The following is a 68343-nucleotide window of genomic DNA, read 5'->3' as shown; positions in this document are numbered from 1 at the left end:
TTTTCTTTTCCTAATGTTCAGTGGCATGCTGGCTTTTACAGAAGAGTAAACTTTTCCTCAGGTTAGCAAGATGTTTCAGAAAAAAGGTTTCTTTCTAGGTGCAGTTGTGACATCATTCTTGTGACCATAACGCAAGCCTTATATTTGCATCAAGTTAACATAGACACAATATATCAGTAATGTTTTATGAGACACATAACCAGTGGACTACTGGTTAGCACAGCAGGATTTCTGTATGATCTTTTTGCTGTGCAGTTGGGAAAAGAGCATAGGCCTATATCTAGATACTAACTTTTCCTCTTAAAATAATGACATTTCTGGCCAGACACACTGACAATTGGTTTTGAGTTTTGTCTTGATTTTCATAGCCATATTCTTTTTGGAAAAGAGATATTTTTTTTCATTTACATTGTAACTGAGTGTATCTGCCAGCGCTACAAGAATGTCATTTTGAAGTAAGTGTATCCACAATTAATTGTAATGCATAAATTGTTTAAATAGATCAAAACTATGAGCTGCCTTAAAGTGCAAATCACTGAATCAAGTAGAGGTGAATGCAATTATTTTATTGAAGGACATGCTCAACATTTTATCTGTCATCTGTCAACAGGGAAGAAGTAAACCTGTGTCTCCAGAAGAAGCAACTGGCCTCTGTAGAATGCTGTCTTGCGGTGACTTTTCTTCTTCATATGCCTCTTTTGCAGAGAGCTCAGATTAGGATCATGAAATCCTGCTGGACTAAGCAAGTTTTACCATTAATAAAAATGGTAAATGTGGTACTGTCTTACTTCCCCTGTCATCAGGTGCAGTTGTAATTTCAGTTTTCATTTTCCTTTATATGTTACTTTAGTTATCTGATGAGGTCAAAGAATGTAGTGTACCTGCTGGAAACAAACTTTAGTTGGTTCAGGAATCTTGTGAGCCACAAATCAGTGGGTCTAGGAGAGCGTTTGGGGCAATCTCTCTGTATTGACTTCTTAGACATCTCCAGTTAGCCAGCACTAGTGTTAGGGTATGGGGCTAGATGGACCTTTTGGTCTCATCCAGTATGGGAAGTTTGATAGCAAGCCTTTTTATTGTTTAAAGTTGGTTATTACAGTGACATTTTCCTGATAGTTTCTGATCTCATAGAAGTCAAGTAACAGTGTGTTGTTTTCCATGTCAATCGTCTGTTATAGTTAACCTTGCTTTGGAGATGCTTTGATCCCTCCACATGAAAAGGTGCTCCATAAAAATTAATTGTTTGCTTTATTTTAACAGCAACAGTTGTGTACACATTTTTTTCTGACACAGCTAAGTGATACAAATGATTGGAAATTGGATTTAACTTATCTGCCTGACTTAAATGATGATTCACTGCTCATAAATCTTGCACGTTACTATGAGGTCAAATATGCTGCAGGCATTTATCTTTGTTGAACAGTTTACTTCCTTACATTTCTAACTTTATTAAGCTGCAAAATGAGAATGAAACTGCATGTGCAAGCAGAAATGAGCACAATTTTCTAATTACCCATATAATAATGGATAATTTTATGGAATAATAGGGAAATTTTTTTCTATAGCCAAGTTAGAAAATCACACATGAAAGTCTTTCACAAATACTTTACCATGTTATATCTTTGATGCGCCACCTGTACTTAGGCAAAGGAAGACTGATAAAACATAGGTAGTAAGAGCTCTGGGTCACTGTTTTTGGGTATTCTCAACTGTCTGTTTTTTAGCCAGTTTTCTGTCCACTTCATTTTGTCTTAGTGCAACACAGTCAGGATGGAAACAAGATTCTATCCCTAATGTCACTCTGACATTGTATAACATTTTTAATTTCAGATGAGGCTGATTCAGACAAAATCATATATTGTCTTTTAAGTACATCAATTTGGGAGCTGAAGTTTTAAGAACACTGTCAGATGTGTTAAGATTCACAAAAACATCACAAAAGCTGACAGAGCCAGGAAGTGTGGAAAAAGGTTTGTAGCAAATGTTCTTTCAGTGTAATTCTGTTTATGTGAAATCCTCTGCCATAAGTCTGTCTGATGGTAAACCAGAACACTTTCTTTACAAATCTAGTCACAAGACGTCCTGTATTTACCTCAGTAAAGAAAATGTAGAGGAATTTTTAAAGGAAATACAAAATAGGAATATGACACATTTATTTTTATAATGCTACCTATTATTGGGCACTAATAAAAAAATTATCAGTTTCAAGATCCTACTGTGCAGGAGGCAAAGGTGAGAGAAACTTTTCTTTAGCTGTGGAGCTTACAGACTTCCACAGACAGTCTAAATCTGGTGGGGTTTTTTTCCAAAATACATCATAGTACATTTAGTTATTTATATGCTGGACTACTAAAAACTGTGAATGTACAACATTTTGTTCTAATGATGAAATACCTTGGAAAAGACTGAAGTCTTTGTGCCTGATGCTGCATAGGCAAATAGGTAGCTTCTATTTGAGGAAACATAGTTTTAAGGTGCTTTCCCTATCCCCATCCCCCCTGTCCCATTCTTTCCTTCTTTCTTCTCTGTGCAGGATTAGAGTTCAAAAAGGAATTAGGGAAAGAAATGGAGAATGAATACCAATGTTTATGGGAAACTGTAACAAAATTGACTGTGAAATACAGTTATGGAGATGATTTCCCAATACAAAAGACCTCACAACTATTTCTTGAACAGGAACAGATGATCTTTAGAGGTACTGACAAATGCACAAATTAGAGAGTTGGAAGCATGATCTTCATTACTCTCACTAAAAGTTCTAGGAGTAGTGATCATATTTTATCCTGATCACATATCTAATCTATGCTTCATGGATTCTCTCCTCCTTCCTTTCATCCTATTGGCAAAACTTGCAGCTGATGCTGAAGTAAGTCTGACCAGCCCTTATGGGTGAAAATCTGGCTCCACTGTAGACAGCACAAGTACTGTTATTGACTTCAGTAGTAATTAGGTCTAGTTTCATGATGGCTAGCACAAATCTGTTGTGTGTATTTGTCCTGGTTTCAGCTGGGATACAGTTAATTTTCTTCTTAGTAAGTAGTTAGTCAAGTGCTGCATTTTGGCTGTGATGTGAGAGCAATGCTGATAACCACACTGATGGTTTTAGTTGCTGCTGGGTGATGTTTATACTAAATCAAGGACTTTTCAGTTCCTTGGGCCCTGCCAGCCAGAGGGCTGGGGGGCCACAGGACACTGGGAGGGGACACAGCAGGGACAGGTGACCCAAGCTAGCCAAAGAGGTATTCCATACCATGGGATGTCATGCTGAGTATATAAACTGGGGGAAGGAGGAGGAAGGGGGAGACATTTGGCGTTACGGCGACTGTCTTCCTGAGTAACCGTTACACGTGATGGAGCCCGGCTTTCCTGGGGATGGCCGAACACCTGCCTGCCCATGGGAAGTGGGGAATGAATTCCCTGCTTTGCTTTGCTTGCCTGCGCAGCTTTTGCTTTACCTATTAAATTGTTCTTATCTCAACCCTTGTGTTTTACATTCCGATCCCCCTTCCCATCCCTCTGGGTGAGGGGGAGTGAGCAAGCGGCTGCGTGGTGCTTGGTTGCTGGACAGGGTTAAACCATGACAATATTGTAAAAAAAAAAATTAAGATTAGTGTAATATGAATAATATTTAAAAGCATAATAAATACTCATAATTAAAGTAATGATTATGCTGCAGGAAGACTCTCTTTGAAGAACATCTTTGTACGTGTTGATGTAGGGTTATGCAGGTATTAGGCATGGGGGCAGCAAATTAAGTGAAATACAGAATTGTTGCTCTAATAGTAGAGTCCAGCCACCCTGTAGCTCACATTGAGATCCTTGAAAGCCATAGAAATGCGTCTTGCCCTTAAGTGTCTTAAATTACATCATCATCTTATTTAGTAGCCCGTAATTGGGGAAGTGAGTAGTTGGCTCAGAGACTGTTTTCTTCCCTCACTTATAAGACTTGTTCTGAATATCTGAAAGGAATAGATAGAGATTTTTGCCTGGTATCTGACATTTCTTGAGAACCAGTTTTGTTACAACCTTCAAGTGTTTGTTTTAAACCTATCAAATAAAGATAGGAATTTTTAGAAGAGATAGTAAGAAATTCAGTAAAGGCTGGAATATAATTATACTTGAATCTGTGGGTGTTCAGCTGATTTCAAAGAAGTCAAGTGGGCTCTAGTGGGCAAAAAACGATATTTTCTTTGTTATCTGTGGGATATTAATGGCATCTTCTGTCACAGCATTTGTGTTGCCTATTTCTGTATCTTCTTTGGACACCTTGAAGACTGAAATTGTGACTAGACTTCAAATGTGGAAAGGATGCACAATGTTGACTGTCATCTCTAGTCATCTAATGTGAATGCAGGTGAAAGTGCATATATAGGAGACTGTAGTCTTTATGGAATTAGTTCAGGGAAGTGGATGCCTGTGAGATGAGAGGGGTTGTAGCATTCAAAAAGTTAGCATAGGTGTCTAAAATGGGTTATGAGAATATCTACTTGGAAGCAATAATGACGTCTGCTTCATTCTTCTTCCCATGCTTGAGAAGAAACAGGAAAAGGGGAAATAGTGAAGTATGATGTGCAATTATATATCTCTATCTATTCTTAATTAAACAATATTTTTTACACTGTAAAGGTATAAAGAAAAAATTTCCAACATTGGACTAATCTCAGTGAAATCTGGTCTTGTTGAAGATTATGCTGGAGATATTTTGAAAGACCTCCCTGTTCTAGAAAGGTACATATATGAGTTTTATTCTAATGAAATAACATCATATGGGCTTATTTTCTACCTTTGCACTTTACATCCATATTGTGTTCAATTTGTAAAAATGTAGAAGTGCTTTTGCTGTAACTGGGTAAAATTTCAAATTTACATGTACTGGTGTAAATGTTAACGGAAAGTTCAGAACAAGAATGGATAAGAATGACTATATTTCCTCATACTGCTATTTGTTTACATTATAGTCTTTGATTCTTACTTTACATTCTGGAACTGTTTTTTCTAAATGTACAAATTGTATTTGAAAACTTTATTCTAAATCGCAAAGCTTAGATTGATTTCAGGAAAAGAAAAACATTAAATCATACTGAAAAAAAAAATTATGCTTTACATTTCCTCTGCTACTTGTGGAAGTGGGTTCTGCGCTGCACAATGAGTGTTTTTTTAGCCAGTGTGTGAGTTATGTCGTTACATTGCCTTCTATGATTAATGTGTATGAAAATAAGTGAAAAAATGGGGTTTTACTTTATTTGCAATTCTTTCTGAAAAAACGATGCTATCTTGACAGACTATATTTGGTGTAGAATAAAGCCCCATGTTTTTCTGCCACAGTAAAATTGTGTTTTGATAAATACTCAGGTTTTTAAAATGTGTCATTAGAGGCGTCAGAAAACACTTACTTTTTGCTCTGTTTAATGTTTGTATACTTCAGCAATGATCCTGTAGTTACGTCACTTATTAAATACAAGGAATTTGATGAGCTTCATCACTGGTATTCTGGCAGACCTTTGACTGAGGACTATGAGTGAGCATGGTGCAGTGCTGATGGTAAGAAAACCACACACAAAGTCCATCTGTCTGTGCTGGCTAAAACAGTATTGTAAAGGTTATTGTGGTTTTGGAGAAGGACTTCTCATTTCAGAAAATACTTGCAGATGTATAAATATTTGCCAAACTAGAGCTACTGCAATAGCTAAATTAAACTGATGTGCCTGTGCATTATGTGTATGCATTGTGTATTATCTTAAATAGGTCTGATCGGTGTAACAGAATGAGCACTTGTCACATGTTCATGATACATTCCCTTTTGCTTGCAAAATGCATCACAGATTTATGTAAGCAAACTGCACATATGCGTGCAGTTTAATTTTTAAATATATGGTTTGGATAATGCTTACTAAGTACATCCATACATGTGCAGAATCTTCTCAGTTGCACAGTGCACATGTAGCCAATGTTATCTTTTGAGAACAAAATTAAAGTAAGAAGTAAAAGAATTTGTTGTGGTTTAACCCTAGCTGGCATGTAAGCATCACACAGGCACTCGCTCACTCCCCCCAACCCTGGTGGGATAGGGGAGAATCAGAAGGATGGAAGTGAGAAAACTCATGCGTTGGAATAAAGACAGTTTAATAGGTAAAGCAAAAGATGCACATGCAAACAAAGTAAAGCGAGGAATCCATTCACCATTTCCCATCGGCAGGCAGGTGTTCAGACATCTCCAGGAAAGCAGGTCTCTGTCATGTGCAGTGGTTACTTTGGAAACCAAACACCATCACTCCAAACATCCCCCCCTTCCTCCGTCTTTTCCCAGCTTTTATTGCTGAGCATGATGCCATATGATCTGGAATACCCCTTGTGTCAGCTGGGACCAGCTGTCCTGGCTCTGTCCCCTCCCAGCTCCTTGTGCCCCACCCCCCGCCAGCCTGCTTGCTGGTGGGAGCGGGTGTGAGGCAGAAAAAGTTTGGTTCTATTTAAGCGCTGCTCAGCGGTAACAAAAACATCCCTGTGCTACCAACAGTCTTCTCATCACAAATCCAAAACACAGCTCCATACTAGCTACTATGAAAAAATATAACTCTAAATAAACACTAAAACCAGCATAGAAATAAACAAAAGTTGTTTGTATTATGATTATTGATGTTATGCATTATAGTTTCCTTTAAGGTTTTTTCCAGTTTGAGCTACTGAAGAAGACAAACTATGGATTTAGCTTTGATCGTAGATTTACATATTACATTAAATGAAGTACACAATACTGTACGTACTAGCAAGTACACAAAACTTTCCAAGATGTTCCCATCAACTATTACATCATACAGTGAATTAAACTATGAAAAACCTACTAGGAGTTGAGAAGCAATGGATTACTGTTCATATTCCAGTGTTGCTTATGGTTTTTATGCAAGTGACTTAGAAATATTGTTTCCTAAGTGGGTATTTGCACCACTTGACCTATGAAAACAGGGGTGTATCTGCACATCTTTCTGACTAGATGATTTTTTGCATTCTTCTGTGTACTGTGATTGCAGTGGGAAGTCTGGAGAACATAACCTGCAGAATAATAGCTAGAGCACTTTTCATAATGCTGGATTTGAAGACTTATGTCCACTCCAGCTGAAGAGAGGGCCCTCTCTCTCCCATGTTTTGCATGAATACTCTGAATTCTGGCATGTGTCATCTCAGTCTTTGTGAATAACAGAAAGATCTTCTGAGACAGGTCTTCACAATCAGAAACTGGCTCATCGTTTTGATTTCAGGGCAGAGAGAAATACCTAGGCTTGAGTGTGGAAGTATCCATATACTCATTTCAGTATCTTCCATTGGCTAGCATTAAGTGTTCTTCCAGCAGCTTTATTTATTTATGTTCTGATGAAAGACTCTTGTTTTCATGGGGAAGAGGTCTCTTTCTGATCATCTGAATTGCCTTCAGAAGACACCTTCCTATTTTCATGGACTGTGTGAGAAGCCTAGGCATTTTTCTCAAACAGTTATAATTTCTTTCCAGATATCCAGCTTGTTAAGTTTTCCAGTGTTTTTAATGTGTGCCTGAAGTAGTTTGAATTTGACTCTATTGCCTAGCTCTCAGATAGTTCCAAGTACTGTTGGATGTCAGTGAGTCTTAGTAGCCAGCCTCTTTCAAAACGTGATTTTGGCCTTTAGGTCAATGAGGAATTTGTAGGAAATATATCCGTTACCCAGGTATCTTTTCTTGGAAATAGATTGGACTAGCATTCTATTAGAGTATTTTTTTAAATAAATTAAATTTGTTTGCAGCAAAATCTTAAGATCCAAAGGAATGAAGATAAATACAGAAGTTACAGACTTTTTGACATTTATATGGAAGGACTTTGGAAGATGGCACTTCAAAACTTATTGTATATCAAGAGGATGTGTCAGTGAATGCTAATGCTGTGGCCAAAAATGCACAAAAAAAGCATGTGAGTATATTCCAAGTTATTTTTTCCACTACCCAGGAAAGGATTACTACTCTATGAATGGGCCCTGCAGCTGAAGTTTTAATGTTCTGAATGAACCAGTAGTTCTCAGTTGAAGAAATTTAAATTGCCTTTTTACTTCAAATTTAATTAGCTAATTGGAAAAAGTTGGTTTTTTATTCCTAGTTAGGAATGCTGATGAGTGGTAATATTTCAACAGGCACAAGTAAATAAAAAAGCAATAATAACATGAAGTCTGTAAAGGCTGATAGGTTTTGGCTCACAGCCAGTATTATAATGTGGAGTGAAGGAAACTGGAGTTCATGAATTTAATTTAAGAAACTATTGAAAAATACTGGAAAAAACATTATTCAATTATTTATTTCCCTGCACTATTTGGAAACATCTGTGAAAGACCCTGTACGTATTGCAGTTAAGCATAACTATGTGAACACTGTCAAACATCACAGGGTATGTATCATGTACTTGCATACTCATGAACAATAATGAGCAATAGTAATTTGAGTAATATGTAATAATAGCCATCACCATGGGTTGCAGATTATGGCCCGCTGAATTACCTGTAAAAGTCTGTATATAAAGTAACTCTGTTAACTTCAAGTAAGGTTGAACTTTGCATTTTATTTAACTTATTGAAAAGCATCTCAATATGATCAGAATTACTATTACCCATGTATAAAATAAAAACTTGAAATTTAACTGTCAAGCATCTGCTATTTTATTTTTCCAATTTGTGCTTCTTTGTACTACTCGTGAAGCTTCATACTGACTTAAAACAAAGCTTAGGGAGGCTCTTTTGTGCAAAATATATAGGGATTCAGAAGTTATATCTTCTTCAAAATTAAGTATTATTTTAAATAATTCCCAAAACACAATGCATCACATAGATTAATTAGAACTATAACTAACCTGCTGTGATTGAGTTTATGGATTAGGGGTTTTTTAAGTGATGCCTGCAAATAATGATCTTTAGTTGTAAATATCTTCATTTTATTGGATAGAAAAGTAAAGCGGAAACAATTGCAAAGGAAAACACCAGGCGACTGAAAACTAAAGAAGAAAAGAAAGAACAGGAGCAATGGAAAGCCTTGTGTATACCAACTGAAAAGAAATCAAAGCAAATCTAAGTGTTGAAATAAATAAATTGGAAAAGTTTCTTAAGACCCTCAAAAGTAAATCTGTGAAGTTCAGCATAGAAATGACAGTACTGTGTGCCTGTTCAGAAGTGCGGAATGAACACTGCAGAATGCAAGATATGATAGCTAAATTCATGTTCAGTATTCAGCTTCCACTCCCTTTAACCAAGAGAACGAGTGACTTTCGAAAGTCTCAGCTGGAATAAAGACATGTAAATACAGGCCTGTTTCAAGAGCATGAAAGCTGTTTTTAACAGGCTCGGTTCCCCTTTTGCAATTTCGAGATCCTTTGAGTCAGCTGTAAATTAGCCAATGAAATTAGATTGTAGCTGTTTTCTTGTTGTGCTTTGTAAACATTACATACATAATTTTATTGTATATACCTTTGTTATGTATCATGACACTAAAATGTATCTATATTGCAGTGGATCATTTAATTTCCTGAGGTGGTTAGCTCACGGTCTGAATGATGACAATTTGCACAGAAATCTGTGCTACAGTGGTTAGTGACCTTGTTTCACCAGAACTGACTTGTTCAGTCCATACCTTCTGTCAGGAAAGTCCAAACACATAGTGCTCTAAATTTGTTGAGGAGAGTTGTAAACATGTAAACATTGGAGTGAAATATGTTGCTAATAAGACTGAGTAACAAATACGTTGGTTAGGAAGGTGAAATGGGGGAGATCAGTTATTGTGTAGATGTCAGAAGTATGACTTCCTTTTATAACCGAGCATGCAGAAGCAGATAGAATTATTGGGGTGCTTGGTCTTCAGTGGCAGTCCTTGTAGAGGTCACGGGAATGTGGGTTGTCTTCATCTAGTTGTCTTTAAATAAAATTAATTTTAAATTGTCATACAAGTCATTGGTCTGTTTTAAAAATACCTAATATCAGAAGCCTCCCAATGGGGAGACTTTTCCTTTTTTTTTTTTTTAAATGGTAACAAATCTAAAGAATTAAGCAAAGCTGTTCAAGTTATGAGGAGAGTTCGTATCTTTCTTGAAAAATATCAAGATCTCTTGGAGAAACCACATCTACAGAAGCTGACCAGATATCCAAGACTTCTTGGATTTGAGAATTTGTCATGCTCTCTATCTGGCCAGGTAACTTTATAGACTGTAATGATTCTACTGTAACTGGATCTGTAGCTGAGTATCAACAGTGTTTTCTTAAGCACTGAATAGTGTGTAAAAGATCTATATTGAGCTTATTGTATTATGTATTGTGCCATAAGATTTGGAACTGTCTACTCTTCCTTTCAGATACTGATCTCTAGTTCCATGGTTAAATTTCTCTGCTTGATGTGAGGGCTAGTTGGCACAATATGCCACTTCCCCTTTAGTAAATAGAACTTTACATGGCTGAAAAGATACCCTTTGAAACATGCAGCAAGATAAATTTGCTTTAGCTATGTCTGCCTGTGGCCTTAGCCGTCTCTTAGAGGTACCTGCTGTTCAAATCATATCAGCTGAACTCTGCATGTTAAAAAGAACTGTGAAAAGCTAAGTGATGAGCAGCTGTGTTCTAACAGGCCCAAATCTACTACTTTAGAAAAGGAAATCTTTGAGACTGCAGGGGTGGATGAAAACTATTCTGTTTGTTGTTAACAATATTACTGATCACCTCTGAAAGAAACAGATACTGAATTAGTTAATATACTAGTTTATTTAGTTTATGCTAAACAAAACAAAACATCACTGAGTAAACTGTGTGATGATCCAAGTGATAATATCCTACTGGCATTTCAACAACTGGGCCAAATCTATAAAGAGAAACTGAGTTGTTAACTGAAGAAAAAAGGGGAAAAAACCAACCAGCCACACATAAGGCTCTTGCCGCTCAGATCAGATGTCTCTTAAGCTAGGAAGTGATAAGGTCCAAGTTATCAAATATGTTTCATAATAAAGCTTTAGCAATATCCAATATCAGTAATATAAAGTTTACTTTAGAAAATGAACCTTTACACATTGACATTTTAACAGCTGCAATATCAATTAAACAATTGTTTCTAAAAAATTAAAAAAAATAGGTAACTGCACGTCTTTCAATTGCACGTTCTTTTTTCCAGGCAGCAATATATATGTTAAAATAGCTCTCGAAATATACTGAACAAATGTCACAGTTCTAACAGTTGGCAAGATTAGCCTCTCAGCCCATTTGTAAAGGATGTTCAGCAGTTACAATCAAATAAATTGTTCTAATTATTTTCCAAGGCTCTTATTAAGTTAAAAGTAGTACCTTCATGAAGCATTATAAAACCTTTGAAATCAGTCTGCAGTTTTAGTCTACAAAATTTCAATATAAAGAGGGTTTTATATCAGTACAATCAAGTGTGATTGAAGTGTTCCAACCACATGTAGAATTGCTTCATTTTTCTCCTCTTGTATTAAGAGTCAGGAAGATCCAGGACACCTCTAACATACTTGTCAAAAAGTCCCTTGCAATACAAATTATTGAGCTTAGTAAAATAAGTTTCTTAGCTATTTTCTTGTTTTCTTGCTGGGCAAAGCAAGGTTTACAACAATATTTTCAAACTATTCCTGAAAATTCTTCTGGATAACAGTACATTTTAGTCTACTTGTAGTCTGTAAAAATATATACATACTAACATTTTAGCTAATCCAGGAAATCTGGGCTTTGACAACAGCCCTCATTGCCACAAAGATGACTAAGATAATGATGTAAGTTATCCTCTTCTCTATTGATAGTAAAACGTGCATTAAGGACAATTCAGAATCCCATTTCTTGGAATTAGCTCTGGTGTTCAAAGTCAGTCTTTGGCTTGAAATCTCTTTTATGCAGCATTAAACCACATGCAAAATGTTGCTAGTTGGTACTGGCAAACCTCTGTGCAGTCAGGTAGTGCTGCTGACCTACCATCAACTTATTTAAAACTTTTTTCCTTCCAGTTTTTTAATGTATGAAACAAATTGATGACAGCAATGGAACACAGTAGTAGAAAAGATTGTTTTAACTCTGCTTGGAAAATGAAATTTACTCAAATTATTTTTTACTGTCTGGCGAGTCATGCCATATGTAGATAAATCCTGCACAACTGTTCCTCAACTAGGGTAGAAATGACCTTATTTAGATCTTTCTCTGTTCATATTTCCTGAATAAATGGAGTAGTCTTTTTAGGTAAGACACAATTAATTGACCAAGGAATAAAGTCAGAAATTGGTCCTATTGTGTTCTGTTATTTGACCAGTAGGGGATGAAATTCTGGGTGAAAAACAAACTTTTTAGGTCTATCACAGGGTACTATTTTTATATATTGAAGACTGGAATAAAGTCAGAAATTGGTCCTATTGTGTTCTGTTATTTGACCAGTAGGGGATGAAATTCTGGGTGAAAAACAAACTTTTTAGGTCTATCACAGGGTACTATTTTTATATATTGAAGACTGCACTGTCTCTTAAAGCGTTAGTAACAGCAGTCAACATTTCACTTCTAATAACGTAATAATGAAAAAAGCACCTCACTCCTGTAATGGCTTTTGGTAAAGAGTCAATGGTGAAGGATGACCAAATGATTGAGTCAGAATGACCAAGGAATCAACTTGTGAAAATATCAGAAAACCAGTAACTACTGATTTAGTATCTGGATGGACTGTAATTTTACTGTGACCTATTGTAAATAAAACATCCTGCTTACCATTTATCTCCCCTGTAAAACCTTAATGTTGAGCTATAAGGCACTTGGACAAGAACTCAGCATGCTTGAGAAGCAGTCCTAGGACTGTATTGAATCAACACACCAACAATATCTGCTTTCAAAAACAGTTTATCATAGTCTATTTGCTTTATTCTCTAATGGTCTTTTCACTAAAAGATGAGGTATATGCTTTAAAGTTTTAATTTTATCAAACTCTCATGAAACGCATTAATAGAAATGAACAGAAGATATGTTGAAAATAAGCAATTTTAAGAAACTCAACAGGGCTTCTGAATAACCCTAACTCATTAGGTTATTTTTTTTTGGTCACAAAACACAAATGTTTTCTACAGCCTTCTGGCAGGAAGTTTTATAGGTGCCTTATCTGTCTCTCTAAAATTGTTCCATTTATCTCGTTTTCATTATAGTGCGATCAGCCTCCATCCGTGACACACTTGCTGTTATCACACTCAGCGTTTTGTCTTCCAGTAATTTAAATTAATACCTTTTTAAAACTTCTCTCCTACAGATGCAGAACATGACAAGAATGTCTAGAGATAAAAGCAGAACAATTCTTAGGAGAAAAATGAAATACAGTAAGACGTAAAGATATGAACGTAAATAACTATAAAAGTAACAATGAAGAGAATTTTCACCACCTTCCATACTGTAATGCAGACACAAAGGGAAGATCAGTAAATTTTGTAAATTCTAGAACTATTTTTCAGCATATTTAAGAGAAGAATGCACTGCCACAGAAAAACTGAGGCCAAGAGTTTAACACAAGTCAAATTGAAAATTAGGTCAACGTTTCCTAAACCAAGAATGGTATTTCTAAGTATTTTGTCACAGTAAATATATTGGCAAGTCTTGCAGGGATTTAAATTTAAGTAATATTTCTGTTATGAAGTTGCAAAGATAGTTTGGAGTTGTTGGGTTTTGGTTTTGTGTTTTTTTTAAAGATAACTTCTAGTAGCCTGTGAATTCTGAAGAGATATTAAACATTCTGCATTCTGATCTAATACTTGCCAGTTGACATATCCACCTAATGCAGGATGATTTTATTTAAAATCTGGCACCAGCTCTTGCTGGAGAGTGAATGCTAAATGAAATGGAGCTTTATTCTGAAATGGTACTACTATCTGCATAATCTAACAGCTAAAGCAAATTATCTCTTGGATGCAAAAAAAATGGTTAATAAATTAGAAAATGTAGTACTTTTATCCTTTGTGTCATATTTCACAGACTGAAAATTCCATGAGTTCTGGATCATTAACACTTAGAAATGCCATTTTCCTTTTTTCCTGTTGTTACACAAAAAAGGAGATCTTTGAATTTTAAAGCCATATTCTCCTAATGCTTTCATCAAACCCCCAAGTTAGTATCTGTCCACTGATTCCCAAACTGATGCCAAAAGGAACCGAAAATTAGTTGTGACTGTTACCTTTCATAAAAGCATTTCATAAACATAGCTGACACTCTTCTGTAACATATAACAAGAACACTGATATGGTGTTTCAATTTCAAAAGCATAAACCAGATTATCGAAATTATACTAGAAGCTGCACTTCCAATATACATTAAATACCTCCTAGAAAAAGAAGATATCCAAAGGGAGATCCACAAAACAGTCTTCAGTAATGCCCTTCAACATCCTTTATTTTCATGGCTCTCCCTGCTCCCTGCCTATAAGGTGAATGCTGTTGTCTGTACTCTTACTCATTTAACCCTAGTGCAAGTGCTGCTGTACTGAAAGACTGACCTGGCTTTCTGGGACACCGCGGTTCCCCACCACCCACATGTGCCCCAGTGGCACTTTTCGGGAGGCTTGCATTCTTAAAGATACAGCATATGTGGTCATACTTGTGTCTTTAACAAAACACGACATTTTTGGTTGTTTCTTCAGTTTGGATTCATACTATAAAAATCACTTTAGTATACTGTACTTGCTGATACGCAGTCTTGTTTCTAACACAGAGATACCTGAATTGGCAAGAATCAGGAGGAACAACAGCTGTAAAATCACAGGTATCCCCAGTTTTTAATGTGCTAAGTAGCAGTTATTTAATTCCAGCTTAAGTATGGTTATCTTCCTTTTCACTCCCTCTTCATGTCTCTGATTTTCTTCGAGTAGATATCTTGTCTTCGGCAACAGAAAAATATTCTGATGCACTGCTGGTATCTGTAGAGCCAGATGTTTGACTTAGCTCTTCAGTATCAGAATCACTGTCACTTGGCATTCCTCCTGCCTCATTTACTGTAAGCACAGAACCTCCTAAAGATGGATCGTTGCATGCACTGGGAACAGACCAAGCTGCATTCGGGAACTGTACAGACTCGGGTTCATCTTCCTTCCTAGAAGAGGAACAGCTGTTTTCAGCAACAGTTTTACTTTCTTCATCTTTTACTTTTGTTTCTTGTTTTGTTGCTGTAGTAAGTAGTTGAGCAGACGATTCATTCTTGTTTTGAACAGGAAGGACAACTGAACATAAAGGCTGACTACAAGAATTACTATCAGCAAGCATTTCTGTACTCTTAGTTTTCTTAGATGAGTTCATAGGAAGACCAAAAACTTCACATTTTGGGCTAGAAGCAGGCTGTGCACACTCTGAAGATACAGGCTTCCCTAGATTTACAGGTGTTTTGTCAGGAGATTTCATCGTCTCTTTTTCCATTTTTTCAGTACCATTTCCAGACAAAAACACTGAAGAAGTCAGCGAATCAGAAGTATTTCTGACAATACTTCCAAATGAAAATACTTGTGAAGGCAACGGAAAACAGTTATTTTTGAAGGAAAATACACAGTTACTGGGGAGAAGGGGGGACTCTGAGACATCATTCACCCCAGCTGCTGTGGTGGTTTCTGAAGTACTGCAAGCCACAGATGTGATGGATTCTGAGGCATTAACTTTTTGTTTCCATGAGAAACACAGTGTCTGTGTACCACATTCTGCAGTTTCTTTTGCAGCAAGTGTTTTTGCTTTCATGTGAGAGGATGTATTTTTGTCAGATGGCTTCTCAGATTGGCTAAAAAATGAGGATAATGGTAAAACCTTAAAGGAATTGCTGACTCCTGATCCTGCAAAACAATCTCTTTCTGAATTGCTAAGGGGAAATGAAAAATCTGGCTTTTCACTTTCTGCTGCATCAATATTAGGACTGGTTGACACATCTGAAACTGTGATTTTGGTTACAGGACCATGTTTTCTAAATTTGCTTTCATCCTGGTTATCGGTTTTATCCACATGATCACATTTACCTAGATAAAACTGAGGGAAAACAGATTTCCTGTCTTTCTTTTTAACGGAAAATGTACCTGCATCTTTAGTAAGTCTGGGTAATAAGCTGTTACGTGCACTGAAAGCAAATGCTGAAGCAGAAAGTCTCTCTGCAGAAGCATCTAGAAATTCTGAATTTGAAACAGTTACAGCTACCGATTCTGCTGGTTTCAAGCCAGATGAATTGCTAGAATTTGTGTCCATTTCATTGGAAACAACTGCCGAAGTCTGCATTGGCAATTTTTCTTTAACTGCTAAGTCTTTAGAGTTTTCTGGTAAGGCTGGAGTGGTTACTTCCTTTGAGCTTCTCTCATGAAATGATTTTAGGTCACCATTTGTTTCAGAAAAGTTCATATTTGTGCACGGGATGCTGTGATTACTGGTTTCAGAAAAGCTTCTCTCAAAGCCTTCTGCTCTTTGCAGGGTTCCCATTTTTACTTTATCCGTGTCACTTGCTTTGATTGGTGAAGGTACAGGAGTTCCTGAGGACCTGTCCTTTGGAAAGTATAAATTTGTAACTGCTGAGGCTTTATTTGCAGGTAAAGTTTGTGTCTTCAACTCATTGGTGAGCTTCTGACGTTCCATATAGTATTTGTAACGTAACTCCTACAATTACAGCAAAGAATCCCATTCAGTAAAATGGCATTTGTGGATTCAGTGGTTATAAAATTCACATACAATCCTAAGATTGAACAAAACTTTTCATATATTGTATAGCGTTTATAATGTATTTTTCCATTGGTGCTAGAAGGCAACAGAACACAAGTCATTACGGAAAAAAGTTCTGTAAAAACAATCAACCAAGATACACAGGGAACACTGACAACAAAGTAGGTTTTGAAATAGGAGGCTACAGAAAACTGAATTTAAAGTCACTGCCAAAACCAGAAATGGCTAAAAATACTAGCTTAGACATTGAGTGACAAATTCTCAAATTGTCACGAAAAATAACTATCTGAAACCAATTTAGTTTTTTTTTTTTACTAGATACAATAACTATATAAACTGTTCTCAATAGGAATAGAAAACAGATGTTCTTCAAAATAATATAGCAAAAGAACAATTAATTCTATATTTAAAGGTCCTAAGCAACTTTTTAATTTAATCATCTGCCATTGGTATTCTCGGAACATACGTTATTTGATTCACTGCCAGCCATGTTTCACTAACTGTAACTAAAATAATTCTGTACAGAACAATACTCACTCAGCCACCCACATGGAACCGCTAGTAAGTGGAAAAAAAAAATCTAGTTGTATAATTTGATCATTGGAAATGAAGCAAAAGAGACTGGATTCAGTTTCACGTCAAATTATCAGGAATTTAGGTAGTCTCAGAAGAGTGAATTCTATTATCTTCAGAAAACAGAGCACAGGCAGATTACTTTCTCTTCAAATAGGCAACAGAGAAGCTTATTTGGATTAGAAAGCTACAGATCTAACTCCAAAAGCCACACTAAACTACAGAAATAAGTATTTAATGTCAGTAGTAAGATTAAGTTCCAGCTTTCTGAAGAAAAATAATAATAATAATAAAAAAGATGAGTAAAATTCTGACAGCTTTAATAACCTAGTCAGATTTATATTCTAGAATTGAAAGAGTAACTTTCTACCAAGAAAACTGAAAATGATTACAAAAGCTTATTTAGAAAGTTGTGTCATAACAAACAGTAACTTAGCCATACTTACAACAGATGTTCAATCATACCTCATGACTCATGTTTTGAAATGCTGGCATTTCTGACATTGACATTACATGAGTACAGATTCTGCTACCGTCTGCTAGTGCTTCCTCCTGTCCTGCTACAGGCTGAAAAATGTTTTACAGCAGACATTACATTTCATTTCAATATTACAAAATAAACAAAATAGTACAGTATTGTAGCTCCATAGTCAATAACTTACAAGAAATGTGTTGGGTGTGTTCCTCTGGTCCTGCCATTGCTGTACGTTACTTTTAAACAGAGTGTTTTTTGTTGAGTTCTCATTTCCTCCAGAAGGTAGATCTATTAGAAAGCAGCACAAGAATACTGATGGTGAGCATATTACTTATGGAAAAAATACCGAAAGGTTCCTATGCATCTAAACATACATTCCAATTAAGAACAAAATTATACTGCCTTAAGTGGCCCTAGTACTTGCTGAAACTTCTGTAATATAAAGCAAGAGGCCCATATAAGAAGTTTTCAAAATGCCTGGAGATGCCTGCCTGGATACAAAGACCAACATTTTCTCCTATGAGGTAAAAGCATTTAATCAGAGCTTAGTTAACATTTAGCATGGTGACAAGAAGTGCCCATCTAGTTCAGTGACACACTTCCAACAGTGGTGGTACTTGTTGTGTAGGAAGATTATAAGGATACTTCCCCCAGGTTCCAAAAATACAGCCTAAGGACTTTCTACAGAAAGTATAGTTATAAAATGCATTTAAAAGCCCTTGATGAATTTACCATCCATACATTTTCTCAGATGCTTTCTGAACACTTGCATGTTTTTACCATACAGATTGTTTATTAGCAATTAGTTCCCCAGGTTACAGGTTCCTACTGATTTCCTGAATCTTGTCCTATATTGAGTCCTTCTTCCTTACCTTTAACAATGTCTACATTAACAGGCATCAACTTCAAAGCCAAGATTTCATTAACCACAGCTTTGATATCCATCTTCTTTTGAGTATACTCTGGTGGTTTTTCATAGCTGGATGCTATATTCATCAGGTCAAGCTGAGTTTTCATTCTGGAAAAGGAAATAAAAAATAATGCAAACAAACTTTTCTTAAGGCTTACATGCCAACAACTAAATTTCACTGGCCTAATACAGAAAAAATACTTTAAAAAGAAATCACTAAGACTGAGAAGAAATCCAAAAAAGTAATAACATGTGAAGTTTTCTAATTTTTTTTCTTAAAACTACTTGAAAATTCATTTGAAATAGGTTTCATACGCAATGAAAACTGCAAGAAGTAGTGCCTGCAGTTCAGCAAAAAACATTACACACAGCCCCCCTTCCTGGTGTACTGTACCTGAATCTAAATTACACTTTTTCTTCAGAGGGCATTGCTGATGTCAGTCTGAACCACAACATATTTTAAAGAACTTAATTTCCAAAATTCTTTCTTAAACACTGCTTGAAAAGTGATAAGAAATGTAATTAAGAATCATTAGAAAGAAATATACAGGATACGTGCACTGCAAACACAAAAATGAAGACACTGCAGAATCTCCATACATGCCTTTAGACTTCAAGATTTCTGTAAATGCTCTAGGCATGCTTCCAGGTTCCCAAGTTTAAATAAGACATCTAAAAATATCCAGTCACCGTGTATTAGTGAATTCATATATTCAGTTTTTGTCAGGGGGCCAATTCAAAAGTTATTATCTCTAATCTCAGACAGTACATCACTAAAATTCTGGACACGTTACCTAACATTTTGAATATGGAGCATCCAAAAATCTGAAAGCATTATAATGTCTTAATTACTAAATACTATTTTCATGTTAGATTGCTGTATCTGACCATATCTAAAGTAACCATTTTCTTAGCTTTTAATCTTAAAATTACACTAGAGAACTAACAAAGCATAAAAAAATATATATATATACCTTGTGTTCAAGCCACAGGCCACCTATAAATAAAACAAGAATTTGTAAGATATGAATGAGTTTTCCTCCAACTCTCAAAAGGAGGAGATAATTGCTTTATCAAAATACTTCAGACTGAACAAAACTTCATTTCACGTAACTATAGGAAATAAACCTGTTAACATTGAAAAAAAGAAAAAAGCATCCAAATGTAAAAAAAAAAAGTATGCCTGCAGCAATGATTTATATTATAATACTTTGTGTTAAAGACCCTCTTCAGAGCCAATTGAAGACATTCAAATAATAGTTCATGACCCATATGGTTATCTAATCCATTTCAGATGTTCAGTTATTTGTAAACATTCAAACGAAAGACTATTTTCTATTTCTTGGTGAGGGAAGCCTCTGCTACTGCTCTCAAGATGCTGTTACACTAAGATTTAAAAAGGCTGCCTTTTATTTTTAAAGCAGCCAGGTAATAGCAGTATGAAGTACACTGCAAAGCATGGGCAAGGAAAAGTAAAAAACTGACTGGATTATAGACTAACTGCTTCCCTATAAAAATCTAGTGATCTCACTATACTGACTCTTAAAACGGTAACAAAAGCCCACCTCACTGAAATGAGTTGTGTACTGTTACAGTGGGCAGGTGGGAAGGTGTTAAGTTCAAAGCATACTAATCACTGGATTCAGAATATTTCTTCCAAAAGTGGGAGTCACTTTAACTTTGTGTAAAATTGAAATTTTCTTTAACTAGTTGGTGCCAGAAACTTACTCAAACTAAGTCCTTTCTTAGCTTCTCATTTATATGAAGGCAGCAAAAAGACCCATTACAAAAAACAGCAGCATGCCGCTGTTTCTTAGGAAAACATAAACCTTGAAGTTGAAGAAAACACAAAATTCAGCAGTTAGTTAAGTACTTTGCCCCGTATCTACCATCTGCCTAAATTCTATACAACTGTAGCCACAGTGTTTGACATAAGATTAAAAGGTCTACACTAGCTTAGGTGACAGTGAAGATTAAGCTTGTATCTTGGATTCCTCTAGCATTTATCTCTAAATCAGAAACAGCATTTTTCTCTGCAGTTCCCTTGAACACTATGAGGAAGACTTTCAGGGTCTTGTATACATAAGCACACATGCTACATAGTACAGTGTATGTCAGAAGTACCTAAGTTAGCTTGGAATAGGCTGATTTATCTCCATTGCACATCTCAGTGGAAAGTTTACAGCAGATTTTAGTATCAGTATAATCACCTTAGCTCTGGTATCCCAACACAGTACTCCACTGTGCAGCACAGACAAGTTACCAGTTCTGGCTCCAGTCTTTCCAGAGAAAGCATTTTTAACATCTTACAAGTTTAAGAATGCAATAGAAATGCTTCATACAGAACGCATTTGAAAATAAACATGAAAAAGCAAATAAACATGAGAATTTTGAAAGCAGTACTAGTAAATAACTCACTAACTAGCACCAAGGCAGCTTACTTTCACAGGTGGTAGCATGTTATAGCAAGTTTTACAGCAACAGCTACACAGTCTAATATGAATGTCATTAGTATTCAGTGAAGAAACTGTCTACTAAATTCACTCAAAAACACTCATAAGCTGCAAAGATAGCTTTTCAAACCTTTCTAAAATGAAAAACTTAAAAAAGCACAAAGTGATCAACAATTTTAGTCTGCTTTTTTCATTAATTGAATTTGTTTTTCCTGATTCAGTCATAATCCTGATCTACTGTATAGCAGGCTCTATTTGAAGTTTGTTATACAACTGGGATCAAATAATACCAAAAAGGCCATTACCTCCAGGAAGCGCTGAGGATCACACTCATGGACAAGCTTTTCACAATCCTTCAAAAAATTCTCAATGGTCTTCTTGTGAGTTTCCTTCATTTTCTTCCAAATCTGAAATTCTTTCTCTTTTTTAATTCTTTGATTTTCAACTTCTTCTAGCAATTGCCATTTCTTCAATTCCAGAGTCTTGAAAACTTCTCCAAATTCCAGTGCAATTATTTCTGCATCATTGTTCTGCACCATCTAGAAATACAAGAACATAAAACCAGATGAAAATGCAGTAGCAGTGTCTACATGGGGTCACTTCCTTTAAACTCAGAACACGTCCATGCCACAAGAAGCACAAGTATGCTTCATGTTGTGATTAACCTATCATGATAACAGAAACAAAGACACACACACACATGTGTATATATATATTAATAATATCCAGCATCTGTAACTCACATTTGTATCATTTGGTTGACTTGAGATTTCATTCATCAGCTTCTCATTTATTATTCTCATTTTTTTCAGACTGCTGAAGAAGGTTAACTGCAAGACAATTGAAACATATTATTACGACTTTATTCACTCCATAAATGTCAGTTGTTATCAAGAATCAAATCATGAGATGTTCTGTACAATGTATTAAACAAGGGTTTTGACTCAAAACATCACTTTAATATTTAAGGCTCTCCTGGATCAGTAGACAAACTTCCTTCTGCTAGTTCTGTCAAAGCAATGTTTCTAGGCTCACCTACAATACATATTGCTAGCATGGCTACAGGATTACTTTATAGTTAAAACATTGTTTCCCTCAGCCGTTTTTTTTTAACCTCACCCCTCCCCTCACACACACATCTATCACAACTTATGTTTTAATTCTGCTGTTCCAATTTGACAAGCAACTGTGTAATACTAATTTTTTTTTTTTCACCTCACACTGATAAAATAGAAAACTTGCCTGCAACAGAGTTATTTCTGTTTGGTTTTAAACTAAGATTATCAAGGCTTTTTCCTTCTTTACCTCATTACATTATCACTAAGTTTTACCTACAAGGTCTAGTGTAAAGACTTTTCCCCTGGTTTCCCCAAGTGGCACACAACTGGTGATGGGAAAGGCAGAAGGGAAGTCAGTGCAAAAACAACTTTTGGCTTAAGGAAGTCAGTGCTGCACTTACATTTTTATACCTATGCTCTTCATTGCTGCCCCACAGTTGTTTCAATTACCACACTGTATGTGTACGTATGACATACCACCCTGAACACAATTTGCACAGGACATGAAAAGCTAGTGATAATTAGTATTTTAGCAAAAATCACAGCTACCACTGCAATCAGCCAACAACCATTAGGCCAGGCAGTTGCTTTCCTCATGCAAGCCAGAATGTATTTGGGTTTTACATTTATTAAATTACTTACCTAATCCATCTATTTCTAAATATGTCATTATCTATGACCCAAGTTACCTAAGACAGTTCAGAGGGTCTATAAACAACCTATCTGTGGGTGGGCTGGTTTGGTTTGTGGTTTTTTTTTTTTTTCTCATTTTTGATAATAGGACTAGCATTTTCCTGAACTTGGAAAAAATGGATCCAGGCACGGAATAAACTCTCAGCAGCAGTATGTTTTTTTCAGCAAAGACTGCAGCCCACCACAGAGGGCTTTTCCCTGCGGTTCTGAGTAAGAGCAACGCGGGCCCGGTGGGATGGCCCGTGGACCCCGCGCGGAGGGGACGCGCGCGCTTACTTTTTCTTCCTGGTAGACCGTGTCTATGAGGTTGACGGAGTGGAAGATGCCTCGGTGCTCCTCAGAGACACACTGCCCACACCCCGCCTGGCGGCACATCCGGCAGTAGAGCTGCACCAGCCGGCTTGGATGCTTCTGGCAAGTTCCTCCGAGCGCCAGCGGAGAGAGCAGGCCGGGCCCCTGGCCCTGCTCTGCCTCCCCTCCCTTGGCGGCCCCGGCCGTGCCAGAGCGGTAGAGCTTGACCACTTCCGCCAGGGTAGTGTTGACGGGCAGCGCGGCGGCGCCGCCCCGGGGTAGCGGGCACAGCTTCCTGCACAGAGGGCAGGACACCCGGGCGCCGGCCCCGCCGCCGCCCGGCCCCGGCCCCCCCCGGGAGAGGCGGGCCTGGCTTTGGCCCCGCTGCTGCTGCTGCAGGCGGGCGGCCTCGGCCGAGGCCAAGCACTCCAGCACGCAGTCCCGGCAGAAGTTGTGCGAGCACTGGGGAAGCGTCACCGGCTCCTCGAAGAGGGACAAGCACACGGCGCACGTCAGGCTGGCCTCCATCTGCGACAAGCAGGCGAGCGGCCGAGGCCGCCGCTCCCGCTGCCCCGGTCCCGGCTCGCCGGCGTCCCGGCTGGGCGTCCCCGGCTCCTCCCGCTGCCCCGGGTCCGGCTCGGTGGCGGCCCGGCTGGGCGCCTCCGACTCCTCCTGCTGCCCCGCTGCCTCCAGCTCGGCGGCAGCGAGCCCTGCTGCCGAGGGGCTACGGGCCACGGCGAGAGAGCCGAATACCCCGCGAGCTCCGAACTCCAACGGCTGCTGCCAACCGCCAACTTCCCAGGAAGTGGAAGCCGGCAGCGGAGGGAGGGGCGAGGAGGGACGCGTTGGCGATTGGGGAAGCCGCGGGATTGACACCGCCTCTTCCCAGTCAGAGCAGGCGGGGGGCGGGAGACGGCGCCATGGGGGCGGGGCGCGGAGCTGCCCCAGTCTGACCGGTGGCCCTGCAGCGCTGCGCCGGCCGCGTGGGGCGGAGCGGAGGATGCTGGGAGCCGCCCCCTGCCCGGCGGGTGAGCGGCCGCGGCCCCTGCCGGGCCCTAGCGCCGGAGCCGCCATTTTGTGGCGGGGTCTGCGCGTGTTGTGGGGGTCCGCGGGACCTTGTTCTGTGAACAGGGCGGTCGCGGTTGAGAGCGTTGTCCTTATGCCTGTCTGCGAGTATGGAGTAAAAGCGAGTGTAGAGGTACAGCAGTTAGTAGCGACCTCTATATCGTTATGTAACTTAAGTTTAGGATTTTGTTAACGCTGACAAATAGGAACACTCATTCTCATTTTAGTTTATTTTTCCTCCCAGAGCATTCCTTCCAAAGTTGTAGCTTAATAATTAAATTATCCATTTGAAATATGTTGAAATTTGTCAAGCCTAAGAGGGACTCAACTGCGATTTTAGGTTTATTGTAAATTGAAAGAGTTGTAACATAAAGTCAGCATGTGCCAAAAAAGCAAGATACACTGAAAATAAGGTTATTTTCACAGACTGAGGGGTCAGGTGCAAACAGCATAGAAGCGATCATGTTACTTCCATGTTTTTACAGTAGTGCTTTATTCAGTCATACTGAGCTATACTTGCAGAAAGCTCCTAGTTAAAAGTTTAGTGTCAAGTTGTCTGTGTCAAGTTGGAAACCTTGTAGCTGCAGGAGAAAAACCAGGGGCAGTTATTTTAGTGCATATTACCACATTTCACCTTACTTATGCCTGTTCACATAAAGAGGATGACAGAAAGTACAAATACATAGGCTCACAAGCCTCATGGATAGGCGGCACTGAAGAGATTTGAGATGCTTAAAAGCAGCATCACATTTTCTTGTGGGATGAGGACTTGCAGCTGGTGCCTGCAGCCTTTCATTGTTGCCGTATAAGTTGTCACCAGATGTTGTCAGACTGCATTTGCTGGTGGTATTCTGAGAAGTTCTGCATCCTTCAGCCTCATTTGGAGGTACAGTGTTACGTACTACTAGTCAACTCCTGAATTATATCATCTGGGCCATTCTGGAAATACCTCAGTGCTCTGAAGGTCAACATTCAATTAATGATTAAAATGAGAGGCACAAATGGAATTTCAGAGTCTAAACCTCTGGAACTTCTCTGCTCAAAGCTACATAATTTTTCATCTTCCAGGGGTTTCCGGTGTGTGGCATTAAATGAATAATGTTTTTTTCTTGATTCTCATTTTTTATTTTGCTTCAAATGGAAAGAAGGAATTAATTGCCTTTAAGTAGGTGAGCTAATTGAAAGAGAATACAAAAGCACTGGGCAGGCGAGTGACTGATAACAGATTTGGGCAGATGCTTAAGCTGTTAGTAACTAAACCAATAATGTTCAAGAGCAAAAAATGTGGGAAGGAAGAGAAAAAATGACTTGAAGGAATCATGCTGATAAAATACATAAAGCAAAACGTTTTTTCTCTCTCTTGTGGAAGTGAATAGATTCTTCCATAGCCTATTGTCTAATGTTTGGGACGCCGAGAGATTAAATGATAAACATATGCTTACATGGAATTATTTTACTACTTGCTTCATTAATTTGTATTAATCATAGAAACAGAAATATTAATTAGAACTAAGGATAAAACCATGTTCCTGCCAACATTTTTTCCTGTCTCAAGAAAGTTTTAATACTAACAAACGTATAGCACTGATTTTTCTGTTCTTTTATGTAAAGTAGGGATATTATACAGTTAATCTATGGTATATAGCTTCACTTTCTATTTAAAATGGATTCATACACCCTTCAGAGTTCATCTTCTTCTTCCTTAATAATCTTCAGCATCACCAGCACAGATAGCAAGTAAAGCACTCTCATAATGGCCTGAAGCAAAATGCTGCAAGAAAAAAAAAATCAGTATTTCTGTGACTGTACATTTTCTTAATTTCTCTTCTCTTGCAAGGTGTGTGGCAAGGACTAGACTAATGTTGTAAGGTTTTATAAAATATTACAGTGTTTTTGTAAGGATTCTAGGTCAAGTTTTTTTTCATTTCTCATACCTTGGGCTTCAGTTGCTTGGGCACCTAGAAACAAACTACATTTGAAAGCTGGGATCAAACCTCTTTAATACTTCTCAAGTTCAATATAAAAAAATCCTAAGCAATTTCTCTACAGTTATTGTACATCTTACAGTTGGATTATAGCAACATAAAAAAGATAAAGTGTCAGAGTTTTGTTTTAAGTTATGGAGCAAGACTACAAGAGGAATAGTTTTTCTGTAGGTTGATGCTACTACCAAAGCGCAAGGGTAAAACCAGATTTTTATCTCAGTTTTGCACCAAAGTGGTATCAGCCTACCCATGCAGGACAGTGTGAAAGAAGATGGTATCAGTGTAGAAACTATCCTTGCAATCTATTTCATATACTGTCCTGCCCTGTTTATATCCTCCTCTTGCTGTTGGGGGGGACAAAATCATATACAATGGGAGCTGAGAATTCACTGAGCACTTGCTGAAGTCAGCCTGAGGCATTGAAAAGATATGCTTTTGGTTTTATATATTGCCCTTTTTTTTTTTTTTAAACCAAATGATTGAATGGAGATTAACCCTCTGTATTTTTCTGGTAGGGCTTGGCACAGTCTGTGTGGTGTCACTGCTGAATATATGCAAAAGTGTGTACAAACTTACCTTAATGTCATGAAAGAGTGATTTCCCGTATCTCTCTTTGTATCGCTGTCGTATATTTAACAAGTCGATCTCACTCCTGGCAATGAGAATCCTTATAATTGTTTTATTGTGAAACCCAAAGTCCTAAAAAGAAAAGAAGATGAGAGGAAACTTGACTGTTGAACAATATATGTTCGCCTATCTGTATATGCTCATATTAATGTTTAATAGTTAAGCCAATTAATTAGGCATAGGTAGCCTAATTAGCAAAGATATCCTCGATTCTAAGGGAGCCTAAGCATTCAAAGGTTTTCTTCTACAGAGTTTTCACATGCTCAAATAAGAGAATTCATGTTACTGAATAACAGAGATTCCCCACATAACAGTGTTTTAACCATGCACTGAAACTTTTAAAAAGAAAACACTTGATCTTTTGTTAGGAATACTAGCTATTGAGTTTGTAGGTAGCTGTTGTGATGGTTGTTGTGGAGTCCATTCCAACGATACTGAAGCCAATAATTATTTCACAACAACTGCTGCCAAATGTTAATGCAGTGAGATTTTAAACCATTGATTTAGAATTTACATAGCTTGTATCCAGCTATGCTTTATTTTGCTTCTAAAGAATTTTTCTATTGTAATTGTGTGGAGAATGGGGACATCTAGTGGCAATAAAAGTAATCAAAACAGATTTAGGGTTGGGACAACTGATGACCAATTTAGAGTTTCAAGCTAAATCATAATTTTATCGACTAGCCATTGATATTCAAATTTTATTCTCCAAAAACCAATACGTTAAAAATCTGCATATAGAGAATTTTATACGTTTTATGGCCAGATAAAAATCTTCCTTAAAACCCATTATGGACTATAATTTCAGGCATTAGAATCCTGGGTGGGCTTTAATATAGAATATAAAAAGTTTTTGGTATAATCTGGACATAACTTGTCTGCAAAAAGAGACACTGTTTTAAATTATTGCATTTGTTTTGAGAATTATCTGTGTTCATTAAAACACTTTGAGAAAACAGAGTAAAATGTTAATTAAAAGAAAATGCAAATGTTTATTCTTAATTATTAAAAACTGCATCAAATACAATCACCTGAATATAATATAGATGAAAAGTATTGATGTGATATTTGTCAAAACTAAAAATGAGGTTTTAACTTGAAAAGCAGACTTGATATAGAACCTTTGAGAAGCATCGCTTTTCCTGATAGCTGGTGTTTTCTGGTACTTTTGGCAAACCTTTTTCATGTCATGTGCCAGAATCCTCTTTTGACCACTCAGACAAAATGCTGCCTCTTCCTCTGAGCCCCTGGGATTTTCCTTGGATCTTTGCTGCCATTATTGCTGGTATAGCTGAAACAGGGGACAGCAGTAGTGACAGCATCTGGAAGAGGATACTGGGGCCTGTTGAAGCATTGCTGAAGTTTTGAACAATGGTTCTGGCTTAAATCCTATGTTTGCCATTCCTGCTCTAAGATGATACTTCACATTTTACCCATGACTGGCTTTTGTGAGCATCTTCTGAAGGTTGTACTTAAAAGATTAGACTTAAAAGAATATATGTTATTTTTTATATAACATAATGCCTTACTATTTTCACTAATGAATGAAACACAAAAGAAAATGTCTTCAGTGACATCTAGTAGGAAGAATTTGTAAAGGTGTCTTTGCATTTACCTAAGTTGCTTCTTGGTCACTCATTGGTATTAGTATGGTAGCACTTACACACAAAGATAAAAGAACCTACACAGACACATACAGACACACAGACACACACTGAGCCCCACAAGAAAATATGACCATTTTTTTAATGCAGCCTTGATTTATGATTTAATTTCTAGCAATACTTATTAAATGTTTAGAGACAAAAAATGCATAGGAAGAAAAGTGCACTTTCAGTTCTGCACAGCAGGGGGAGATACAAGCCATAGAAAAGAAAGTTTTTCAATAAAATGAACAGTTACCAGATAGTGTTTTTGGTTTTGTTTTGTTTTTGTAAGGAATAGAAATATTTAACCTTTTATGGTTACAGTTAGGTCCTAACTGTTGCTTAGGCACTACTGCTTTGAAATTTATGTACATACCAACAGTTTTAAAACATGCAATCATACGTTAAAGATTGAATGGACTGATTTGTATGTACCTGTTTAACTATAATGAAGCAAACAAAAAAATAGGGAAGCTACTTTTTATGATACGTGAAGAAGAAAGACTACTTACGTGAATTGCATTATAAAGCCTGTAAGCAAAGTAGGAAGGCTTGTCACGAACACAGAGAACTAGGAGAAAAGGGTTGCAACAAGTTAACAGATTATTATATAATAATGTCTATTGGCTTTGAGCTCGTTGAAATATAAAGCCAGACAGGGTAGTGCTGTCCATGACCGAACTTAAAATTAGGCCACTGGTTTTCACAAACGTATCTATATTTATGATTTAAAGTCTGGTACTTATTTTGGGTGGGGACTCATTGCTGTTGCATCAAAGGACTTATTAAATATCAGTGAATGCACTCACATGACATCTGTGTAGATACATTATTATCCTTATTCTATAAATAGAAAACAAAGGCACATAAAGCCTGGAACTTTTTTATATACCACTGAAGTCCTGAAAACTTTGCCAATTATTTAGTATGTGTAGATTCAGCTGGTAATGCAGTTATCACTGATCACACAAAATTTGTTACGAAATGAAGAACAGATACTAGTTCTGCTCAGTTAGAATCTAGTGCTGCATATATACATTTGTAGATTTACACACCATGGAAAAATACTTTAAATATTATTTTCTAATTATCTCTGAAAATTTAATTATGCAATATAGGGCAGTAAAAAGGATAAAAATATCAGAAAAATAATATTTGTGATGCATGAGAGATACCATGCTAGATATTTATTAGGTGATTACTGCTAGTATAAAATAATATTTTTACATACCTATTGCAACTAGTAATTCTTGGAAGTATCCATCATAACATTCATTAATGGCATCTACTATGTCTTGCCCAGAGATATTTTGGAACTCCTGGAAAACTTCGGGGAAAAAAGAAATCTTGCTTTATTCTCATTCATTAATAATGATCAACTTGCATTTTTTTCCTGCTTCCCCTCAGTACTGTAACTATTGAGTTTATTTTTTTCCCTATTTATTCTCAGTGTTTCATTATGTTTTTATCCCCCATGTAAGGCAATCTAAATGAGTAGCCTGAAACCTGGCTTCCAGGACATTCCTCTTTCTGTGTTCTCCAGTATACAGTATAAAATGAATGCATGCCAAAGCTTTTGGTTCACTGGAAGCTTTAGTAAGTTCTCTATCTAGCAACCTCTGTTTATGAAACTTGTAAGAAAGTCATGTCATTAAGACAACTTCCTTGCTCAGATAGCTAAAACTGTCCAGAGATTCACAGACTGTGACAAGAAGCCATGGCTTGACATGTGTAACAATGTCGCTATCCAGACATGGACACTCTCTGGATAATGCAGGTATCCAGACTTACACACAAATATGGAGGGCATGCTTACTTCTTCAGGGAAGGAGGAAAATTTCCAACTCACTGCTTACTACCCAACGTACAGAGGCATTACAGGCAGAACCCTCAAATCTCTGTTACAGAAAGGGCATAGAGCATAAGCAGGTATGTTACATTATGTTAATACTATTATCATCAGCCTTACAGAAGTCATGATAAAAGAACTAATTTGTTGATCCATGACAGCAAAGTAGTTCTAGGCTATTATTAGAAGTTGACATGAGAAATACGGCTGGCTGCACAGTGATAAACTTGCCACCAAATGGACTGTTTTTCCACTGCAGAGCAGAAGACATCTCAAACTTATGACAGGTTTCTTTTCTACAGTGGAAGATCTGGATGATCTCACATAAATTTCTTGCAATCTGTAATTATGTCTGATTATTTATTTTACATAAAAATGTCCTATTATCTTTCTGTGTGTGTGTTCATTATGAGAGAGCCGATGTGGACCCTTGAAGTGCTCCCATCAAAAACTTTGAAACTTCTGGGGAAATGTTTCAACACAGCAATGTGTTTTCACATACAAACATCTGTTGAAAATACACTGCCTCTCCCATGTTTCCACTCATAGCAAAGACTTAGGAAAAATGAAGAAAATAGTTAAGGAAAATCTGCCTCATCCTGTTGTATTGTGTATAAACGCAGTGCAGCCATAACCCGTGCCTTTCTTTGGTCATGCATTCTAGTCTGTTATTAGGGGATCCTGATGTCTGTCTGGGCTACCTACAGCTGTCTGTAGTCATCAGGCAAAGTTCAGTTTTGCATTACTTCCAAAATCCCACTAATGTCAGCGGGAGTCTGAGAGCTCTTACAGTTCACACTTAGGTTTCAGGCTAATACCCTGCTGCACACCAAGCTTCTTTGTATGTAAACCATGGCTTTATTAGCAAGTCAGATTTTTCCTTTCCACTCTGTGTTCAAACAGCTGAAGTGCTGGATTACCCACCCATCCACAACTGCTGGTAACTCTTGTTGCAGAGAATCATTTGCAGCATGTTTTTGTGTTCGCCTGTTTTCTGCTGACATGCTTCCCATAGAATCTAATATACCAGAAAAAGGGGAAAAAAAAAGCAAAAGATTTTAAGTAAGTCCTAAATCAATTTTCAACATTTGTATTTGTTCTTTTTTTTTTATGTTTGAGAAGCTCACATCTGACTGTATTTACCATTGCATCCTGAGCAGCTGTAGAAGGATCTGCATATCCTTCCATCCTTGTTCCCTGGGGGAACAAAAAAGATACATATTCTAAAAGACTGCAGGAATATAACGTTGTCTCTATATGAAGCTATGTTTCATTTCTTGAGATAACATATATGGACTTTTAGATTTGATCAGTGTATGCAGTGGTTGAGTTTGCAACTGTAGGAAATATCTTCAAGCTGTAACCTTATGTCTTCATTTCCTCTAAGACAAGGAACTCTGCAATGACAAATGGTCATGTGAGAGGAAAAAAAATGTGAAGTGGATAAACATATCCCATTTTTAGTCCCATTTAAAATAAGCTCTTACCTTACCATCACCATCCTACCACTATTGCTTACTATAATACATAACTATGAAGGGAAAATGAAGGATAAGAGTAACATTTGCCATTCACTGGTTGTTTCTTATCAGTATGCATATTACCAGAAGAATGTTTTCTCATTTTTTTTCTCCCGGCACAAACTGTAGGAGCAAGCACATCAAACAATGGAGATTTTGCTTGCTCATAATCATTGTCTAAAATTAAGATCCAAGACTAGGAAAGTGTTTGACAACTTGGATACATAAACCACAGAAGAATATTTCTAAGTCTCCCATATATTTAATAGATTTTGGTTACACGAATCAAGCTAATATGCTTTTAATAAACATGTTATGATCTGTATTATATAGTTGTTAGAGAAAGAGAAGGGCACATAACTTTTAGAATTGCTTTTTTTTTAACCATTATGATCTTGTAAGGATACAAATCAGCCCTGGTTGTAGAACTCTTAACAGTCTCAAGCTGCATGTAATCACTGCCTTAATGATATATGTTTAAAGCAATTTAGTTTAAAATTTATGGTCATTTTACCCTATATGTGAAAAGGAGGATTAAAATTATGTATTGGCTGTCAACTTCTAGAATGACTGATTTGTAGCTCTTTCCTGTTAAAAATGTTAATTTTTATTTTAATTAAATGGCAAGAATTTCACACAGTGGAATTCTTAGTAACAAGATAAATTACTTGAAGGGAGTTATGCCAGAATGACTGCATAAAGTTACATACATGAGAAAAAACAGGGAAAAAAGACAGACAAGTGAACAATAAAATGAGTTTCCCCAGTTACATTTAATAGCAACTACTGTTGGCATAGTTTTGCTGGATAATCCCGCAGTATGTATAATTATTTTTTTAAATTGTAGAAATTGATCATATTTCAATTAATACCCTCAAAAAAGAGAGAATTAGAATAAACATCTGTTTGTCTTATACTAGAATATTACTTAGCCTGCATTTGTAACTCTGTTAATTTATTTAGGAAGGACTTTAACCTGTAACTTCTAATCTGCCTCAGTGTGGACATGAAAACTGTAAACACCACACTATAGCAACTGAATAGTTTGCTTTCCATATGTGATACACATTTACTTCTATCTGTAGTTAGATGTGTGTGTCATCCATCCCAAGATTTAATAGAAATCAAAACAAAGGATGTCTGAAAAAAGCATTAAAGGATGCATTGGAAATGTTGCTATAGAATAATCTGTAAATTGCATGGTACTAGAACTAGAAAGGATATATTTTAATGAAATATCACAGAGTTTTAATATAAAATCATATCAAAAAATGGATGATTCAGCTAACAGTCTTCAGAAGTATACAGTATAACTGAGTAAAGTTGGAAGTTCCTGCAACTCTTCAGAAAAATAGCGGTTAGATCCTGTTAGCTAAGAAGTTGCTGGTTTCAGGCCTTTTTAGTAGTATCTGTGGTTTAAGAAAATAAGGACTAATAATGTAGTCTCAGGTAATTTATTTCAAATTGTTCTTTTGACAAGTAAAATCCGTCCCAGCATTTAAACAAAGATGAGAAACGAAGCTACTTAACCTGTAGCTCTTCATTTTTAAGCAAGGAAGAATTTTCATTATTAGGGGAAAAAACATCCAACATTACAAAAAAATATTTCCTGTGTACCTTACGTATGCTGTTATCTCCTGGCAGTTCTGTTGCCATTGTTTGTTACTCTGGTTTACACAAGATTTTTAAGATAATGAGCACGGTCACTACAATGAAAATGACAACTCATGATCTGACAAGGATGACCAACTTTGTTGCATGAAACAAATTGGTAAAACTGCAAAAGTTGGCATGTGATTGTGACAATTTGTTTGTCTGCATGCAAACGCACTGTGATTTAAGCACAAAGAACATAATGTTTAAACCAAAGAACTATTCAATAACTTTCTTTCATAGTCAAGTGTGGATATATCTCCATTTTTACATAATGCCTAGACTGGATTATGAACTGTGTATTCTAAAAATGGAGAAAACAGCTTTAAAAATTAAATACTAATTTTTACATGTAAGTAGGCTCCTTTTGAGATGAGACAGATTGAGCAGAGGGTCAGCAGCTGAGTATCCAGGGACTTAATAAAATAGGTTGTTGACCTTTGCTTTCATCTGAAAGCCAAAGTCAAAGACTAGATGAAGCAATTCAAATTCTCTTCTTTTCTGCTTTCCCCTGTATTGTGTTCAAAAGTGTAGCCTTATTAAATGAGGTTTAACCACAGTCACCTTAAAATTTAAGACTTCTCATATAGTATCAAAAATTATTATGATTTTTCTAGGAACTTAAGCCATGCTAGTTTTTATAGTACCTGAGCAAGGTTCATGAGCGTATCTCTGAAGTGACCTGAAGTCTCAGCATCGATATCTTGTTGAAGGTCATTATTATATTCTAGATTAAACAAAAAACGTATGATCTAAATCACAAACGAACATGCTTTGAATAGTACAAATGAAAATTGGCAAACAAAGGATCAATAAAAAGGGTTCAAATACTTGTCCATTTTCTATGGTGATTATTCCACAGTAATCCAAGCAGATGCTACACAGACCTGGCCATAGGGCTGGCAGTCTGTCTGGGCCCTGCTGAGGTGCTCTGCCTGGCCAGGGGCTTCAGCCTCTGCCCCGCCTTGCCTGTCCACACACCCATGGCCGCACCCCCACCACTACTGCTGCGGTGTGATGGTGGAGACTTGGAAATATCCCATCAAGGCAAATGAGCGGAGTGTCCACCCAGAGTAAGCGCTTTTTTGAAAGGAAACAGCTTATGCATTTTTCTGAACAAAGTGTGCAAAAGTTTCTGAAAATCCCTAGGTATGGCTTCCATGTATTTCAAATGTCATAGCCAGCAATACATCTCAAAAATACTATGACATATTAAACATTTTGCTTCAGCCTTTTGTATATAGTATGGGAGAGGAGGGGAAAGGGAACCAGTTAGTATTGAGAAGTCAGTTTTGTAGTTCAGTTCTTCATCTATGCAGCTGCTACTGTGTACTTGTAAAAAACATTACGCATTAAGTAGGCTTCTTTCATCTGGAAGATCTCCATATTTGATCGTGAGGCTAATATGTCAATTAGACATTTTTCTTCTGTGTCTACTCCCTGTGTAGAAAGAAGTAAATATGAAAATATGTTGTTGGTAGAAACCACACCTTTTACAAGAAAGCAGTGCTGTGCTTATCAAAAGTAACAAAAGAATAGAAGTTTGCTGGAGCAATGCAGAGTGTACTTTTGCATAGTCTACCTGTTTAAGTAGAAATGACTTTAAATTGATAGTAGAACCCTGTATTTTAAATATGTTCTTACTTAGTCTGAATTTCAGCATGTACATTAACAAGTGAGGAATGAAGTAAGATTAGTGTTGACAGAAACATAATGGGAAGAATTGTACAGCATTAGTAAAGATTTGGGATTTGCTGCAAGAAATCAGATGCAAAGATTAAGCATACATCCCTAGCAAGTGTTCAGGCAATCTGAAGTAGATATGAGCCACAGCTGTTATGTTGTGCTTTTGTCATTTCATTTAAAAAAAAAAATCTATTTAGGAATGTTATGGTCTGTGATATCTAGCATATCACAGCATCATGCATCAAGGGAAGAATGCACATCAAGGGAAGGCCATGCACGCAGTGCTGCAAATCACCGTATTTTACCACAGGACTTGAATTATTTTTATAAACTTGAATGACCTAAGATATGCTGTATTTGCTGCTTTTGATATGCACATGTATAGTGGTGGTGAGTATTCTGCATCTGCGATAATGGGAGAACATGACGTCAAGCCTGAGACTGGAGACACATATGGCCTGTTATTTACTTTGGCCATATGAATCCAGATCAGGATAGACTACTATAAAAAAGTTTAAGCCATGTTTAGAAAAAAATATAACTTTGGCAATCTTGTAAATAATTTTAATAAAATTCAGGCTTCCAGTGATACCAATGATATTTCACAATCCTTTTAATGCCAACTGTAAAATTGCTCTAAAAAGTGCATTGGTTAAAGTATCTGAAGGTCAAGGAAAACCAGTGAATTGTTATTTTTTTGTTTTTGAGGGGATTCTCAAAATATATAAGGTAGATCACTTTGCTCAGAATCATATAAACTGTGTCTTATTTGTGACAGTGGCCAGTAGCAAATATTTGTGGAAAGAAAAGGAAAACAGTGCTGAGCTGTGATATGCCTTCCCATCTTCCAAGAATGGAATTCCTGAGAAGGAATTTGCCAAGGTTTATTATTTTCAATAGCCATCAGGAGACCTGTTTTCTAAGTATTTAAGACCTTTATGAACTAGTTTATGCTTTTGGCCCACACAGTGCCCTGCAGGAATGAATTTCACCATTTAATCACATGATCTTTGAAAAAATATTCTTGTTTCAAAACTTAAGTTGTTTAAGGAGCACAGGCTCAGATCCTGGGAAGAAAAAGAAATATTTTCTTCAAAATGTGCAATCATCTCAATTTGAGTGGAGTGATCAGAGAGTAATTTGTAAGTATTTATGTAAAGACATGTTCTGCTAAAGAAGTATTGGTCTTTTGAGAACAGGAGACTTAGTGCATGGCACTGGTTGTTCTAATGAATTTTGTTCATAACATACATAAATGCCTGCAGGATCGGGGCCTTACATTTCTCTGTATAAATATTCCTTCATTTACCAAGCTTACCATGGGTTGTATTTGTTACATGACAAGGATGTTGTTTACACTGGTTTTAGCGTACCAATGAATAAATTTCATATAGCAATGTATTTCTGATGACCTAGTGTACTACTACGTAGTATACTATTCTAGTGTACTAACTTCCAGCAGTTTATCAAACATTTAAATGTCAAAAAAAATATTTTAACATATGTTCAGTACTGTAATTAGTGATTCTAAGAAATTCTGAATTTGACAAGTACCTTCAAGGCATGCCAGAGCTCGTGGGCATCATAGGAGGCAGGTGGATACATCAAGCCGACCATGACTTCTTTGAAGTGATGAGAAAGATTCTCTTTTAGGTCTGTTATCAGATCCTTGAAAAGAAAAACACATAGACAGGATTATTTCAATGGTCATGCTTTATTAAAACAGCTTGAAAAAAAGTATCAGTGGTTTTCTCTGAAAAGGAATAAAGCTGAACTGTCAAAGTTGAATTCTGGCTAAAATTAAGAAAAATATTCATTTAAATATTACCTGCTTCTTCTAATAGTATGAGTGAGATGACAATAGACACACAAGCCAGTGGACCACATAAGATTGTTGATTTTTGGGTTGTTAGAATACAGAAGAAAATTCAGGGGTTTAAGCGCAACTACTACTTACAGGCTTGGAAACCTGAATACCACAGCAGAGCACCTGCAGCTTCTCTTGTCATATTTTCTGTGTGAATCTGTGGGAGCTAAGCACCCATAGAACACAGGAGATTTCTTGTGCTTTTTTCAGTGTTACTATGTGAATAATTTAAAAAATCCTCCATATTGTCTCTAGTGCACAAAAATATCAGCTTTATATTACTGGAAGGTTATGTGCTTCAGTTTATGTATATATTACCTTCAAACTGAATTCACTACTTTTGACAGATGCTGGATTGATAAAAAGGAACCCCTTCCCCACCTGCGTGTGTCTTAATACTTGCTTGCCAAGGTAGCTGAGAAATGGATGAGAGTTTGGTCCCCACTATCCCTTTTCCTGGTAGTATCCTTCAAAACACTGCAAATGCTGAAAGCTTGTTAGTTATACTGTTGCTGTTTGTGATTAAGAGGATACTTGCACACTCATTTTTTGTTTGTTTTGTGTACAGCACTAGGCAGCTGTCAGATGTGTTCTGACCTAAGTCTGACTTTAAAGGAGTACCGGAAACGGTTCCTGTGTTAAAAACTATTATGTTTTCAGAGCTGCATCTTTTTCAGGCCTGTACTTTGGTTTGATGCATATCTGAATGCAATGAAATTAGTAGCTGGAGTAGTAATGAAGGACTTATAAACACTAAAAATTAAATTTATGATGAAGAAACATACGCAGTCATCAGTAAATGCACATTAGATGCATTTGACAACCACTAAATCACACATGGAATAGAAATTAATTCATTAAGACATTTCACTTCTGACAACATGCCTGTAGGAAAATGGATTAATAATAGAAGTGGATACTTATTAAAGATTGCTCTTGCAATCAGAGCTAAGGGAAGTGTTGAAAAAATAAGAAAAGACAACTCTAAATGGTCATTATTAACATTTCCTAATCGTCTCTACTATGAAAAATCCTTGAAGGCTAATTGTAAGAAGGGATCTTAAAGCTTCTCTGTATGTCTGAATCATGCAGCCAGTTCAGGGTTTTATTTTCCTTTTTTATATATTTATATATTTCTAATGTGTCACGCTTTACATTTGCCAAATGAATGGGCATAGCAGCTATCATATTGAGCAGACAATTAAAATTAAGAGAATGGAGGACTGGGCTGACAGGTTTACCATAGATTAAATTGAGAAAGTTAAATTTGTTATTGCCTAGGTGTCTGCCTTCTTTGTCCTGCAGAGTTTACCACTGGGACTAAGATGAGACTGCCAAATGGTGCATTTGCCCAGTGCAGTATAACCATTAAAGCAGATTACAGCCAGTGAAATGTTATCACTGATGTGTGCTAAAGTATCTTCTGAAGTGTAAACTGCAGCAATTCAGGGCAAGGTGCATCCCATCCTGTTGGGCAGTTCCTGCCCAAGATAACAAACTCTTGAGGCATTAATCAAATAAACTGCATGGAGCACTAACCAGATTAGCCATTGCAGTATCTCTGCTGTCACAGGTGAGACAAAAAAACCTGGCATTTCTGTTTCATTTCTGAGCTAGAGTAGAGCTAGTTCATACTGACCCTCGTTTCCACATGGCAAAAGGTAGAACTAGGTGGGGTTTTTTTGAAAGCTGTTAGGAGTATTGTGATGTATCTTGTGCTATGAAGTATACCTAGTACTTAATGGATTAGTTTAAATTAAAATTCTGGGTGTATATGCAAGATGTTCCATGAGTTTCAGAATTCTCTGTAGTCCATTGCTGGAATATGAAAATAGTTTGCTGGCCTTTCACTTCTATTATTCATAGTTTTAGAGATTGAAATTCTTAAAAATGACATCTGAAGTTTTCTTTGGCTTTTTTTATTTCTTCTAGATCTCTAGGTCTGTGGCACATTCAGTTTGAATGGATATGGCTGACAGTTATAAATTTAATGGTGGTATGTTTTCATAGGGATTTATTTAATGGTTTATATTTTTATTTTGGATTTGAAAAGAAAATCCAGATAGATCAGTGGTGAGCAAGTTGACAGTTGTTCTCTATGAATACTAAATATGGGAAATCCTAACTCCAGTCCTGAAGGACATCTGGTAATTCTTACTGAGGTATCATTAGTGTTATCTCTAGGTCATCCTCATATATCAGATGGCAGAAATTAAAGATAAAAAATAATATGCAGCTTTTAAAAGTTTTTCCTTGTTAAAATGATAGGTCCAGTTGAAACACTCCAGAGAAAAAGTGAAAAAAACCATCAAGCTGCTATAGACAGAATAGAGAAGGAGAACTGTCCAGTGGTTAAGGAGATAAGTGAAGGCTTGAAAAGACTGGGTGTGAGTGCTTTACTATCACGGGCATATTTGGGTAGCTTGACATGCTTTAGTTTTCTATGAGTAAAAGTAAAACGCAGTGAGGAACGTTGCATGGATAAGCCCTGAACTTGTGTGGTTTGCATGTGTAATGGTAACGGTAACCTGGTAAATACTTCACCATAGAAAAACACTTCTAATCATTCAGAACCACTGATTGCAGTCATTGTCATGGTCTTTGGAAGGTAAGGATACCGTGATTCAGTTGTTGTTCTTTTATGGTCTATTTAAAACATATTCATGCATTCAAGGCTGCATCTAAAATAACACAAATATTGTGTGTTTGATTTTTTATAACAGCCCACAAACCAGTGATCTCCTATTGAGTAACAGCACAGAATCAACCCGCTACACTGATTAAATCCAGCTCTTCTTTCCACCCCAGTTCTAGGAGAGTAAGGCATTGTTTCAGCATGTTTAGGGGTCAATGGGTGTGAGGTATTTTGGTATACAGGTGGCACAAAGGCTGTCACTGGAAAACTGCTTGGCCACCCAAAGAAGAAAATACACTGTTCTACTGCTTAAGAGACTGGTGGTGTAACAGACTATGCCATCAGCAGTTAAGGTGTAGTTTTTGAATGAACTATTTGTAGTTCAACTCTAAGTCTGATAGCTGTGTGGTAGGATTTCTGCAAACTCACTCTCATTCATGCTGATCAGGTTAATGGCAGGCATACACTGACCTTCACAGCACTTCCCAGTGAGCCTTTAGTTTTTTAGGAAAAGAAGAAAACTGGATTTTCTTTAAAATGTTTGGCTGGCTTCTATTATGGAAAGGGCATGTCTGATCAGTTTGATCACAGCATTTTTCTTTAGCTTTCCAATAGTATCTAGTTTCATACAGCATTTTTTGTCACTAGATTTCACAGAGATTTTACAAAAGGTGTTGCTATTATTTTCACCCTTATATAGCTGGGGTAACTGAGGAAAGTGCAGGCATTGCAACTTCCGCAAAGTCATTTGGTTAGCAATAGTAGATCTGGAAATAGAATGAGAATGTCTTATCTCTGTATGTTTAAGAATTTGTATAACGAAAACCAGCTTGTTATGTACAGTAAACAGGGATAAAATGTATTTGAAAAAAAAAAAGCTAGCTTTTTACATCTTCAGATTTTTGAAACACATTTCAAAGATTCCTAAGTTTAGCATTAAGCAGCTCAGATGAGTCTTGTGCTTAGTGTATGGGTGGGGTTACATGGTATGAGATCTGAGAATGTCACTGCTTGAGATGAGAACATTAATCAGTGTGTAAGATACAACTACCTGTAATTATTAGTATGGTAGTTTTCTTTCGTGTTTCAACCCAAATACGATACTGTTTTATTAAGTATTCTAAAAACTTGAGAAAAGAATGCAGAAACCTGCAAAAGCGCACAGGAGAAGAAATAAGTCTGTCCAGAAATTCTGGTTTGGTCAATAGAGAGGAGGATGAGCTACAGAAGAAGAAACTTTCCATGTTCCTTTTTTTTAAACTTTGTGTGTGGCAGACATGCTTCTACTGCTATATAAAAACAATTTGAAACCATCAGAAGCATTAATAGTTAAATGAGCAAAATTGTGTGCCAATCTGTTGGTGACAGCCAGCTGCCTGCCAGGCTTTTGGTTCCAGTGACTGCTGACCAACCACACTGGAGACAAGAGAGACAGAAGAAATGAAAGTATAAAACAGCTCAGTCGTACCCTGCCATACATGTCTCTGTATGCTTCAGCGATCATAAGCCGCTGTGAATTGCAACGCTGCGTTAGGATGTCAATCAACACATCTTTTTCACAACCTGTAAAGGAAACACAACAGAGACTCTAAATCAACAAAGTGTTGATATTTGCTTACATTTGTGATTGTTCATGCCTTTTTCATTACCATGAACAGAACATTAACCTGATTTCTTGAAAAAATACATCAACAGATTAATATCCCACTGGTATTTACCAACATCAGTTGTATTTACCATGCTTATGTACCTTTTGCTTGCTGGTGTAATACCAGCAAAAAATGAAGTAGTCTGTTATTATCAGATACATCACCATGCTCTCAAGCTCAATGGATTTGAAAGCATCAATAAAACAGATAGAGACTTTCATCTATTCAGAACTAGGCACACTACCAGAATTCATACCCGAGCCTGGGAAGTCATACTTCTGTGCCCTGTTGATATTGGTTAAATTGTTATTTCAGGGCTAGGGATCTCTCTTATGGGGATGACAAATTATAGTCAGACTATTTGTTGAAAAATTGAAAGATATATGTTTTCAGACGAACTATATAAAATAAGTTACGAAGTTTTAAAAATTATAATATTTTAACCAATTTCCAAGGGCATTTTGTTGAAGGTTATCTATGATCTTTTGCTTAATGACTAGAGCATACTGCTAAACTTCTAAAATGAGTCAGCATTTACTGCTTATGAAAAAGATAATGACAAATATATTGTGAAAATTATTTTGTCATTTAAAATATTTTTTTCCATTCCATAAGTTGGGTTTTGGTAATTTCAGATGGCTGAGCATTTTAATGACATTCCAGCATAAATGTATCTCTGAGTGTAAATCAATTGACTTTATCACACTTCCAGCAGAGATAAGTTAGGCTGGAAAGCATGGGTATCAGCTAGCATCTGAATGGGGTAGGGTAGTCAAATTTCTACCAGTCTTTGTTATATATATATATATATATATATATATGTATATGTGTTACAGATACACATTCTGTACCTATTACAGCTTTGTTAGGCAGATTTTATTGTATAATCAATAACTGATTGGTTCCATTTTGGCACAAATATAATTGGAAATTGAATACTTTTTTTCCTAAGTTGACAGAGGAAGTCTGTATTTGCTTATTATATACCAGGTTTAGTTCTCTTTCTTTTGGATCATCTACCCACAAATACACCAGTTTTTTAGCAAGACACTTTATTTAACATCAGTATATTACTGATTCAACATCAGTAAGATTAATTTCCATCAAACTCACAGCATGGAAATATTTCTGAAACTGTGCATAAGGATTTCTTTTTACTTTTCAGAAAACAATTATCACTAGGAATATGTACAGCTTATGTAGGAAGGATTCAGGAAATATTTTAAAACCTGAATAACTTTATTAATTTGTGTAATATCACTGGTGTCAGTGGGACAACATATGTGACTGAACCTCTCGCAGGGATAAATGCAAGATTTATGGTCAGTGTCAGTGCCTGTAAAGGCTATAGAGACTTGAACTCCTCTGAAGCTGAACTTTTTATTTTGCCAATTGTCCTTGAAATTTGAATTTTGTTCCATGTACTTTGATAGGTAAATTAAAAGTAAGGTTAATGTGCTTATATATACACTGTTAAATTAAGAGAATCATCTCTGCATTGTCATGTTAGCAACGTTGCATTAAAAGCACTGGAAGTTTAGTAAAATGTTCAAAACTTTTCATCTGTAGCCAATGATCAAAAAGATACTTCAGATTCCCCTTGATCAATAATTCTTATTTTGATTCATTTGACATTATGTCTATGTCCTCACATTTCCATTAAAAGAACTGAAAACAATGCAAAATTTAGTGCTGTACAGCCTTGTGAAAAGCCCAAGGGGTATAAAAATTCTGATACAGAAAACAATTTTAATGTGAGAAAAATGTTTCTCATAGTAAAAAAAAATAAAAATCAATATTCTGACCCTCAGCAATACCAATGTGTTCAACAGGAAAACACAGAAGTCTGAATAAAGGAAAATGCTTTGGTGCACAAAATTTTTTTTTTTTACATAGACTAAACCAAAAAATTGCTTCTGAGTGAAAGATCATTAATTTATACTCCATTTATTTTTATTTCTTGATGACTGACTAAAAGATTTAACAGTCCCTGGTAATAGTGAATTGTTGAAATTACAATTAAAAACCTTTCCTTTGTTGGCCTTCACTGTAGTGACATAACAGAATTCTGTTTTTCTTATTTTCTCAAGGAAAGCACTCATTACTCTAAGTGTTGATATAGATTTTAGTTTAATCTTAATCACTTCTTAGTTCCTGTAAATGCAAATACATGATTTATTTGCACATCACTAATGTGTTTTAGTGTGATACCTTGAAGACTCAACAGATACATGGTGACATTCTTTATTTTATGAGTTTTTAATTTGCTTAATGCCTGTTATTTTATGAGAGATTCCTGGAGAAAAAAGTAAATAAAAATGTGTGTTAGAATCAGTCGAGATACTCACTAATTCCCTGTAGGGCTCCTCCTAGCAACTGGGCATCCATAATAGGGTTGAAATTTGGAGCGGGAAAAATTGTTCCTTGTGTCTGCTAAAGGAGAAAGCAGCCTTTAATTACTGAGGTGTTTAATATCTGTAACACCGCACATATAATTCTGTTGAAAACCAATGATCATAACATTAAGTTGTCTTTGCTTCATGGGGAACAGGTTGCAAAGCTTTTAATTTAGGAAACAGAACTTGAACTTGCAGTAAGCCCTAAAAAAAGAAACATCATATTTGAGGAAGTTGCCCCTAGCATGAGTTAGGCCTGAAAAAAAAATCTAATACTAATTAATATTTTTTGCATTAAAATTTAACCACATTTTTGAATGTATCTCTTTGCCAACCTTTTCCTGAAAATATTATCTTTCAAAGTTAATCCATGATATCCCTGACAGTCTTCAATATCTATTTCTCATGGTATTTCTAATTTGAAAGGACTAGTGAGAACATGAATGATACACATAGGTTGCTTGCAAACATAGTGAGTTTTTAAAGAATTGTTACTGTTAAATGTGAGATAGCTTTCTGTTATGCCACGTAGAAGGCAACAAGATTTTTCTATTTACTTTGTAACTGATTAAATTACTTTCAGTTCATTCTCAGTGACACTTTATTTCATGTATTTTTTCTTATGCTTTTAAAGAAATTATTAAGAATAATAGGCAGAACGGATGTACTCATTGTAACAGAATCATGGACCCATATGTATACAGAAGAAAATAACTGAGGCTGAAAGCTACTTAACTCTGTCCCCTGGTTAACTTCTTTAGTCCCTCTGAGGATTCTCCCTGCCTTTCTGGATCTACCAAGTGCAAAGGTAATCTTTTATGATGATTCCTGGTCTCAGTCAATATATCTGATTAAAATGACACTGTTAACTTGAAATTTATGTTTCAAGGAAAAATGGGATATATTTTATAAATACACATGGTATTTTTATGAGTACCTCCTAGAATCAGCAGTTACACTGACTACACTAATTTGTTTGTTTGTTTGCTCACTTTATATACACTGGAAAGCCTTTCATATATTGTGCCTTCAGTAATAATGACATACACATACAGATTTTGTGTATGGCTGCTAATCATGCTTCCTTGGCTTGCAGTTTTTTAGCAAAGGAATTAAAAAGCATCAAGCAAGTGGATATTTAGATGAGAAGAAAGGTGCCATTTCTTGATATGTTTGATCATTACTTTAGACCCCCCCAAGCAAAGGCAGGGGCAACAAATTGTCAGTGGCTCAGTGAGGAAAAGAATATATGGTCAGAAATGTAAGATTTGTAAAGGAGTTTAAAAAGTACTAATAGGGCAACATGGCTTTACACAAAAAAGAAATTACCAGCAGACAAATACCCTTCTGCTGTTTGTTCATAATTTAAATTTAAATAAATAAATAAAGGTCCTACTTTTACAACTGAATTTAAAATTTAAAATGCTCTTTTACCCATTTAAACAATCAGGAAAATAATAAACAATCAGGAAAATAATGAGAAAAAAAAATCTTTTGGACATATGGACATAAATACTGGACATAGAGAAGACAGCAAAACCAATGCCAGTTTTTGAAGGTTGATGTTGCAGCTAAAATGAATTGCTGACTCATCCTTAAATATATGCTCCATTCCATCTTCCTTTGTCAGTGTGGGAATTGTCTGTGTACCCTGGGCCTCACTCATCTCTTAAGGTATCTTTAGGGTAGGGCTTTGCAGATATTAGCTTCAGAAATTGGGAGTTTACATCCTCATGACATCCTAGTTACTGTCAGTATTCTTACTTCTTCAAATGTTGTTCACCAGGTTTCCTAGGCATGTGCCATTTGCAGTAATGCGGAGTTCGAGTGTCTTCGGTCAGATGGTACATGAGGCTCCATTCCACCAACCCCCTGTCCCCCTTGCTAACTTGTCAAATAATGCTGACCTTGATGTTAGTTCAATCACCATTCTCTTCAGGAGGCAGAAATGCTTGAGCTCTGTGGCTGGTCAGCTGGATAAACCACCCCAAAACTTACTAATAAACAAAATCACTATGAAAAGAAATGCTAGAAGGCACTGTTAGAGTGCAGAATCAAAAATACATTTTGATATATGCTATGAGAGGAAAAAATTAAATTTAGATTTCTGGCTGTAATACGTGCTTCCCAAAATGGCTGAGACATAAAAAAGCTTGAGAGGAAAACCAAAACAAATCCCAAACCAACACATCATCAAATATTATGTTAGGCTTGACAAAACCGTGAACATTTTGATGGGTGTAATGATAAAGAACAGTAGGATGGAAATGGATGCAGGTAATGAGATTCAAAGACTTTGAGCCTGCACTTTAAACCAAAGGTAGACATAAGCATATCTGGCATTCAGTTTAAGTGCTCTCTGAATTTTGTGTTCACAGGCTCACAATCCTTACTGGTCAGAAGAGGGGTGGTGGGAAGGAGAGAAAATGTAGGACCTGTGTGCATTTATTCAAATCCAATTTAAAATACCAGTGCTGGCTTTTCATCTCTGCATCAGCTTTAAACAGGTTCAATTCCTGTAAAGACTAGTTATCTCAAAATATCTTGGTTCACACATTCAGGTTTGTGATGTCAGAAAATCAACCACTAAGTCACTGATCTTTTCAGCATTTATGGTACTTGCACTGAAACCAGAAATAAGTGACTAACTTAGTGAATGCGTTATGGGTGGATTCCTGCATAGTCCTTGGAATGAAAAATGAGTAAAAGTGGGTTTTGAAGTAGATATCACTTCTCAGTCAGAATGGAGAAAAACATTGGTAATTTCTGAATATGTATCTTTATTCATGAAACAGTCAAAGCAAAAAAAGGACTTTGCATGAATGCGTATTTGCAAAAATATGATGGAGGGATTGATCATAGAAACCCCATATTTTTGCATATACAGATTTGCAGGCTTGTAAAGTTAAAAAAAAAAAAATCAACACAGCCCTCGTAATGTATCTTTCAGGCAAAATAATGGATTTTTGAACGTGCTCAATTCTCCCTTGGTTCAGCAGAGTTGCTGAACACTTCTTTTACAAAGAGCGCCTCATTGTTCAAGGCTCACCATCAGTAGATTAAACCTGATCTGGTAAACACTTATCTCCTAGCCAGGTTCTAATTAAAAACAACAATGCTTTTAAGTAGAATGAAATTAAATATGAAAGTTCAGGAAAAAACTTTTAGAAGATACAGTAAAATACTACTTTTTTTTTTTTTTTAATACAAGTCCTTTGTGGGAAAGAACTCTCATCCTTTTGTTTGTTTTTAAACAAATCAAAATGTAATTAAAACTTTCTTACAGTGTACGCATTGTACTTGGCTTTGTCTTCAATCCCACAGAAAGTTTTTGTCCAAGAGCATTATTTTTGATGGGGATTTTCAGTGTACCTTGTATTTGGATTTTCAGAATCGTTTCTTGGCAAATTCAGCATTCTGCCAATATATAACAGTTTTCTGAACTGAGATCTAGGATTTACAGTGTTCATGCTATCATGATCCTCAGAAGGAATTTCTACATAATTAATAATATCTTGCTGCTGGCATAGCTCACAGAGTTATTGTTGCAATATTGTGTACCTTGAAGAAAGTACTTCGCTACTTTGTGGTGTTTACACAGTCTAACCTTTAGGAAGATTTATCCCATCACAATCTATGTCAGTTTTATCCTGTAACCACTTTCATCATTTCAGTCTTTGACAAGCCTGCAGAAGCATTCCTGATTCACTTCATGCAGTTAATATCAAAATTTTCAGGAGTTTATTACTTACTAAACTTACTCCACCTGTTTCATTGAATTTTTGAAATACAAGCACAAGCAGGTCTGGGCCAAACCTTTAGAGCTGAACTTCGGTATCTGAATTCAGTGTGATTACACAGCCACAACCTACTGTTTCCTCTGTTGTAGCTTTTTTTTTTTCTTTTTTTTTTTTTTTCTGTCCAGTATGAAATAGTTTGAGAGTGCTGTGGGTTATGTACTGTGGAAGACAAAACCAAGGAAATTTATTGTTAGACAGTTCAGTGGAGACGTGGACTGATTCTTGGACACTGCAGTGCTGTCTGTGCCTCTCTGAAGTAAATCCTGTGAGGACAATCCATACACCTGTCACAGAGCACAGCGCTGTAGTGCCATGATGGAAGATGGCACTACTGTCCTGTAGTGACAAGATGCTACACAGCAGGTGAGAAGGAATAAACTTGCTTCAAAAGCAATGCAGAAATCCAGGAGGTTGCTTTTCTGAGCAAGTGACTGGTCTAATGCCTTTTGGTGTATTTTTATGAGAGTGAAAGCAAGAAAGAGATGGTGTACTTTTAAGTTGCTGAGCAAGACCGAATGCTTACAATAATCTCCTGTACTGAGAGATAAACCTGGAGGTCATGGCAGGCATTTTTTTTTTGCAAAGATTTGTTACAATCTTGTCATGTTTTAGAAGCGTTGGTGGTTACAACACTCTTTTGTTTGACATTCCTCAAGAACATGAGGAAGTACATTAAAAAAACCCCATACACCTTGGGAAAGCTGGGGCTCTACTTCCAGAACCTGTGGCACATAGTGCAAAATCACGTTTCCCCCCCAAAAAAACTATACAGGGTTTGCATGCCTAAATGTGCCTATAAAATGCATGCTTACCAGCAGTGTTCATTACTACACAAACTGAGGAAGCAGAGCAGTAGAGGCATTTGGTAACTGAATGAAATTACAACAGATTGAATTTTGATCAGGGAGCAGGTAACTACATGGGAATAGGTTGTTCCTTTCCATTATCTTTGGTTAGAGAATTTCTACTGCCCTGTTTTGAAGTAGGGCATTTTTAGAGTTGATTGAACACCAGAGTGTAGTTACATGTACTGCTATTTCACTTCATTTCCACTGAAGTCAGCTGTGACTGACCAATAAACCCCTATAACGGAAGAAGGCTCAGAGGAGCTGGGCAAGGGCAGTGTGCCGATGAAGCTTGGGGAATAATGCAGGATTTGACTGACCACAGCTGCTGTGAGGAAAGCTGATTTTTTCTCAACATGAAGGGGACCAAGAGCGGCCTTTGGTTTAGATAAACAGCTATCAGGAGTTGAGTGGATGAACTGGTGGTGTTTATACCTGAATTCATTTAAAACAGCGAGAATGTCTCCCTAAGTTAGCCAGACGAGCGTGAGGAGAGTGAATGTGTCTCAGCCCAACACAGAGTATAAATACTAAACGACTAGCAAAGTAAAACAAGCAAAGAGAGCAATGGGCTTGAGCTGGCTTCAACCCATGTGTTCCTTCCAGGTGGCTGGGAATACCCAGCATTGCAACAATGGACATATCACAGAGACCAGTAATGGGGATCTCATCAGTATTACATTTGTGTTGTATTTTCAGTACATTTTGTACTACTATGCTAGATTGAAAATCCTGTGTAAAATCACTTATTTTCAAATAAGTAAATTTTATATTATACATTACAACCTCTATGGGTGGAGTATCTAGAAGAACCTGGTGAGAGTGTGTTGGACACTTACATCAGGATGGCCAGTTTTGAGTCTATGGCCATTTCTGTTTTGCTTATGCAACAACTTTTTCTTCCCTAAGCTCTGAAAAGCATAAGAAATTAATAGTACTATCTTGTGATATTTTCTTCCACATGCCATAAGATAGTCACTACAGGGATGCAAAGTCATTCCTGTGTTGAGATTTTGCATACTTAATGTTTATTTTTAAAAGTATGTTTAATTCTCCCAAATATCCACCAGAAGATCCTGAACATCAAGTGAAATTTATTTGAAAGAAAAAAAGCTACCTACATAGAGAGGAAATAAAGCTTTAAACACCCTCCAGTGAATGAAATGTCTAATAGGGTTCTGAGTAATTCAAGCAACAGCTCCCCACCAATCAGGATGAATTATTAGGAAGGCCACAGCACTGATACCATCATCAGATTCCAACAGCTTTGAGGTAGCAATCACATTACAATAAGTCCTTCTGAAGATTAGTTGAAAATATTCTACAGGACCAGAGAACACATCATAAATCAGAGTGAATAAACCCCTGTAGAATCACTACAGCTTCCTCTGCGAAATAGAAAACATGAGGTGGCAACTGCTACACGACACAGCATAAAGAATTACTGTGATGATCATCTTAAAAAAAGGGGGGGGGGGGGAACACATCACCCCAATTTATGCTTTTATCAGAAGCCACCCTAGATAGAAACAACGTTAAAAGAAATTACTGATGTGCCCAATGAGCAGTAGTAAACTGTGACAAAAAATCAGTGCAGAGCATGTTGCACACCTTGAATCCTAGACTGCTATAGAATAAAGACAAAAGAATTTGGGATAGGATCAGAACAGTGGCTTGGTGAGGTGGGGTAGGGAGGCTAGGACTGCACTGACATCATCTTTCTCTTCCTTAAGAAATTTTTTTTAAGAAAGTTTGATAATTAAAGTTGTTATTGTTTAATTGTATTTTGGCACTCCTGGGTTATAATTTATAATGTTAAAAATTAAATTCCAGCCTTCCATCTAGACTGAATAAATTTCTTTGATTTGTAAAAAGCAGGATTTAAAGTTAGACTTTTTTGGTCAGTTTGGTTTTTGGATATTGGTTTTATCAGTGAAACTTTTTATAAGAGGAAAATCTACTAAAATACCCAAATCTCCTCTATGTCCTTAATCATTAACTTCTTTTAAGACCTACACCAGCTTATATTAGAGGCAGGGACTATTTCCATTGTCTGAAAGGAAGGCAGATCAGGTCCTTACTGCTTTCTCTGACTCTGGATTTAATATATCTGAGTTTCCCTCTGTAGGAAAGTCCTATTCTAATTATTTATCTGTTACCAGTTACTGTATACTTAATACTAAAATTCAAGGCAGTGGACTCTCTCCAGACTAAAACCAAGTATGCTCAGTGTCTGCCTTCTTTAAATAAAAGTGATTCAGAGGTTCACTGGAGTACAAAATAACTAATTGACATAGGTGCTGAAATACAAACCTGCTAAAGTTAGGAAGATGGTGAGACATGGTGGGGAGAAGAAAAGACTATGATTCATGCTTACATCAACTTTGTGATCCTGAGTTTCACACTTGAAATGGATGTATGTTGCTCTGCTGTGAGCAGAAATTAAACTTCATGGCAAAGCTAAATCCACAGCGGTGAAAGTTGAGTTGTGGTTGTCTTGGTGGTGTCAGAGGAAGAGTTAGGGATATGTTCATGGAATATCATTTCTCTAAATGCAATGCTCTCCAACCCAGCCACACAAGCAAAACAAAACTGTGATTCAGAAGTAATAGAATTTAATCTTTCTGACATCAAGATACCCTCATCTACAAAAAACCATACCTGTTTCCACAGAGGTGGTTCAGGTGGGCACTTTATACATATCTCTGTGTGTTTGCACATGTGCATTTAACTTTTTTGAAAGAATCTGGTTTCAGAACAGCTGTGCAGACAGAACAGGTTTGTGTGGTGCTAGTGGAATGAAACAAAACAACAAAAGAGATTGGAAAGGGACTGTAACATTTGTAATAAATCTGAAAAATGATGCTTGCACTTTACCTTCCTTCTGTGTGAGAGTGAGGGTTACAGCTTTTCCTGACCAAAGCTATAAGTAGTTCAACAAAAGTATCAGCAAAAGCTGAAGCTGCTTTTATCAAATTGTGATGTGTAAAGTTCAGACAATTCAGTCTTGTGACGGAAAAAGCAATCTAAAGTATGAACAACCTTCTAATAATATTTGTTCAGTAAGTCATTCTGCTGATAACAAACAGTCAAAGTCAGACTCCTTAGTCTAAATGTTTCCTGTAGGGAATATCTACTAAAATAAAATCCTTGCTTTATTAGGTAACTACATGCTGTGAGCTAGCTATACTTTTGCAAAGGTATACTTTGTGTGCAACTTTATTAAATAAAAATTTCATGAGTATTTTGATATAATGAGTTTGTTGTATGTGTTACAGTTCATTTGAATAATATATGATACAGTAATGGAAGGGGTACTTTTAAACATAGAAAATTCTTTCTCCAAAGCCTCCCATCTTTTACTATATGTGTATTTTAGAGAGGCCACAGATGTTATTTTATCTAATTTCTGGTAGTTTTACCTCTGTGGTACTATGGGGAACTGTTTTATCTGTGTTATCCCTAATAATGTTGTTGCCCTGCATTGCTGAATCTGTCAGAACTGCTGCTGTTAACTTTTTGTACATCTTATTCTTGATCTTGGGGGACTCTGTCCTATTCAGTTATTCATATATAGCATATGTAATTACTGATATGGGTAACATAAAATATAAGGGAAATAATCTTAAAAGAGCCAGGTAAATTTTTAAAGTAATACTTCCAATTCTTTTTTCATGTTGCTTTTGTTCTGAATTAATGGTTTATTAATGTTTTGGGATTCCTTGAAAAATATCTTGAAGTCTAAAGTGTGCTTTTAAGACTTGTTCTCAATCTAAGGTTGCATTTAAGAAGAGTAGACAAATTAATGTGACACCCTTACCACTCAGTTCTGTGTAAACCCTGCTTTGTTGCTTGTGATTTGCTAGACAGTGATTTTTCTGCTGTTTTGTTGCTGAGTCTCATCTGACAAAGCTGCCGCTGCTCCATGACCGACTTTATCTTGAGGAACCAGCAGACATCCAGGGGAGAATGTCTGCATGGGCTCCGCACTACATGTCCCCATTCTGTCTGGATGCCTCAGCAGGGAAGTCTGCTCCACTGGTACAAAAAGATCCAGCAAACTAGTTCATACAAAACGTTAATTTATCTCCCTTCCTATCCCACAACGCAAGGAAATGAGAATAAAGAAAAAAAATATTACCCAGCCTGAGAATCCATCACAATACTTTTCAGAGAAAGCCTCTAATCAGTTTTTGATGTCTTTCCTGAGACTGATATGCCCCCCATTGTCTAAAGTTCCTTCTCTGCTTCCTTACTTCTGGGATTACAAAAAAAAAAAAAAAAAAAAAAAAAAAAGCTTATCGGTGTGTCTTTATACGTTCAGAAACAGGGGGAATACAGAGGTGGTAATCACACCATTTGTTTTGGAGTGTTTTGGCACAATTCAGAGGATCAAAATTAGGAACTTAAGTTCCCTCTCTGCTGAAGCGGTCATGAAGGCTGACTAATGCAGAATGATTACATTAAATTAAGCCTAAAATAGCTGGTGTAAAGATCTCCCACAGTTAAGAATTAAAGTGTGATCTATTACATATTTTGATAATACTATCAAACTATTGCAATATTATTGTGAATATCACAATCACCAATTTTAATGACTTAAAAGCAAAAGAATTTCTTCTGTAAGTTATTTTGTAATGTACTACTGTTAATACCAGTCAACATACTATACGCAGATGCAGTGTCAATTATTTAAATACAATTGATCTCAATAAATCAGTAGAAGAAAAGAAACTGAACTTCCTGAATTGTCCAACTGAAATGGATCTGCTCTTCCTGTCTTTATTTAATTACCAGGAATAGATTAATAAAATAGTAAATGAAAAGAGAAAATAAGAAACAAAGAAAAAAATCCCTTTTCAGTTCTTAACTGGTCTCGTAAAGAATGCAAGACCCCAAATTGCAGAAATCCAAACACATTAGTAAAACTCATTCAATACTTACTACTTTAGAAAAACAAATATATGCAATATAATTTTATAGGAAAAAATACTTTGCTGATGAGATTTGAATAATTTGTGCAATTATACTCTCAAATAAAATAAGGGAAAAAATATTAATCCTTTAGAAAATTCTATATTGATCTGTAAATTTATTGGGAATGCACATGCAAAAAGCATTTGAGAGGAATGAATCATTATTCCTATTAATAATAGCTAAAAGGAAGTCCTTAGTGAACATAATTATCAGTATGCCAGATGCAGGAAGCAATTTCATATTTTGCTATCATGAAATAATTACTATAGTAGCTTTCAGAATGGAGATGTAAAATTGCAGTATGAACTTTTATTTTCTTAAAGAGTGGTAATGAAACCATTTAATATATTGCTACAATTTATTGATGGGGAACAATAATTGATAGCTTTTCCTCTGTTATGGCCCTTGTAGAGGTAGTATTTCTTTGCTTTAAAATTTTTTTCACATTGTGAACAAAAAAAAATGTTTATAAATGATAAAGCTGTTCAGTTACTTTATACAGTTACAGACTGTCTTGTGAAAAATAACCCACCAAAATTGTGCTATGAATTGGTATCTTCTGAGCAACCGACATTTTTATTTTTAATACAGTTAGGTGATAGTATGCAGTTTTGAGTCTTGTGCAACAGCTAAGCACAAGGATAGAAAACCCACAAGCAGAGTCTCACAAAGAGATGAAAGACAAATTATTTAATCCTGGAAGGTCTAAAATTATGACACAGGAACTGATAATTCTTTATATTTTAATCTCCATTTCAGACACTTCATATATACTGTAAGTAATCCTAGAATTAGACCCAAATCACAAGTAAATTAACTTCACCTGAGATTAATACCTATCAGTGGAGGGAAATGGGTCCCAACATGTGTGATGACAACTTAAGCAATGAAAAGTTTTGAAAGATTTCAGAGAACGGATCATTATACTCACATAATCTCCACAATACATTTTGATACAAATCTTCAAGTCCTGTTCAGATGAAAATAGTAGCTTTCCTAGAATAAAACTAGCAGTTCAGTAAACTAAATTGTTATAGTTAACTCTTATTCTGTTTTGGAGAATTGAGAGAAATCATCCAAGCAAACTGATACGAACTACATTAGGCTCCAAGGTAACAACAAGCCAGGAGCACTGCTTGGTACTGTATGACCTTGGGTTTTATAGATTCACTGTATACTTAGTCATTAATCATATATGAATAAGTATGATTATAACATAAGTAAACAGTTATTAGCACAACACCCTGTTCTGCTTTGTTGATTTTAAGAATCAGAATTCAGCTAGTCACAGAATGAAATGCCCACCTACAGAAAGTGCTTGCGTTAATGATTTACTTTTCAGATTGAGTCTGATCTAGTTCCTTTTTCCCTTGTGCTGAAATTGCTCACTTTTTCTAATAGCTATTTGTACCTGGCATGCATAGGAAGATACTGTTTAGCCCTTACAAGTTACCTGGAGTAATAATGAGGGCAGGTCTTTGGGCCTCTGTGGAACTATGTAGATGAGGATCTTTTCATGCAAGTTACAATTTGCAAAATCCTGCAAAAAGCTGATAAAAAAATACTGCAACATTGCTCTGTTCAAAGACTTATACAGAATCTGAACTATCCAACTGACAACAAAACCACGTATTTGTAGCTAGTACGATGTATTTTTTCTGTTAATTATAACTATTATTGTGAGAAAACATTGAGAAAATACAAAGTTTTCTCAAAAAAAAAATAAAATAGAGGTGCAGAAGCAGTCTGTATATCCTCTAGTACAACTTGGATGGAAGGCATAAGCTACCATTATCCTGATTGGGTACCAGTATAGAGAGGCAATTTTTCTGCAATAGTTGGACAGGAATTGTAACTCAAAACCTGAATTAAATTATTTCAAATTTTCTTGGTTTTCTTAATGTACCCATCACATGCTTTGTAGGACTTATTAAAAGCTGGATTTTTTTTCTTACAATTTAAGATGACTTTGGAAAGAATAAAAAAAAGTACTTTATTTTGTAGCCTTAAAATCTTAGCCACTCTTCTAATCATTAAAAACTATCTCAGGGCTTGTATGAACTCAGCAGTATTGATTTGAGTACAAGCTTTTCCATGTCAGTCTGTGTTATGCATAAGGGCTACATATGTTGCATTAGAAATAGTTGGAAGACTTTCACAGAGAAGCATATACATGTGAAACACGGGCTTCATAGTGGTGTGTCTTTGCTTTCTCTTTTTTCTTTAGCGCTGTGGTCAATATTTTTCTTTATTGTAATTGTACCAAGCACTTTAATCTGTGTCTCAAATGCTCTTTGAGGCTCGCTGTGGAATATAGCCCCACTGTACAGCTAAACAAAAATCTGTAAAGAATCTGGTCTGGCTGGTTGGAAGATGGCACATGCAAGGTGCAGAAGGTGGTATCTAAAGTAGGATCCAGTCTCCTGACAATACATATTTTAAAGCAGTGATAAGAATATGAGAGTATTTTAAGCCTCTTTTTTCAGACTTTAATTTTGCATGCATTTCCTTGCTGTAATTAAAATGTAATACAGTTAATATTCAGTACAACACAAAATGGATTAAATTTACAGGATTACAATAATGTTTTAGTCTGCTTGCGTCAAACCTTTCAGCAGTCAGGAACCATAGGGTTTAAATAAGGAGACAAACGTTGTTCTTCTATGAAATACTAATACCTGGCATATAATGTGAGGAAAGCACTTAACTGATTACTGAACTAGATTCTCGTTTTAATGAATCTTTCTGAGAAAAGCTGTGACAGTCTAGAGAAAATGGGAGAGAAATTATTCAACAGAAGAGGAGGTTTCAACCTCCTTCTCCCTGTGAATGTCCTTTGGCTGTCCTTTCCTGCCATCTCCCCTCCAAGGCAAGAGGCAGGGCTTACAACAAGGAAATGCAAAATATATTTGCCCTTGTAATGCTCAGCAAAACAAATCCAGTGTTTGCATACCGGAGTGAACACGTTGAAACTAATCTCACCTTTACATTTTCTTCAAGACTCAGTAGGTCAGAAGTGTGAATCATTTCTAGGGGAGGAGCTTATCCTGTCTTTTGAAGAAAAAACAAAGAAGTTGTGTTGCAAGTGATTTTGGCAATCTCACATTTTTAAAAAAAATGTACTATTTTGACACACTGCAGAAGAGAGCAGAAATAGTTGCTTATATAGAAAGACAGGAAACACTTGGTTTGTTTAGACTAAAGAAAAATGAAAGACACCTTAACAGTTCAAGAAAATAAAAGCTATTGCAAGGGGAAGTTAAAAGAAATAATTGGTCCTCCTGATCACAGTGGACTGGACCGATTAAAGGCTTTTCTTCTGTTTCTTTCTCTATTTAAATAGTCTTTGCAATTCTCACCCAGTTATAGGGTGAGATTTTTATTACTGTTCTGGGCACCTGGTTGCTTTCCTTCCTCTTTTTCTTGCTAAAGTTTTCTGTTTCTGTTCCTTCTTAATTCTCTCTTCAGTTACTTTGCTACCTGTTCTTCCTTTTTGGAGAGACTTAATTCTTTTCTGTAGGAGCAAGAAGGGGTTGGTTCCTCTTCTTCAGGTCCTCCCAGACAATGGAAATTCTCATCTGTGCTAAAGGTTCTTCCTCAAACTTCCCCTGTCCTGCTCATTGATGTGCTTAGGCTGAGACATTGCGACCGATCATTTCCATGTTGTTCTAATGGAAACCTTGAGTAAAAATAATGAAACATAATTAATTTCTAATTAGAGATCCATATACTTCTGAAAAAGAATGGTTTAATTCAAGTGAGAAGATGATTTAATGTGAAATTATTCTATTTGTTTTCCCTGCAAATTAGCATATCAATTACATATAAATTAAAAACAAAATTCACATTATTGATATAATAAGCTTCAGGTTTTGCTCTGGAGTCTCTTCAGATAATCTAAATGGCGACATTTGTGCTGCTGTTTTTGTCCAATATTAGTGCAGTGGCAAGCAGTAATATGTTACAGGCATGGGACTTTTTATTCAGTGCTGCTGAGCATGCAGTTTATGTGGTAGAAAGAAATTTTGAGTATAACCAGAGCTGGTGGAGTTGCTTGCTCTTACCACAGTAGAAAATGTGTGAGCACACAAAAGAGGTCAAGAAGTGGTGGAGAGGTAATCTCTAGCTCTAATGTAATAGTAACAGTTCTGGAGGTTTGAAAAATGTAGCAATAGGAATTATAGTCACTGTAGAAGCTTGCAGTCATGCATAGAATCTTACTTACTATGATTAAATGAAGTATTTGGTGGTAATTACCATAACACAATGAATCAATGTAGGATCTATGAGTCAAGTTTCACTTTCATAACTCCCAAGTCTATATTACAAAAGAAATATGGGCACTTATCTACCTGCCAATTCCCCTTAGGGTTTCCAGGGCCAAGTTCTGCCCTCTTTATGAGAAAAGCTCTGAGCATGATAGGTATATGCAGGAGGCAGTACCAAATACTGTGAGAACTGTGTGGCTAGTAATCTGTGCCTTGGAAAGTTGACCACCAGCTGCCATTTGGGGTACAGTTAGTGACAGAAAGCTGACCACATGAAGTGATGGAGGCTTTTAAAGAAGAGAATAGGGTTTGAATGAGGCAGTGGGTAATGAGAGGTGTAGCGGACGTAGCTTTCTAGAAACAGCAGAAGCATTATTACTTAGTAAGTGTAAAATTCCGTTTTCACCATTGTGTCAGTATAGCTTAGAATTGTGGTCTCTGGTTGTTCACCAGTAAAAGAAAGTGAAAAAAGTCTTTGGCCTACAGAGCGCTTCTCAGTCCTGGGCATCACTGATGTGGATACCAAGGAATTATGCTAGGCTTGCACTGATGCTTTTGCCTTTCTGGAATTGCTCTAGTTCAGAGTCTTATGCTTTAAAGTACTCCTAAGTAGTATAATCTTTGTAGTGATGTAGTAGTTGCCCAGGGTTCTACTTGGGCAACAGCTAATAGGTATTTGTTAAAATGTGTGCATACTGGCTGCCCAAAACGAGATGCTGACCCATTTGTGACAAAGCTCTAATCCTCCAATTACCATCTTCACCACTATCGGAGGTGCATTAAAGCTAGAGGAGATGCAGAACACCTTTCTTTAATTTCTTGAAGTTCTTACTGTTTCCCACAAAAAATTAGTCTTTTTCCACAATACAAACCATAAAGCCCCACACTGCACATTTTGTGACATCATTTCATGCCACCACAAGCTGTGAGGTGGGCTGCAAGTGTCCCGGACTGGGGGTAGAGCCAACCCCATTGCAGCCACCATTCAATGTTTTGGTGCCCCAGAGGGAGCTGCTAAAAGTAGAGGTGCCAGTGGATCTTCTCTCTTTCCTCTTCCCTTTTCCTTCTTCCCACCCTGCTGTGACAATGCAAAGATGAGGCCAACAGGCATGTTCAGCTCTTCTTTGAATCTCAGATGATGTGCTACAGGGAAGATTTATTTGGAAGGATTTAGGGGTTGCCCAAGCAGCTTATTAGGCAATATTTATTTTCTGGGGCAGATGTGCTGTCTAGCACCCCTTGTCATCCTGGTCCCCTGACGATCCATACTGGGTGGTTACCCATTTAAACTAGACATAAGGGCTGAAGGAGCAAAACATGCTCAATTTTTGTTCCATTTTGAAGCTGGGGCGTGGTAAGGATGTTTGCCTCTATCTGGGAGCTAAGCAGAGCCATGAGTATCTGAGACGTCAGTGTCACACAAACTTAGCTACTTAAAGTGATAACCAGGTAGCTAAGCCTTTTTGTAGATTTGGGATCTGAAGTTTATTGAGTAATTCACAAGTTGGACTTTGGAAAGTTCAATGTTTTTTTTATTTTTAACAGACATTTTTGTCAACAAAGGTCTTGTGTGGTATTACAGGGCAAGCCATGTGAGGCTGGGAAGGGAAAGGAGCTGAAGGAAGGTTAAGGAGTTGAAAAGAGACCCCAGATTTTTATGACCTGTAAATCCAGAGAGGACCTGAGTGACTTCTCTTGGGACAAGCATGGTTTGTCTGGTAAAGAGCAATCTTTCAGTGTATCAAAGGCACAGATCTCTGATTTAAGATAAAGAATAATGTAAAGAAATTTCACACACACACAAAATAATTTGTTTCTAGGAGAAGCAGTTAAAGACTTTTTGAGTGTGATGAAAGGATTGGCAGGTTCTGGCAGTCTATGTGCCGTAGGTTGCAGTTCTGGTGAATGATGTCCCCCTCTAGTTGTACTGCCTCCCCCAAAAAGCCCACATTCAAACGCTCCAATGTCTTCTTTCTATCTACTCCTCTCAAACGTGCAAGCTTCAGTTAATCTACTGTTAGGCAAGGGAGGGTGAACATGAATATATACAGTTTTCACTGTATTTGTGATTTTGGACTGTTTTCTGGATAGAGATTTTGGTTTTAATGGTAAGGATGTAGAAATTTCTTTTGTGATTTTTATGTTGCACTGTAGACTCTTTCTGACTCTGTAATTGCATTCATTTACAGCTTTTTTAATAGCTCTTTCATGTTTAACCTGTTTAGTTTATGTTTAACACTATGGCAGATATGTGCCCCTGGTTTCCTAGGGTTCTGATCACTTGGTCTGAGGAACTGCTTGAGGCATGCTCTTCTCAACAAGTCTTGGCTTCTTGCTGTGGAGGATTATATCATGTTTATATATTATTGAGATGAATTGCTTAGATATGTTTTCCTGATTTCATGCTGTGTTATCCTACAAATTCATTCTTGTTTGATGGTACACTGCTAGTGTTTGTGGGTAATTTGTGTGTTTTAAGGGTGTAAAAACTGTTTCTACAAGTTTGTATTCAGGTATGCAAGCAATTGATGTGAAATAATTTTAAGGAAGATTTCTCACTCTTTGGTCCTTACACCTGTTGACAAGTTTACATGTGTTTCTAAAATTCCTATAACTGTTTTCCTGAACCTTGAGAAAGTATTAAAGCAAACATCTGTACGCATGTGATATTTTTAACACCTGTGTTAATGAAGGACTCAGCATTTACATTCCCAAAGCTTGGTAGCTAAATGAGAAATAACTGTACATTTCCAGCCAAGAAAAACCTTTCACTAAAAAAAACACTATTAAAGCTGTATAAAAGTTTTTCAGCAGAACTTCTGACACTTTTGAATGATTGTATTTGAATCACCATGGATGCATTTTTTAGTTTCACAATTTAAATATAAAATTGGAATGAATGCAATAAAAAAAATTAACAATGACAATGGCTAACCTAATACTGCAAGGAAAATCACATTCTTTCAAAATATTTTTCTCTAACTACCATAGAAGGAGTTTTTCACTGTAATACAACTTCCCAATTATTTTCTTAAAAAAAAGGGAAAGGAGGCAGCCAAGCGTAATGAATGGTGTTAGCATTTAACTTTAATGGCAATGTGGAAATGCCAGTAGGATGAGTATACTGTAATATCATAATAATACAGTAATACCATCTGACCTTCGTATTGTCTTCCTACAGACTTTTAACTTTGTGTGTGCCTTTCTGGGAAGCAGATTGTCTACGCCAAGCAAGCAAAATACCTATTTGTTGAGTCTCAGTTATTACCATGGCAACTGGCAATTGATATTAAGAATGATTTCATTTATGAACAGAACTGATTTTTGTCCTTGATCACAGAAGATGTTTTGTTTGCAGAAATTAGTTTAAAATGTTTAGTCATGGATGGCATGGTAAGCTGTGCAATACTGATGGAGGGAAATGTCATTGTAATTGTTTTTATGACTTTAAATACAATACATATTTGTCAAACAAATGCATAGCACTTATATTGCCTCAAAGGATGAATATACAATAAAACCGCTCTGCTTTGTCTAATTTATTATTCCTTTATTTTGAAGTGTACTTTTTTTGGCACGTGACAGTTTATATCAAATACTGTTTCCCTTGTTTATCTCTCAACTATTGTGTTTCAGAAGATTACAGTAAAACTGAACAAAATATTAATGAGTGAAAAGGATTGACATTCAAATGAGCAAATCAAAGGCAAGGTCGTTTCATAACCATAGTTATTTACAGGTTGTATCTCATGCTGAACTGTATTCTGCATATTTTACCATTGCTTAGTAAATTACCCTGAAATTTGGGGAAGTTTTTATCAGCTTCAGGCTTTGTTGAATATGAAGCTTAAAGGATCATTTGCTTGAATAAAACCTGTGTGATTAATTTCATAATTCCCTTTTCCTATCAATATCTTGCTTCAGAGAAGTATCTACTAACTGTTCATGTCCGTAACACCTTATACTCAATGGATATGTTTCACAGTTCAATTTATTGTATGCTGCCCCCAGAAAACTAATATTATTTTCTTATTTTCCAAGTGAAGGAAATAGTGATTAAGCGATTTATGTAATGTCACCTAGGAAGCCAGTAGCAGAGCTGGTAGCACGTGTCAGGGCTTCCAAACCTTTTAGTAAAATCGCTCTCCTATGCTTAGTGCAGATTCCCATTTACAGGAAGACTCAGAAATGCTGGCCTTGTGAAAATAATCTACAGTGATGGCTTAACTGAAGTATGTCCCATTAAGTCTGTGTCAGGGGAGTGAGACTACTGATCAGGCATAAATACCACATAGTCTAGCTGGTGTAAACTACACTAGCTTTGATTTGCCTCTGAGTGGGAGGGCTTATTAACTCAGGCTGAGCACAGCTCCAGCAGCTCTGTACTGCTTTTTGGATGTGTGGCTATACATATCCACTTTGGGCATGTGCTACACTGGGGATCTCTGTGCCACAGTCTGTTGTGTCATGCGCCCAGCTTTCATAGTTTTTTCTTGTCTAGCCATGGTTCAAATGATTGTTTACTGTCTGTTTGAGTAGGTGTGCATGTCTAAACTTAAGTCCTATGGTGGCATTGCTCTGAATTACACTTCATGTATACTAATTTAAACAGCAGAATACATGTTAAGTTCTCAAAAATATGATTGCCATGGAAATGGAAATGAACTATATTGTGAAAAAGCAGATGAAAGAACTTGCACAGGAATTTAAAGAGAAGTTTAATAAACAGAGCCGTACTTTCAGGCATAAGAAGCCCTTACAAGGGTCCGTATACAAAAAGGGGCACCACATGTGCTTCTTTCACCCTTAGACTGTAAGAAAATGCTTTCTTTTAACTTGGCCCTAGGAGTTCCTCTCTGCAGTTTCCCTCTAGTAATTTCTCTTTGGTAGCTCTGAAGGCTCAAGTAATTAGCATTTATAAGAAAAAACCTAAGCTTTAAATATGTTCACCATAGGAAGGAAATATCTGTATCAACTAAGACAGATTTCTGCTGACCTAGAAAAAACTGACTGTAGTCCAGCACTCTATGAATTGTTTCTTTATTTTTGACTTTTTAAAATGAATGTTAGGTTGTTCAAAGGGTGGTTGGGCAGAAGAATTAATATGTTTTATGGGGAGAATTAATTTATACCTGAAACAAATGTAAACTTACAGCATATAGTGGATCTATGATATATTCAGGAAGTTACATGGTGAGGTAGTGGAAATGAGTCTTCCTAGAAATGGTTTTCTTACACTTAAGCAGATTTGTTCTGAATACTAGTTACAACATTCTTCCTGGATGTTTTGCATAGTGTTAAAAAAAGCCTTATTTTATTAATTTCAACAAAATCCACTTTTGGTAGAGCCATGGCAGAGGAAAAAGGTATTTCTTTGAGAAAATATCCACAGAAAGGAAAAAATAAAAGGAAGGTGCTGTGAAGCACATAATTATCCGAGTGGTAAGGTTCCTAAAGCTGCTGCCAGAAATATTATTGCAAAATGAAAGGGAAACAGTCACCAAATTTCTTCACTACTCGTTTGTATAGATGGCAGCAATGTTTCATAACATTCTTGGTACAATGGTGTTCCAGTTTAATATGGTTCTCTGGAAACAGAGCTATATGAGGATGAACTCTCAATTCTGATTAACACAGTATCTTATTACTAGCTTTATTAGTTTCATGGTAGATAAATCATATAGACATGTAACTTATCTGATACCAGTTTCAAAATAAATCAGGTAAGTTTATACATACAGAATTTACTGCAAGCACTTCAAAGATTTGATACATTTTATGAAGAACATTTAAGGATTACTTTATTTATACAATGAAATGCTCACTATGCTCCCATAGACAGCACATTACTTTTAAAATGAAATATTGTGAATTTAGGCAATTTTTTAGTCCCAGCTATGCTTGGAAGATGTAGCTGTAACTTTATACATTGATGCCTCGTTTAAACATTGTAAGTCTTGTCATGTGTTTTAAGTTATACCCAACCCAGCATATACAATGAATCAGTGGTTATAGACCACTGATTTACACAGATGCTTGTAGAAAACATAATGAATGTATGATTTTTGGTGTGCTAAGCTGTCAAATTACAGCACTGTTTTTATTATGCAAGCACTTGGTCTTGCAGGGATGGAACATTTCACTACTGCATGTTTGTACTGAAAATGGATGCTCCTCATTTCCCATGCAAGATCTCAGAAGGGAGCAGAGTGGCTGTGGGTGTGTATGTGGGGCAACTACAATATATCTGGAGACCTTAACTTATTTGTGAGCTTTTGTTTCTTGTGAGGAACTTTTCTGTTATAATGACATGCTCAAATCCATTAGCACGTCTTCCACCATAAAGACAGAAATACAATTAGCAAGTTGTTTACAGCAGAGCTGCAACTGCTGTGACTAAAGTGTTACTGATAGAGTGAGTCAACTTCTGTGAGGATTGTTTTCCAAAGATGAGTTTAATAAAGGCTTGCTATGATGCTATAACTTAGCCTTGATTAGGTACAGTGTAAGGCTCAATATCATTGCTTCACTGTCAAATTGCTTCACATAAAAATTGCGTGATATTTTGCCTACATTATTCCAGACTGTTACCACCTTTAATCCTGAGTGGTCCCACTAGCCTTGGAGCCTAAAAGCTGCTTGATGCTAAGCACTGTTGAAACTTCATTTATTTGGATGCCTGAATCTGAAGGAAGGAATGATAATAACTTCCATACTTAAGGTAGAACAATTTTCTGCTTGGGAGTGAAGTCAAAAGGACTTAAGTGAAATGTAGTATGTGCAACAGAAGAAAAAGTAAAATTAATGCTGCCTCTTTAATAGCCTAGCACCAGTCATCTGTTTTTTAGAATCTTTGCCAATGCTGATAGTCACAACTCATGCATAAAAGGAGTTGATTTTATCTGGCTTGTGCATTTTGTGCATGTGTGTGTGCTTGTTGTCCTGGTAACTAAAGTAAGGTTGGCACTAGCATATGCACTTTCATCTGAAAAAATAATATTATTTGTGTCTACTATGCTGACAGAGGAAAGCTTAGAGACATAGCCAATAACATAAGCCTAACTTTCCAAAGTTGTCCATAAAAAGTAAAATAATATTAAACCCCTCTCCAGTGTTGGGAACATGGCTTTTTTCTGTGATAATTTGAGCTTATGATTTCTATATTTTGGTCATAATTTTCAGTGTTGTGACAAAGAGTTGATAAACCCCCAAAGTGAACTTTGGGATGTCTGGTTTGTGTTCTTAGATATAGAATCAGTGGGCTGAGGCCCCATGGGAAAGTTAACTTACCTGTGTGCCTCCGTCTTCCCTCTGTAAGTGGGTATAATACCTCTTATAGAGTTACTTAGAGGCTGTTCATGAAAAGCATTAAGTAAAAACTGATATGCACATATGACTTTATCTTGTATGCAAAATATTATCCCATAAGTAGAAATGATTTACAAAGCAGGAGGCAGGAAAGACTACATCAGGCTGAAAATAAACAGTGTGAGCTCAGTTTCCAGTATCTCTATGGCAAGGAAGATAGAGTCCTGTTTCTTTTATTGTTGAAAGGCAAATGAAACCTCTATGATCGGTCTGATCTCCATCTTGAAATACCATTATTAATTTTGATGTACATTCGAAGGCAATGAAGCCTCCGGTCTACAGAATTTATGTACATCCAAACAAATTTTCATTGTCCTATTTATGTAGAATCTTATTTTTAAGCCTAAGGATGTATACAGCTGTACAGACTTTTCATCATGTAGAAACTTGAGCAACTTGGATTACACTTTCTTATTCTTTCCAAGCTCATTAAATTTACCAAAATGGCTTATATGTTCCTGCAGTATTTAGGTACTCAAATAAACATCTCTCCACAGAGAGTAGCCATTACTGCATGGTGCTGGGAAACCCATTTGTCAGATCTATTTAATCAATATTTTATAGTTATCCCTTTACACTTACTGTCTTTTAAGGTGGTTTTATTTTTAATACACAAATCCTTCTGTTTATCTGTCAATAAGAGGCCTACCCAGTAACACTTTGTCTTTTGTTGATGTGCAATATCTCTAATTAATGTTCCCATCAGTAACTTCAGTAGCATTCAGTCCAAGTTCTGCAAAACCTGTCATCAAGAATCTTTCTCTGTTCTGCATTTTTCTCTTTCCTATTGCACACTGCTTCAAAATGTTGTACAGATGACTCATGTAAACATTGCAGCCATTCGCCTTGAATACTTTATGTTTGTGATTCAATATCTGTGCTCTGACATTTTCCTCATCACTGACTAACTGACTGATGATTTCACAGAAAAGGCTATAGTTTGAATACAGCCTTGTGTTTACACTCATCATAGCTGTTTATTTTTGAACCTCAACTACCCAAAACTTTGATTACAGATGTTCCATGTTTCTCTGGCCCTAACATGTGTAAGAGTCACACATTAACTTCCCTTGGCAAAGCACAAAAGCCAGACAGGACACAAAGGGGTGTCTTCATATCCTACAAGAATACTCCTGCTTTTCACCATACAGTAGGATTAGTTATTCTAGTTGATGATGAAAAGTTATGAGAAGACTGTGAGCATTTGCACTGTTGTGCCAGTGGCTAAGGTTGGAGGTGATAGTGAAAAGTGTGGACACAGGAGTGTTACCAGCTGAATGAATCTGCTGCAGTACTACCAAGAAAAAGCAGAAGCATTCAGAAATATTCAGCTGGTATAAGTATAGTTAGATTTTAAAAAACAAAACCAAGCTAATACTCATCTTGGTTTTTGGCTGTTCCTCTAACATATGAGGGCTAAGAATGAAATTTTTGAGCTATGTGAGAGCTTTTAATAAGTAACATTGATACTGAGGTGTCTGCCTTAGCCACCTTCCCATGTGCCCATGCATAACAGGCGTGAAGTGCTGCAATTGGAACCAGACAATAACGAGGACAATGGTTCATCTAGCTTGGAGGTGTTACTGAGGCTAAGTCAGCCTATGCCCTGTGTCAAACCTGCTTCTGTAAAAATAGACAGATGGGTCATTGTCACAGGAGACTCCCTTCTGAAGGGAATGGAAGGCCCAATATGTAGACCAGACCCACCTCTTAGGGAAGCCTGCTGCCTCCCTGGGGCCTGAGTTAAAGATCTAAAGAGAAGGCTTCCTACCCTGGTATAGCTCTCACATGATTATCCATTATTGATTTTTCAGGTAGACAGTGATGAAATTGCAACAGGAAGTCCAAGGGCAGTCAAGAGAAACTTCAGGGCCTTGGGACAACGTTAAGCTATCAGAAGCACAAGTAGCGTTCTCCTCTATATTGCCAGTTGCAGGAAAAGATGAGGGGAGAAACAGAAAGAGCCAGTAGATCAATACCTGACTCTGAGATTGGTGTCACCTGTTGAATTTTGGTTTTTTTGTTCATGGGTCAGTTTACACGACACCAGGCCTGCCTGCTGGCAACAGGCAGCATTCACCTGTCTCAAAGAAGGAAAAGGATCTTTGCACAGGAGTTAGACAGCTCATTGAAGGAGCTTTAAACTAGACTTGAAGAGGGAAAAGGATCAGACCAGGCTCACTAGAGATAAGCCTGGGGACAGCACACCAGTATTTGAGGGGTGATGTGCCAGTGAGGTCCTTTGGTCTGCCATCTCAGCGGAGGTATGGGATGGAGATCCATGTGGCAGCAAAGATGCAATGGTAATTGATGTGTTAGAAACCACGGAAGTGCTTGAGAATGATCATGTAACAATTAGGGCTTCTGTCCCCAAAAATGCGGCAGGATCAGTAGCCCAACTGAAATGCATCTACAGCAATGCATGCAGCATGGGCAACAAACAGGAGGAGCTGGAAGCCATTGCGCAGTGGGAAAACTATGACATAGTTGCCATCATGGGAAACACAGTGGGATGGCTTGCACAACTGGAGTGCTGCGATGGATGACTATAAAATCTTCAGAAGGGATATACAAGGAATTAGAGGTGGTGAGGTAGCTCTGTATGGTAGGGACTGTTTTGATTGTCTGGATCCTGATGATGGTGATGATAGGGTTGAGTGTTTATGTGTAAGGATCAGGGAGAAGGCCAACAAGGGGATGTTATGGTGGAAGTCTGTTATAGACCACTCAACTGGGATGAAAAGGCAGATGAAATATTCTGTAAAAATCTGGGATAAGTCTCACAGTCACTAGCCCTTGTTCTCATGGGGGATTTCAACTTACCAGATGTTTGCTGGAAATAGTATAGCAGTGGAAACAATCTAGGAGGATCCTGGAGTGCATGGAAGATAGCTTCCTGACACAGCTGGTGAGTGAGACAGCTAGGGAAGGCACCTCACTGGACCTGTTGTTTGTGAACACAGAGGACTTGTGAGTGATGTGATAGTTGGGAGGCCATCTTGGGCACAGTGATCATGAGATGATAGTTTTTGATTCTTGGAAAAGTAAAGAGAGGGGGTCAGCAGGACTGCTATCTTAGACTTCTGGAGGGCAGACTTTGGTTTGTTTAGGAAGATGGTTGACAGAGTCTCTTGGGAGGCAGTCCTGAAGGGCAAAGGAGTCCAGGAAGGTTGGACATACTTCAAAAAGGAAATCTAACAGGCACAGGAGCAGGCTGTCCCTGTGTGCCAAAAGATGAGCCAGTGGGGAAGAAGAGTGACGTGGCTGAACAGAGAGTTTTGGCTGGAACTCAGGAAAAACAAGAGTTTATGACCTTTGAAAGAAGGGGCAGGCAACTCAGGAGAACTACAAGGATGTTGTGAGGTT

The 68343-nt window shown here is 36.8% G+C and overlaps 2 protein-coding genes across 2 annotated transcripts; both read right to left on the bottom strand.

Moving 5' to 3' along the window:
- Positions 1-12854: 12854 nt before the first annotated feature.
- Positions 12855-24217, bottom strand: LOC102047314 (uncharacterized). Its single transcript, XM_014285744.3, has 8 exons — positions 23127-24217; positions 21843-21929; positions 21405-21638; positions 19621-19643; positions 18609-18754; positions 17924-18024; positions 17727-17828; positions 12855-16625 (listed from the first exon to the last, which is right to left on the bottom strand). The coding sequence occupies exons 1-8, from the start codon at positions 24213-24215 to the stop codon at positions 14850-14852; spliced, it is 3558 nt and encodes a 1185-aa protein (XP_014141219.2). The 5' UTR covers positions 24216-24217; the 3' UTR covers positions 12855-14849.
- A 30-nt stretch (positions 24218-24247) lies between these two features.
- ANXA10 (annexin A10) lies at positions 24248-45385 on the bottom strand. The gene is made up of 12 exons (XM_055699683.1): positions 45236-45385; positions 43672-43753; positions 41143-41237; positions 36727-36840; positions 34836-34926; positions 34134-34213; positions 31457-31510; positions 31238-31331; positions 29696-29791; positions 28977-29035; positions 26768-26890; positions 24248-25977 (listed from the first exon to the last, which is right to left on the bottom strand). The coding sequence occupies exons 1-12, from the start codon at positions 45383-45385 to the stop codon at positions 25909-25911; spliced, it is 1107 nt and encodes a 368-aa protein (XP_055555658.1). The 3' UTR covers positions 24248-25908.
- Between the last annotated feature and the right edge of the window lie 22958 nt (positions 45386-68343).

Source organism: Falco cherrug, chromosome 1 (assembly GCF_023634085.1).
Source record: "Falco cherrug isolate bFalChe1 chromosome 1, bFalChe1.pri, whole genome shotgun sequence".
Classification (NCBI taxonomy): Eukaryota; Metazoa; Chordata; class Aves; order Falconiformes; family Falconidae; genus Falco; species Falco cherrug.
The sequence above is the reverse complement of the archived record's forward strand: the minus strand, read 5'-3'. Positions and strand labels throughout refer to the sequence as shown.

Coding starts and splice junctions, on each gene's coding strand:
- ANXA10 (XM_055699683.1), bottom strand. CDS start 45,385: ATGAGTGAGGCCCAGGGTACACAGACAATTCCCACACTGACAAAGGAA. Junction 31,511..34,133: donor CGCTCATGAACCTTGCTCAG/GTACTATAAAAA, acceptor TTGTTCCCCCAG/GGAACAAGGATGGAAGGATA. Junction 31,332..31,456: donor CAGCTGCTCAGGATGCAATG/GTAAATACAGTC, acceptor CTGGTATATTAG/ATTCTATGGGAAGCATGTCA.
- LOC102047314 (XM_014285744.3), bottom strand. CDS start 24,215: ATGGCGGCTCCGGCGCTAGGGCCCGGCAGGGGCCGCGGCCGCTCACCC. Junction 21,639..21,842: donor GTCAACCAAATGATACAAAT/GTGAGTTACAGA, acceptor TTGTATTTCTAG/ATGGTGCAGAACAATGATGC. Junction 18,755..19,620: donor GCCTGTGGCTTGAACACAAG/GTATATATATAT, acceptor TTCCTTTTCCAG/AATGAAAACTCAGCTTGACC.